The sequence below is a fragment of the Rana temporaria genome, chromosome 1 (genome assembly GCF_905171775.1).
Source record: "Rana temporaria chromosome 1, aRanTem1.1, whole genome shotgun sequence".
NCBI classification, from domain to species: Eukaryota; Metazoa; Chordata; class Amphibia; order Anura; family Ranidae; genus Rana; species Rana temporaria.
The window spans coordinates 639,770,543-639,842,631 of NC_053489.1; the positions used below are offsets into that span (position 1 = coordinate 639,770,543).

Genomic DNA, 72,089 nt, shown 5'->3' on the forward strand with positions numbered 1-72,089 from the left:
GAACGCGTGGGAACGGAGTTCCTGCACTTTTTTCAGAGCAGGAACTCAGTTCCCTTTGCAGGACTAGAGCAGCCGAGAGCAGCTGAGCCGCCCGAGCCAATCCTTCACTAAGCGGCGATGCCCAGCTCGAGTCACTGTCAGGGGCCGGCGAACCTTAGTAATCCTTTATGTTACTGGCCGCTTCCTGTATATGGATTCATCAGGTAGTGTGCAGGTATTCTGTCACTTCCTCGATGCCGCAATGTCTCCTGGGAGCTTTTGTCATTGTTCCCAAGAGACATTGCGGAGGTCTGTCGCGAGTTATCACGGGATTTAGAAAGAACTTGCTGCTTTCTGAATCCCGTGATAACTCGCGGCAGACCTCCGCAATGTCTCCTGGGAACAATGACAAAAGCTCCCAGGAGACATTGCGGCATCGAGGAAGTGACGGAATACCTGCACACTACCTGATGAATCCATATACAAGAAGCGGCCAGTAACATAAAGGATTACTAAGGTAAAGTCGATCGAAAAAAAACAAACATGCGGTTTAGTAATTATGCATATGAGCGTATCATTTTTTTTTTGGTGGGGGAGTGGATCTTGGGTGGGAGTTCCCACACTTTTTTCCCCAGGACTTGACCCCTGGCTGACTCCCCACCGAACAGCTTCCTCTCAAAGGAATAACGCTTGGGATGTTCTCAGGATTGGGGACCCAGTCGATCATTGGGGCCCAGCCACAGCTTAAATGTTCAGGACCAACGTGGTCCCGGAACCAGGAACACCGCATGGCACACGCACCCCGGCCTGGATGGCCATTTCGCCAGGGCGCTGTGGTGCGGTCACCCTAAAGATGGGTGCCACACTGGAAGAAGACCCAGACCAATGGTGCCTGTCCCATAAATACCCCTCCCCAGCATGCACAGCGAGGAAAACACCTCTTCTTATAGGCTGCTGGGGAAAAACACCCAAACCTCGACTCCACTGCTGCCACCTGTCGTCCTGGGGTGGGATCAGCACCCCAGGAGTGACAGAATGAGCCCACAGCACAGCCAAGCTGAGACAGAGACACACATTTAAACAAATCAGCCTGGTCAGAGCTAACTAACTCTCTAACCCCCTCTAAATGTAAACTAGCACCAGTTCTTAGAAGTAACCAGGCACTACACTAGTAATCTGAGGTTCCACTGTACTGTTTTTTCAGCCGGCGTTCGACTTTCTTGTAAAAGGGGGCTTGTTCACCCCCATTGTGATAATAATCATTCCATTTTATTTAACGTTATTGTTATTTACTGTAGGTACTTATATAGTGCCGTCAATTTTATATACAGTATCTCACAAAAGTGAGTACACCCCTCACATTTTGTAAATATTCTATCTTTTCATGTGACAACCCTGAAGAAATGACACTTTGCTACAATGTAAAGTAGTGAGTGTATAGATTGTATAACAGTGTCAATTTGTTGTCCCCTCAAAATAACTCAACACACAGCCATTCATTTCTAAACCACTGGCAACAAAAGTGAGTACACCCCTAATTAAAAAAATGTCCAAATTGTGCCCAAATTGTCAATATTTTGTGTGGCCACCATTATTTTCCAGCACTGCCTTAACCCTCTTGGGCATGGAGATCACCAGAGCTTCACAGGTTGCCACTGGAGTCCTCTTCCACTCCTCCATGATGACATCACAGAGCTGATAGATGTTAGAGACCTTGCGCTCCTCCACCTTCCGTGTGAGGATGTCCCACAGATGTTCAATAGAGTTTAGGTCTGGAGACATGCTTGGCCAGTCCATCACCTTTACCCTCAGCTTCTTTAGCAAGGCAGTGGTCGTCTTGGAGGTGTGTTTGGGGTCGTTATCATGTTGGAATACTGCCCTGTGCCCAGTCTCCGAAGGGAGGGGATCATGCTCTGCTTCAGTATGTCACAGTACATGTTGTCTTTTATGGTTCCCTCAATGAACTGTAGCCCTCCAGTGTCGGCAGCACTCATGCAGCCCCAGACCATGACACTCCCACCACCATGCTTGACTGTAGGCAAGACACACTTGTCTTTGTTCTCCTCACCTGGTTGCCGCCACACACGCTTGTCACCATCTAAACCAAATACGTTTATTTTGGTCTCATCAGACCACAGGACATGGTTCCAGTAATCCATGTCCTTAGCCTGCTTGTCTTCAGCAAACTGCAGGCTTTCTTGTGCATCATCTTTAGAAGAGGCTTCCTTCTGGGATGACAGCCATGCAGACCAATTTGATGCAGTGTGCGGCGTATGGTCTGAGCACTGACAGGCTGACCCCCCCACCCCTTCAACCTTTGCAGCAATGCTGGCAGCACTCATACATATATTTCCCAAAGACAACCTCTGGTTATGAAGCTGAGCACGTGCACTTAAAGCGGGGGTTCACCCTATAAAAAAAAAAAAAAAAAAATTTGTTTTCCTCTAGCATAAAATTTGGCATAGTAGCGCGAGCTACAGTATGCCTGTATTTATTTTTTTAGCCCGGTACTCACTGTGCAATCGTATATTGAAGATTCCGACTCCCCGCGGGGAATGGGCGTTCCTATCCAGAGGGAAGGTGATTGACGGCCTGCTCTGGCACGTCACGCTTCTCCGGAAATAGCCGAAATAGGACTTGGCTCTTCACGGTGCCTGCGCATAGTCTGTGCGCAGGCGCTGTATAGCGCCGTGAAGAGCCGAGACCTACTCCGGCTGTCTTCGGGGAGCGTGACGCGCCAGAGTCGGCCGTCAATCACCTTCCCTCTGGATAGGAATGCCCATTCCCTGCGGGGAGTCGGAATCTTCAATATACGATTGCACAGTGAGTACCGGGCTAAAAAAATGAATACAGGCATACTGTAGCTCGCGCTACTATGCCTAATTTTATGCTAAAATGTTGTTATGGAGGGTGAACCACCGCTTTAACTTCTTTGGTTGACCATGGCGAGGCCTGTTCTGGGTAATCTGTCCTGTTAAACGGCTGTATGGTCTTGGCCACCGTGCTGCAGCTCAGTTCCAGGGTCTTGGCAAACTTCTTATAGCCTAGGCCATCTTTATGTAGAGCAACAATTCTTTTTTTCAGATCCTCAAAGAATTATTTGTCATGAGGTGTCATGTTAAACTTCCAGTGACCAGTATTAGAGAGTGAGAGCGATAACACCAAATTTAACATACCTGCTCCCCATTCACACCTGAGACCTTGTAACACTAATGAGTCACATGACACCAGGGAAGGAAAGTGGCTAATTGGGCCCAATTTGGACATTTTCACTTAGGGGTGTACTCACTTTTGTTGCCAGCGGTTTAGACATTAATGGCTGTGTGTTGAGTTATTTTGAGGGGACAGCAAATTTACACTGTTATACACGCTGTACACTCACTGCTTTACATTGTAGCAAAGTGTCATTTTTTCACTGTTGTCACATGAAAAGTTATAATAAAATATTTACTAAAATGTGAGGGGTGTCCTCACTTTTGTGAGATACTGTGTATGTATGTATGTGTGTGTGTGTATGTGTATCTATATAATATATATTGTATATTCACATCAGTCCCAGCCCTCAAAGAGGCTTACAATCTAAGTCCCCTAACTCACATACATACACATACAAGGGCAGTTTAGACAGGAGCCAATGAACCTACCAGCATGTCTTTGGAGTGTGGGAGGAAGACGGGGTACCCGGAAAAAACTCAGGCACAGGGAGAACATGCAAACTCCAGGCAGGTAGTGTTGTGGTTGGGATTTGAACCAGTAACCCCAGTGCTGTTAGGTGGAAGTGCTAAGCACTTTGCCACTGTGCTGCCCAATAATAGTGTCGTTTGTCATAATTTCACATGCGTGCACAGTTTTAACCCTGACATGATTAGAACCTCAAAAGCAACTCAAAGCAACATCATCATTTATATTTGACCAACAATTGGATATTATTTTGTGTTGTGTGCACTAAATTCCATTTAGCTGTATTTTTTTTCTAATAATTTGCATTTGATAAATGGCTGCGCAAATATGTGACATAAAAAAATGCAATAGCCACCATTTTATTCTCCAGGGTCTCTGCTTTCAGAAATTATACAATGTTTGGGGGTTCTAAGTAATTTTCTAGCACAAAATGTTTACAATTTATGTGAAAAAATTCTAAACTGCCCCAAAAAGCAGAGCGTTGGAGAAGAAACTCAGGAACATAAAGGAAGGAAGACTTTGGGGCCGATCCACGTAGATCGGCGCTTCTCTCCGCCGGGCGTAGCGTAACTAAGATACACTACGCCGCCGTAATTTTTTTTTTTCGAATCCTCAAAGAATTTGCGCCGTAAGTTACGGCGGCGTAGTGTATCTTTGGCGGTGTTAGGGCGCGGAATTCAAATGGATGTGATGGGGGCGTGTTTTATGTAAATACTTTGTGACCCGACATAAACAACGTTTTTTTTTAACTGCGCATGCGCTGTCCATGGGGGTATCCCAGTGCGCATGCTTGAAATTAAATTAATTGAACAAGCCAATGCTTACGACGGTGACGTCATTCTACGCAAATCCCTATTCGTGAACGAATTACGCAAACGACGTAAACAATTCAAAATGCGAGGCGGGAACGACGGCCATACTTAACATTGAGTACGCCACCATATAGCAGGGGTAACTATACGCCGGAAAAAGCCGAACGTAAACGGCGTAATAAAAAGCGCAGGTCCGGAAGTACGTTCGTGGATCGGCGTAAATAGCTAATTTGCATACTCAACGCGGAAATCGACGAAAACGCCACCTAGCGGCCGCCGAAATAATGCACCTGAGATCCGACGGCGTACTAAGACGTACGCATGTCAGATCGATCCGAGATGCCGTCATATCTTGTTTTGTGGATACAAAACAAAGATACAACGCGCAAAATTTTGAAATTACGCCGGCGTAATTCTTTTGTGAATCTACCCCTTTTTGTCCACCAGGAAACTATATACATAAATTGCCTCCCACCTGCCCTTGGTTGTTTACTTCTTCTTTTTCTTCTTCTTCTTGTTGGTTTTTTGCTTATTTATTTTGGACAAAGAAACAGCTGTGTACCTAAATACAGTAAGAAAAAAAGGCATGCAATACAATCCTTCAGACATGGCTTTGGTTCCAAATTGCAGAAAATTACATAATCAGCAATTAAGAACAGACAAACAATATCCCTCTCAGGTAACCAATACTTTGCCAGGAATCTGGGGGTTATTATATAACATATCACACAATGCCTGCACTCTAATTCCTAATAGCCCCAAAAACTTTCTAAAGTTGCTGGATACATTTCTATCCCCAGAATAAATAATAATAAAAAAAAAACAACAACAATAAACCAGCAGTATAAGGCTGCTTTCACACTCTTTGCAGGCGCTATTGCGCTAAAAATAGCGCCTGCAATGCGCCCGGAAAGAGACGCTTTCACACTGGAGCGTTGCGCTGGGGGGACACTAAAAAAGTCCTGCCAGCCGCATCTTTGAGGCGTGGTAGGAGCGGTAAAAATACTGCTCCTATAGCGTCCCTGCCCATTGAAAACAATGGGGTAGCGCCTCCAACCCGCCTGCAAAACGCTCCAAAGAGGCGTTTTTGCGGGCGGTTTTAACCCTTTTTTGTCCGCTAGCGGGGGTTAAAACCGCAACGCTAGTGGCCGAAAATCGCGGCAAACAAAACGGTAAAACGCCGCTGGCGCACCCAGAGCTCCAGCGTGAAAGTAGCCTAAGTGAGATATAATAATATGTGCATCACACAACTGAAAAATATCTGCTGCTTTAAAACAAAAATCATAAACAGTGCAAGGAAATTCAGTAATGAACGCGTGTAAAATCCTGCTGGACTGTTTTATATGCGGTTTCTGGTCCATCAGGACCTAAGGGGGTAATCCACAAAAGGGATACGCCGTCGTATCCCTGTTTCTATCTATGGAACTGATCCACAGAATCAGTTTACCATAGATAGGCAGAAGATCCGACATGTGTAATTGAATTACACTGTCGGATCTTAAGGATGCAATTCTAGGCCGGCCGCTAGGTGGCGAGGCCATTGCGGCCGGCCTAGAATATGCAAATGAACACTTACGGCGATCCACGAACGTTCCGACGGGCCCGTCGCGCTAAATCTACGTAGTTTACGTCGAGTTACGCTGTGTAAAAATAGGGCTAAGTCCTATTTGACTAAGCCCTATTAAGTATGGCCGTCGTTCCCGCGTCAAAATTTTAAACTCTACGTCGTTTGCGTAAGACGTCCGTGAATGGCGCTGGACGCCATTTACGTTAACGTCTAAGCAAATGACGTCGGAGCGACGTCTGTTAGCGCAATGCACACCGGGTAAGTTACCCGACGGAGCATGCGCAGTACGTCCGGCGCGGGAGCGCGCCTAATTTAAATGGGACTCGCCCCATTAGATTCGGTACGCCTTGCGCCGGACACATTTAAATTACACCGCCGCAAATTTCAAGGTAAGTGCTTTGTGGATCGGGCACTTAGGTAGAAATTTTGCGGCGGTGTAACTTAAATCGGAAGATTTAAGTTACGCAGGATATTTGTGGATCTGGCCCTAAGTATCTGGTAAGCAGATTACTTTAATAATGGTGGTGGATTCACTTTGGGCTACGCACGGAATCACGATATTGTAGCAGTTTGGAGCCTGCACGGGTGTTTTTCAATAAGACACACTACCTTACGGACTTTTTTTCACTTTATTTATTTTGGACCTTTTTCACTGTCTATAGACTTTCAATAGACCTACTGTTAATTCTAACTTTTTTATATGATAATGCACCTATATTGCTTATGGTACACATTTGATTGGCTGTATGCACATGCTAATGTGGTTCAGGATTAATTAAAGGGGTTTTCCACCCATTTTTTAAGTTTATTAAAAGTCAGCAGCTACAAAAAGTGTAGCTGCTGGCTTTTAATAAACAGACACTTACCTGCTCCAGCGTTCCAGCGACGCAACGGCCGGGGCTCCGCTCCTCTCCCCCCCTCCCCAGCCGGCGTCTTCATTGTCACTGTGGGCACCCGGCCGTGACAGCTTTCGGCTTCACGGCCGGGCACCCACTGCGCATGCGCGAGCGGCACTGCACATGCGCACGCGGCCCGGCGCTGTGCTGTTTGATTGGACAGGCGATCGCCTAGGACCTGTCACGTGTCCTAGGCGATCGCCTACAGGGAGGGGCTGCCAAAAGGCGATTAAGCTTAATCGCCTTTGCAGCCCCTCGGCGGAAGGAGGAAGTGGGACAGGAAGTCCCCTTCTCCTGAAGCCCCCACTCCCCCCCCCAAAAAAGTTACATGCCGAATGTGGCATGTAAGGGGGTGAGGAGTGGGATAAGCGGAAGTTCCATTTTTGGGTGGAACTCCGCTTTAATTTGGGTCATTTAACCTTGTCAAGGTTTCACCCATCATCAGGTATATATAGCATTACTTCCTTAGGTTTCACATGTACCTTTTTTATGCTCCCTCAGGGGTAGCATTCATGCTCACCACATGACTTCTTTGGTTTAGCGCAACTACATTTTTATTTTTTCTCAATTTTTGCACACTGGTGGTTTACAGATTAGTTGCTGTTTATTAATCCAGTTCTAGAATATTCAACTTAGCGCAGTGGTGCGTGTCAACGGACACATATTCGTTGACACCCACTGCTCCATAGAAAGCTATGGATGGTCCGATCGGGTTCGCCTGAAAAACTGACAGGCGAACCTGATCGATCCATGCACTTGAGCTCCAGAAGTTAAGGAGAAAATTAAGCTCCCTCCTATACCATAACGGTAAGATCAAACTTTTGAAAAGTCGTAGATCTTTTTATGAGTTTTCCAGTAAGACAGGTAGGAGTCAGTATCCCTGATCCCGCCACACCAGTCATACGGTGACGCTGTACAGCCAGTGGTGTATTTAGGTTGTGTGCTGTCCTAGGCCTGACTAAACTCGTGCAACCCCTAATTTAAATATGACCCACCCTTTCCTGTCATGGCAACACCCCTTGCTGTTTAAGACCTGCCCTGAAATTTTCGAGTGGGGACACTAGTTCTGAGGGCCTGGGGGGAAGGCAATGGATTCCCTTAATTTGCACATAGATTTCCTCTCTCTTCCTGTTTGACTATATGGCAGGAAGTGAAGGGAAATCTCTGCAATGGGACAGGGATGGTAAAAAAATAAACTGACAGGGACTATAACCCTTCAGTACTCTATGTTATCTATAGTTCTACTTTAAGCACAAATTTCTGATAATTTTATGGAGAGGACCATGCCAATGGTGCAGCAGAAAACTTATAGCACAGTAAGGAAGGTTTGTGGTCAAGGATGATAGGACAGTCAAAGGGAGTTGCAGAACGCCGGCCACCCACATACCGGAAGCAGCGCGGACGCTTTATGGGGGCGCTAGACTAATTTGTCTCTCAGCCCAGTCCGCACCATAAGACTGACGATACATTAACAGTGTAGCCCAAGCCGACTGGGACTCTTTCCATGCTGCCCCCCTGCAAAGTGCTGCCCTAGGCCAGAATACAGCGTTGTGTACAGCACTGGTGGCAGTATGGACATTTTTTTTTTTTAAAAACCCACATTTAATTAATTTTAAAAAAAAAATTGCAAAAATGTACAACTTCAAGAAACTTGCCATGCTTCTTACTAAATACCTTGGACTGTCTACTTTCCAAAAAAGGGTCATCTGGGGGATATTTGAACTGTCCTGGCATTTTAGGGCCTCAAGAAATGAGGCCGTCAGTACATCAGGGTTGACCAATTTTTAAATATATGTACCATCATACCATAACATGTTTGAGAATGATAACCTACCTGCTCTACACCCCTGAAGAAAGAAAATGATTCTGAAACACGTCGGATGATTCTGTTTTGCCTGGCCATTGTTGGACCATGTTTGATGTCAACAGATATTGTAGAACACTGTTCACTCATACAACTTTTTTCTGTCTCAATACAATATCAGCCATAAATTGTTTTTAAACATTTTGTTTATTAAAATTTATACTCTAATTTTAACTTTACTGTTACTCATGATTATTCAGGTTGTCATAGGCCCATAATGTCCCATAGTGGGGTTTTGTTGCTTTTTGTTTTCTGTTTATAGTCCAATGTTGGCCTATTCCTTCACTTGACCTGACCAACTTCCTTTCCTTTTCTATACTTTGTGTAGCATTCACAAATGTGTGTGACACTTGTCCAATAAATGGTTTATAAATAGGTACCTCATCTATCAGCATCCACATATAACATAATAGAGCGATTCCACTAACAAACACGTTTCCCCATCTGCTACAATTAGACATGTGCAATTCGTTTAGTTTTTTAACGAAAATTCGGAAATTCGTTAATTTCGAATTTTAGTTTTCACAAATTTTTTATTTCCGAATTTTCGGATTTCCGAAAAATTCGAATTTCCGAATTTTCGTATTTCCGAATTTTGTTTATTTTAAAAATCCTGAATTTTCGAAATTTCGATTTTTTTTATTTTCGAATTTTTCAATTTTAGAAATTTCGATTTTTTTTTTTTCGAATTTTTCATTTTCGATTTTCAAAATTTAGAATTTTCGAATTTTTCATTTTCAAATTTTGAATTTTTCAATTTTCAAAATCTCAAATTTTCGATTGTTTTTTTTCGAATTTTCGAATTTTTTAATTTTGCATTTTTCAATTTTGCATTTTTCAATTTCGCATTTTTCAATTTCGAATTTTTCGAATTTTTCAATTTCGGATTTTCGGAAATTTTTCGTTTTTTTTACATTTTAGAATTTTTTTTTTCAATTTTTGAATTTTCGAAATTTCGAAATTTCGAATTTTCAAAATTTTTACTTTCGAATTTAAAAATTTTCAATTTAAACATTTTCAAATTTTCTATTTTCCGAATTTACGAATTTTTTATTTTCGAAATTTCTAATTTATGAATTTTCGAAATTTCTAATTTTCGAAATTCCGAATTTTCTACTTTTCGAAATTCCGAATTTTCTAATTTCAAATTTTGGAATTTTTCATTTTCGAATTATCGAAAATGAAAAATTCGAAAATTCGAAAAATAAAAAAATTTAAAATTCGAAAACTAAAAAAATCTGAATTTTCGAAATTGTGGAATTTTTGAAATTTGCGGAATTTTCGATTTTTATCATTTTCGAATTTTAGAAATTCCGAAATCCCGAATTTTCGAATTAAACAATTTTCGTACTTCCGAATTTTTTAATTTCCGAATTTTCCGAAATTTCCTAATTTTTTTAATTTCCGAAAAAAAAAAGTCATTTTCGTTTCATTTTTTTTCCGGAAATTTCTTTTTTTCCGTTTTATTTGTTTTTTGCTTTTTCCGAAATCCGAAAATTCGGAATTCCGAATTTTCGAATTTCCCGAATTTACGAATTTACGAAAAAAGCAAAAAAACGAATAAACGGAAAAAAAGTTTTTTTCGATTTTCCAGAATTTACGAAAAAAAGAAAAAAAACGAATGAAATGTCTCATGGAACTTGTTGTTTCACAACAGCTGGAAGGCCGAGGTTGCCTATCCCTGTTATACAGTATAATGCAGATGGACATGCTGTGAGTATGGCACAACAGATCCTTTATAAATTTACGATACAATCTTTATAAACATTTGTCTGTTTTTCTATTGCCAATGATCACCTTAAACCTCTTGACCACCGCCCCATGTCAAAAAGACGTCCTCTTTTTAAAGATGAATATCGCGGTAACGGCAGTAGCTGCTGCCACAACCGAGATATCCATCTCTTCAGTGGCCAGGCCTGTACACGATAACGGCAGTCTCCGTGGCGGATTCACCGCGAGATCGCCGTTATCGGTGGCGGGAGAGGTTCCCCCCCTCCTGCCGCTCTCCCGCGCCCTCCGCCGCTCACCGGAGCCGTCGGTAGCGGCGGAGGCGATCGGCTCCGTTCGGCAGCTGACTGGGGATGCGAGTGAGGGAAAAATCGCCCCCACCCGTCCCCATAGCTCTGCTGGGCGGAAGTGACGTCAAAACGTCAGTCCCGCCCAGCGTCTTAAATAAACATTTTTTTTTGTCATTTGAAAAAATTACAGTTTTTAATTTTTTATTTCTTTTTTTGCATTTAAGTCTTAATATGAGATCTGAGGTCTTTTTGACGCCAGATCTCATATTTAGGAGGACCTGTAATGCTCTTTTCTATTACAAGGGATGTTTACATTCCTTGTAATAGGAATACAAGTAGATATGTGCATTCTCGTTCGTACGAATGTTATTTTCGTACGAAAATGTTAATTTTTGTACCCGCAGAATAATGTGTACATACGAAAAAAATAAAGCACCAAAATACGAAAACGACAGGATTACGAATGAGCCGCATAACGAACAACCGCAAATACGAACGAACGATCTGACGAAAATACGACAAAACGAAAACGGCAAAAGAACAAAAATGACATCTATAACAAAAGATTTGCATTCTGTATCCTGTTTGAATCCCCTCTCTGCTCGTATCCTCAGCCGTATGTTCACACGACATCCACAACAAAAGACCCGCACCCTGTATTTTGAATTCCTTTTTTCTGTTTGTATTTTGGATTCAACAGAATGCAAATCTTTTGCCACAGATGTCACACGAACACACGACCGAAAACACCAAAAGAAAAAGGACCCAAAATACAGAATGCAAATCTTTTATTATAGATGTCATTTTCGTTTTTTTGAATGGGCAGTGAGTGTAGTTAGTAAAGCAGCTTCTCTTTTATGCTGAGTAGTACAGTAAAGCCAAATAAACTTTTCTGTGGATTTTCATCTGAAGGGAGATCAGTTGGCCAGACTTTTGAACCCAAAAATGGTTTTCTGATGGAGTTAAAAAACGAACAAATTTTCTGAGAGCGAGCGAACGGAAAACGATCGTTTTTATGTTTGTTGTTAAAAAAGTCTGACCAAGTGTATGGGGCTTAACAATAGTTAATATGGATGAGCCGAGTGTTGAAAGTGCTGCGAATCCCGCGATATATTTACGAAAGTACAAAATGACGAAAATCCTTTTTCTGTTCGTATCTTCAGTCGCATGCCCACATGACATCCACAACAAATTGTCATAGATGTCACACGAACACACGACCGAAAACACGAACAGAAAAAGGAATCCAAAACACAGAATGCAAATCATTGACGAAAATTCACGAAAATTATTGTCTAACAAGTAACGAACATGAATTAAACAGAATAACGAACCATCCCGCATGTACGAAAATAAAACGGTAACGAAAATACGAAACGATCGGAATACGAAAAAATCTCGTCGTACGAAAAACGAACGGGAACGAACAGGAAAACGGGCGTCTTACGAAAAACGAACGGAAACGAACCTACGGAACGATACGAAACAGAACAAAAAAAAAACTGTGCACATGTCTAAATACAAGTGATCAATTTTTTTTTCTTTCAGTGTAAAAAATTATAAACTAAATAAAAATAAATAAGAAAACAAAAAAAAATGTTTTTAAAGCGCCCGATCCCGACGAGCTCGCGCACAGAAGCGAACGCATACGCGAGTAGCGCCCGCATATGAAAACGTTGTTCAAACAACGCAAGTGAGGTATCGCCGCGATCGTTAGAGCTTGAGCAATAATTATAGCCCTAGTCCTCCTCTGCAACTCAAAAAATGCAACCTCTAGAATTTTTTAAACGTCGCCTATCAAGATTTTTAAGGGTAAAAGTTTGACGCCATGCCACGAGCGGGCGCAATTTTTAAGCGTGACATGTTGGGTATCATTTTACTCGACGTAACATTATCTTTCACAATATATAAAAAAATTGGGCAAAATTTATTGTTGTCTTATTTTTTAATTAAAAAAAGTGATTTTTTTCCAAAAAAAGTGCGCTTGTAAGCCCGCTGCGCAAATACGGTGTGACAAAAAGTATTGCAATGACTGCCATTTTATTCTCTAGGGTGTTAGAAAAAAAATATATATAATGTTTGGGGGTTTTAAGGAATTTTCTAGCAAAAAAAAACTGTTTTAGTCTCGTAAACACCGAATCTGAAAAACAAGCCCGGTGGGAAAGAGGTTAGAACTTACAGAGAACATTATTATTGATGAATGTACTATTCATTTTTGTTTTAGTAGCACCCAAAGGTGTCCCAGGCCGCTAAAGTGTTCGGGTTTGGCTTGAAGAAAAGGTGGCAACCCTAATCTAGATGGCTAAAGTGTTGTCAGTTTTCTGTATACAGCCCTATCAACATACCCATATTGTCATACAACTGAATCGTATGTTAGGCCATGTATAGGACAGATTTGTACAATGTGCTTAATCACTTGCCGTCCACCGCCTGTACATCTACGTCAGCAGAATATCACAGCTGCGCAAAGTAGCGTATGTATACGTCACTTTGAATTTCGCGATGTGAGAGCTCCGTGACCGCGCCCGTGGACTCGATGTCCGCCGGTGTCCCGCGATCGTGTCGCAAAACTGCAGAACGGGGGGATGCCTGTGTAAACAAGGCATTACCCTGTTCTGCCTTGTGACAGGACACTGATCTTCTTCTCCCTGTCATTGGGAGCAGTGTTCGCTGTCATGTCTCTTGGTAGCCCAGCCCCCACCGTTAGAATCACTCCCTAGGACACACTTAACCCCTTCCTCGTCCCCTAGTGGTTAACCCCTTCAATGCCAGTGTCATTTACACAGTAATCAGGGCATTTTTATAGCACTGATCGCTGTATAGATGACAATGGTCCCAAAATAGCGTTAAAAGTGTCCGATGTGTCCGCCATAATATCGCAGTCACGATAAGAATCGATGATCGCCGCCATTACTAGTACAAAAATAAATTTTAATAAAAAGGCCATAAAGCCAGGGCTTTTTTTCAGGGGGAACTTGGGGAAACTCAGTTCCACCACCTTTGGCTCAGACCCTTTGGTGCCTGCTCACCACAATCACTTGTAAACACAGAAGTCTGGTTTCTGTGTTTACAAGTGACAGCTCTGCACTCTGTGTGTAACCCCCCTGAACTCTGCACTCTGGGGCAGATCCACAGAGCGAGTACGCCGGCGTATCTACTGATACGCCGGCGTACTTTTTACGTCCAAGTCTAAACAATGACGTCCTTGCGACGTCATTTCGCACAATGCACGGCAAGAAATTTAGGGACGGCACATGCGCAGTTCGTTCGGCGCGGGGACGTGCTTCATTTAAATGAAACACGCCCCCTACCCGCCCAATTTGAATTCTGCGCCGTTACGCCGCTTGAGATACACTACGCCGCCGTAACTTACGGCACAAAATCTTTATGGTTTCGAACCAAAGCCAGGTAAGGTACGGCGGCGTATCGTATCTCAGATACGATGCGCCAGGGCAGATCTTTGTGGATCTGCCCCTCTGTATGTAATGCAATCCTGGTATGAAATGCCCCTTTAAGACCCTTCTACTGTTTGTGAAATCTGAACGTAATCGTGGTTGAGTTCCTGCACCTATTTTCTGAAAAAAAAAAAGCTCTGCATAAAGCTATCCCCTATTTTGTAGATGCTATAACTTTTGCGCAAAGCAATCAATAAACGCTTATTGCAATTTTTTTTGCCAAAAATATGTAGAAGAATACGTATCGGCCTAAACTGAGGGGAAAAAAAATGTTTTTTTTTATATATATTTTTGAGGGATATTTATTATAGCAAAAAGTAAAAAATATTGATTTTTTTTTTCGAAATTGTCGCTCTATTTTTGTTCATAGCGCACAAAATAAAAACCGCAGAGGTGATCAAATACCACTAAAAGAAAGCTCTATTTGTGGGAAAAAAACTACGTAAATTTTGTTTGGGAGCCATGTGGCACGTCCGCGCAATTGTCAGTTAAAAGCGGCGCAGTGCCGAATCGCAAAAAGTGCTCTGGTCATTTGGCAGCCAAATCCTCCGGTGCTGAATTGGTTAAAACCTACAGAGAACATTACTATTGATGAATGTTACTATTCATTTTTATTTTAATATTTTATATTATCAATAATCTAGATGGCTAAAGTGTTGTGGTTTTTCTGTATATCAACATACCCATATTGTCATACAACTAAATCATATGTTAGGTCATGGATAGGACAGATTTGTGCAATGTGCTTAAACAAGGTAATTAGCAGTGAAATCTTCTATCAGTAGATAGAGTATGTACTTTGTCTCTTTATCAATCCGTTGTATTATTGTTTTGTAGCAATAAGGTAATAATTGTCTGACTTTGATCTCTTACCTATGTGGACTAATGAGATATGTTTTATGTCTTATCGAGTAGAAGAGATCTGACATTTCCATGATGAGAAAACGGCTCTATACATATCAATGGTGCAGACATTCCCTTATCTAGCTTCTGCAGTTCTTCATATCCAGGCCAAAGGTAACTTGATTAGCAGTTCAAGGACTTATTATAGCATAGCACAGTTGGGAATAAATTACTTTAATATTTGGCTATACTGTATGTAGCGATTAGACATGTGTACAGAAAATGTTTTCGTTTTTTTTTTGTTCCGTTTCGTATCGTTCCGTAGGTTCCTTTTTCGTTCGTTTTTCGTAAGACGCCCGTTTTCCTGTTCGTTCCCGTTCGTTTTTCGTACGACGCAAATTTTTCGTATTCCGATCGTTTCGTATTTTGGTTACCATTTTATTTTCGTACATGCGGGATGGTTCGTTATTCTGTTTAATTCATGTTCGTTACTTGTTAGACAATAATTTTCGTGAATTTTCATCGTTTTGTACTTTCGTAAATATATCGCGGGATTCGCGGCACTTTCAACACGCGGCTCATCCATATTAACTATTGTTAAGCCCCATACACTTGGTCAGACTTTTTTAACAACAAACATAAAAACGATCGTTTTTAAACTCCATCAGAAAACCATTTTTGGGTTCCAGGTTCAAAAGTCTGGCCAACTGATCTCCCTTCAGACGAAAATCCACAGAAAAGTTTATTTGGCTTTACTGTACTACTGTACTCAGCACAAAAGAGAAGCTGCTTCACTAACTACACTCACTGCCCATTCAAAAAAACGAAAATTACATCTATAACAAAAGATTTGCATTCTGTATTTTGAAACCAAATTACGAACAGAAAAAAGGAATTCAGAATACAGAATACAAATCTTTTGTTAGATGTCATATGAACATACAAACAGAAAAAGCATTCAAACAAAATACAGAATGAAAATCTTTTGTTAGATGTCATATGAACATACAAACAGAAAAAGCATTCAAACAAAATACAGAATGAAAATCTTTTGTTAGATGTCATATGAACATACGACTGAAAATCACAATACGAACAGAACAAGGATTCAAACAAAATACAGAATGCAAGTCTTTTGTTATAGATGTCATTTTCGTTCTTTTGCTGTTTTCGTTTTGTCGTATTTTCGTCGGATCGTTCGTTCGTATTTGCGGTTGTTCGTTATGCGGCTCATTCGTAATCCCGTTGTTTTCGTATTTTGGTGCTTTAATTTTTTCGTATGTACACATTATTCTGCGGGTACGAAAATGCACGGGAATGCACATATCTAGTAGCGATCTCCTGGCCCCCTTTGGTCTAATGAGAACCTCCAGAGTTAGGGATAGCTGACATCCTTCTGTGTAGAGTGGGTTATGAGGCATGGTAAGTGTAGTGCAAGATAGATATATGGGCGCCAGACACTTCTTAAATGCAAAGAGATTTATTTTCTCTTGAACAGAACTGTGGGAGAGAGAGTTTAGGGCCAGGCCGCCCTTTAGTAGTTGTAACGGTAATTGGCAGACTCTGAGTCTGTAGACTTCTATAGGTAGACAGCCATGCAAGGAAAGGTACCCAGCTGGACACCACATCTGCATATGTAGACACGCTGTCTCCTATCTTGAGCAGTTCCTAACAAAGGTTACAATGAGCTCATTCACTTCCTCTTTTAGATCTTTTCATCTCCTCTTTTAGATCTTCACTCAACCGAGCTCCCAGTCTCTCTCTCTAGACTTGCTGATCCACTACCACCAGATCTCCTGAGCGTTTCCAATCTCCTCAATGAGTATCTTCCTCAGACAGCCTAGCAGCCAGATGTCCCGGGAAAGGCCTCAGGCTCTGGCCTAGCAGCCTGGGGCAGTACAACACACATCCACCCAGACAGCCGTCCAGGTGGCACAGACCCCGATCACCTGACCTCACCCAAATAAATAGGTTCTCTGAGCAGTCCAAGGGACCCAAGAAGATCCCTGCCCATTGGCTGAGACGCCCCATCCATTCCTAATCTGCCCTTGTGTTGCAGGGTTTCGCCCTTTCTGATGTGAAACAAAAGACTACCATTGCTGATCGTGAGGGATCTCAGCTCCCTCCGGTGGCCGAGTTGGGTTAGAGCCACCTGTTGTTTACATTTCATTCTGGTACCGCAGTGAATGTTGGGGGATTGAGTTCAGAAGGCGAAGAGACTCCATTTGCCCTGGGCTGTAATGAACTACATTACCCAGAGAGCAGCTGTGCAACCCCAAGATGCTTTGCCTTTCGCACTGCCTGAAGAGGGAGGTAATTTAAGGGAGAGGACGTGTTTGGCGCACTCTCTAGGGACTGCCTCTTCAACCCAGGAGGACACTGTCAGGAGTGTCTCCAGGGGAAGTAGGCTGCAGTTGAGGCCCACATACGCCCGGGTGGGGCGGCTTTGAGAAGGAGGGACAGGGTTTCTGCCGGAGTCATCGGACGAGATCCCAGTAACCCTGCGACCTGTCTGAAGACCGGAGACTGCTGACCGACCGGACGGTGTGCCTTAGAAGGACAAGGCCTGAACCAGTTGGGTGAGACGGGTACTTGCCTAAAAGTACTGATTGTCTTGCGAAAGGGCGAATCGTTGATATCCATCTTTGCGGTTTGACTATTCAGGAAACTTTTAACAGTTTATTATTACCCCCTACCGCTGATTGTTTTGGGATCGGTGTATTAAGTTACCCTGCAATGTGTCTAGGGGTGATAGCAGTGAGCCAAAACAGTGAGCGAATGTCCAGACAGTGAATAAAGGTTTTTCCAATGCTTTATTTTCAGGCCAACACGGCCAACATCAACATTACGTGGGAAGAGCAGGTTGGTGAAGAAAAGAGGAGAACCTTGCAGCATCAGGCCTGGATATTAATCGAGCATTCCTTGCTCAATAGAGTGTCATATAACTCGTCGCCACTCTTAGCTGGAGTGGGTGAAGTGCCCCCGGACAGACCCCTATAGTAAGCCTGGCAGCCGAAGTGTCACTTAGGATTTGCTGGGAGGAACAGATCTCTCTAACAGACCTGGCTCTAGGGCCTCTGCCACAGGCCATTTACTTTAAGTGAGCTAAATGGATGAACAGAGCGAATCCTCCCAGTGGATTTTTAGGTCAACGGGGGACAGCAAACATACCTGTCAGCATCCCGGTCACCAGATCCCCGGGATCCGGGTTCTCCTCAAGCCGACCCCCCAATTGAACGGCACCCAGCCTGGGATCCTCTCAATAGAACCGGGAACCCAGTAAGTCACTGGGGTCCCCTTTTACCTCCGGATGAGGGTTTGTGTAGTCTGCAATTCTGGCCTGGCGGGCCTCGCTGGCAGGGCCCATGGATGCGTGCACACTGAAGGTGGATGCCGCACCTGGAATCGGGACCCCCCGAAGATTTTAGAACACATGACACCTGTCACAGATATATCCCTCCCCAGAATGCCTTTGCGAGGAAGAAACTTCTCTAATTGGCTGCTGGGGAAAACTTGCTCTGCCAGAACCCCTCTGGTGCCAACTGCTGGCCAGGGATGGTACCACATCCCTGGAGCACAGACTGACCCAGTGGACATTTCTGGAATGACAGAAGTCCCAATTTAAATAAATTGTGAATAAGAGCAAAGTAACTCTCCTATTCCCCACTAACTTTAGCGTAGTGCCCATACTGAGAGTAAGGGGGTGCTACACATACGTGGGTGGGACTTACGTGTGCGTTCGCTTCTGAGCGCGAGCTACCGGGGACAGGGGCGTTTTAATTATATTTTTTATTTTTTTTATTTTACTTATTTATTTATTTTTTAAATTTTTTTTTTCGATCGCTTTTATTCCTATTACAAGGAATGTAAACATCCCTTGTAATAGGAATAGTGTGTGACAGGTCCTCTTTAAGGAGAGATGCGGGGTCAATAAGACCCCACATCTCTCCTCCAGGCTGGAAAGAATGAGATCGTGAAAAAAAATTCACAGATCTCATTCTTACTAGCCGCAATTGCGGTTTGTTAACTTACGGGTACCCAGGCGTGACGTCATCACATCGCGCCCGGGCCTCCGACGGTCATAGAGATGACTGGTGACCATCTGGTCACCAGTCATCTCTATGCTTCACATCCGGCGGACGGCGATCATCTCTCCGGGCCCCCGATGGCACGGGAGAGCCCGGAGAAGCACCGGATGGCGGCGGGAGGGGGGAGATGTCCCCTCCCGCCGCCTATAAGAACGATCAAGCGGCGGAACCGCCACTATGATCATTCTTACGGTGCGCAGGATCGCCGCCGGAAGAAAATGTTATCTGAATGATGCCTCTAGGTATAGGCATCATTCAGATATCACCACACAAAGTACAGGAAGTCATATGACGTCCACCCAGGATAAGAGATCCCCTTTTTGGACGTCATATGACGGCGTGCGGTTTTGAAGTGGTTAAACTTAATTTTCCTCGGCTCGTCTTAGTTTTTATTCACCGCGTTCTTGACGGTCGGAATTGTGTGCGACCGTGTGTATGCAACACAAGTTTGAGCCAAAATTAAATCCGAAAAAAATCCCTGGTTTCCTTGTCGGAATTTCCAATCATGTGTATGCGGCATTACTGGCTTGTCTGTCTTTGTCTTTATACCAGGGAGTTTTTAAAGTGATCTGCAAAATACAGCCATGGATGAGTGGCACATAGATGGAAGGACCTGTACCTGCTGCTCCATTAAAGGACCAACTTAGGGGCTTATATTCACCTTTTTTTGGGGGTGAGTGCAAGACCATAGGGGTGTTAAGGTACGAGGTGTGGTGACGGCTGAATTACGGGACACAGATCGCGTGGAAACACATTGATGAATTTTAACTTCACATAAGATTGATCTATATGACCATTTGGATGTTCATTGATAAAGACTTTTCCTGTTGGAATTTGAGCGCCGCTAATACTGCAATTTTCTTCAGTATATTTTTAGGTAAGTACAACATATAACAAAAAAAACAAGCTTTAGTAACACAAACACAATATAACATCATAACGCAAAAACACAATTGGTATGGCAACCAATGCCCTAAGGCAAGCAAGTGTGCTCTACCAGAGGCTTAAAAATAACACAATTAAAGGATTAGTCCCACAGCGCTTTGGAAGGAGCCATAACCTGTACCAAGGAAATAACACAAAATTTACTATGGTGACATCGTGACGTTAGCCACTGTCACCTTAGATTCAGCCCAGATGTCCCAGGCCTTGGAGAATTTAGTAGGACATCCTCTAGGCTCATTTGTGTATTTATAGAGTGGTACCATTTTGTTAGCTATGGATTTCTAGAAATCAGATGCAGGAGCCTGTGGGGACTTCTAGTGTAGGAGAATACACTTACAAGCATGGAATAACAGCAACCCCAACAGAGTTCCCATAGCTCTGGATGTGGCCAACAAATGAATGTTTATTTTTTATTTTTTTTATTTATTTCAAAAGTCCACCATGTTGTTTGAACATTTGTAACACCAAAATTATTTTTTTTAAGACCATTAAGTCGTTTTTCCCACCCATTCTGATGCCTGGGCAGTTGGGGCAGTTGACTAGTCATCTGTGCTAACTGGCTGGGAGCTCCAATCTTCTGCTGCAGGTTTGGGAGCTTCATGGATGTTCACAAGCAGTGACAGTGCGTCCATAAAGGGTGCACAGGTGCCGCCCCCTCTCTCATGTCACCTCTCTCTCACCATAGATAGATCTCTGGACCCTATTCAGGTGTCCGGCCCCTTGTCGGGCACCAGGCACCTGAATTACAGCAGCGTTTTTTTTTGGAAGCACCTGATTAGAGTCCAAAATGGTGAACAGCGGGCGCCATGCTGTGCGTTCAATGTTCACTCAGCGTTGTGTTAGGAAAGAGAATAAATCGCTTTCCTAACACTGACCCACCTCTTAGCCAATAAGGTCTGTTACCTGTCACCTGATTGGCTAAAACAACAGGCGCTGTGTCTGGATGCCTGATAGAGAGTAGTGTTGCTCACGAATTTTCGTATTGCGAATATTCGGCTCGAATATGGCATATTCGAGTATTCGCGAATATTTCGAATTTCGCGGTCAATATTCGCTATTCCGAATATTCGGATTTTTTCAATTTTATTTTTAGAACAGATCACATCCTAGTGATCTCCATCGACGTCTAAAAGCATTGCTGGTATGATTAGAGACCTTGGGCCGAGTAGCTGAAGCGATCATTTTATATTGCCGAAAAATCGCAATGCGATTATTTGGCAATAGGAATATCGCGCGATTATTTTCTTCGCCCTTCTTCTGCATCAGAGCCAATCAGAGTGCTCCTACAGCATTTGTCGAAATTCCGCAATAAATATCGCATTTGCATTTTGCGAAATTTCGATAAAATATCACGAATATTCTGAGCCAATCAGAGTGCTCCTACAGCATTTGTCGAAATTCCGCAATAAATATCGCATTCGCATTTTGCGAAATTTCGATAAAATATCACGAATATTCTGAGCCAATTAGAGTGCTCCTACAGCATTTGTCGAAATTCCGCAATAAATATCGCATTCGCATTTTGCGAAATTTTGATAAAATATCACGAATATTCTGAGCCAATCAGAGTGCTCCTACAGCATTTGTCGAAATTCCGCAATAAATATCGCATTCGCATTTTGCGAAATTTCGATAAAATATCACGAATATTCTGAGCCAATCAGAGTGCTCCTACAGCATTTGTCGAAATTCCGCAATAAATTTCGCATTTTGCGAAATTTCGATAAAATTTTAAGAATATTCTGAGCCAATCAGAGTGCTCCTACCGAAATTTCGCAATTATGTTCGCATTCGCAATAGCGAAATTTCGCAATCATTTCATTTCGATAAAATATCACGAATATTCAAATTTAGCGAATATTTCTCGAATATTCGGCTATATATTCGTGATATATCGCGAAATCGAATATGGCGTATTCTGCTCAACACTAATAGAGAGGACGGGAGAAGACATTGGGGAGCATGGAAGTCCCGGGCAATGCACACTAGCAGTATTTGATTGGGCACAGTAGCGGCAATTGATGGGCACATTGGCGGCAATTGATGGGCACAGTGGCTGCGTTTGATGGGCACAGTGGCTGCGTTTGATGGGCACAGTGGCTGCATTTTAAGGGCACAGTGGCTGCATTTTAAGGGCACAGTGGTTGCATTTGATGGGCACAGTGGCTGCATTTAATGGGCACAGTGGCTGCATTTGATGGGCACAGTGGTGGCGTTTGATGGGCACAGTATCTGCGTTTGATGGGTCCAGTGACTGCAATTGATGTTGTTTTTTTTATTCAGTTTGTTTGCGCCCCCCCAAAAATGTTGAGCACTGTTCACAGGAAATTGTTGCCCTTATGCGCAGAACTTTGCAAGCTAATATCCACCACACAACAGAATGGGCACCATTGTTATTACAGGGGATGGCAATATCCACATAACACAGAGGTGAATCTGGAATATTGACGTATGATGCCTCAGTAAGTGGTTCATGATCAGCATGTGGGCCAGTCACAACTAACAGGCGTGTGGTTCACGGAAAGCAGCTTGAATCTGATTGGTGAAAGTACCAGGTCGAAGCGACCAGCAATTGGGGTGGCTCCACAGGCAGAAGCAAATTTCAGAACAGCCCTCTGGCCAGTATTTCTGGAGGAAATCACACAAACATCAGCTGGATTTTCAATGGATACGATGGCACGTGCAGAAAGAAGAAGCTTCTCCCATGTCTGTTTTAGATTTATAATGTAAATACTATTAGCTAGATTCAGAGAGATGGTCGCAACTTTGCGGCGGCGTAGCTTAGCGTGTTTAGGCTACGCCGCCGTAAGTTAGCGAGGCAAGTACTTGATTCTCAAAGTACTTGCCTGCTAAGTTACGGCGGCGTAGCCTAAAGTGGGTGGGCGTAAGGGCGCCTAATTCAAATTTGTCTGAGGGGGCGTGTTTTATGATAATGAGGCTTGACCCGATGTGATTGACGTTTTTTTTTTCCAACTGCGCATGCGCCGGGCGCCTACATTTCCCAGTGTGCATTGCGGCTAAGTCTGCCGCACGGGCCTATTGATTTTGACGTGGACGTAAACGACGTAAATCCCTATTCACGGACGACTTACGCAAACGACGTAAAATTTTCGAATTTCAAAGCGGGAACGGCGGCCATACTTTAAAATTACTATTCCATCTATTAGATGGAATAACTTTAGGCTTGATAATGCGTTACGGAAACGGCGTATCTGTACTGCATCGGCCGGGCGTACATTCGTGAATAGGCGTAACTAGTGATTTACTTATTCTACGCCGACCGCAATGGAAGCGCCACCTATCGGCCAGCCAAAATATTGCACCCTAAGATAGGACGGCGCAAGCCGTCGTATCTTAGATAGGTTTAAGTGTATCTCTGTTTGAGAATACACTTTAAGCTAGGTCGGCGCAGATTCAGAGTTAGGTCGGCGTATCTACGCCGACCTAACTCTACCCGAATCTAGCTATATCACTTTTCCTTTTGTAGATATACTGCTCCATTTGAAAGTTGAGGTTGGTGCCACCCGAGTGCGTTCCTGCAGCCAGAAACTTGAGGACATCTTCCTCTTTCATTTGCAGGACATCCAGACCTCCGGACGTTACGATGGGGAAAAAGAGTCAACGCCATGTGGAGAGTCTCCTGCTGGAACCAAAGAAAAAAAGGGTTTAGTTATTTTTATTGGGATATTTATTTTTTATTTAATTAATTTTGTCTGGAGTTCTAATCCTGCACTAATGATCTCATATGTCTGGCCACCTTGGAAGATGTCATTCAATCGTTTACGGACTGTTTTTTCAGACCTGTCTCTTGATAAGATAAAATACACTCATAACCAACGGCAGACAATTAATTTGATAGATCTAAAGACCATACAAGAGATTAGAAATGAACTGGATTATAATTAGAACTGATTATTTCAACGTGGCGCAAGAAAGACTGAAGGTTGAAGCCAGTCTTCCTGATATGTTTTTTTTTTTTTTTTTTTCAGAAGACTCTCAATACTTGTCCTACAATCAACGACTCCCCACGTTACCTCTAGCAGAGTGGTTCTCAACCTTTCTAGTGTTGTGACCCCTTGATAAAATTTCCCAGGTTGTGGGGACCCCTAACAGTAAAATTATTTTCGTAGCGTGGGTTGTAAGCACCCAAGGCAAGACAAGTAATTTGCGAACTTAACCCACATACATTTAGCGCTCCCTGAGACCCTTCCACTCGTACAATATTAAAACCCCTTATGGTACATTTTAGGATGTACCACTCTTTCTCTTTGTTCTCCTTTCTGTCGCTTTTATCTCTCTTTATGCAAATTTTTAGTTTTTTTCCCCCATCCCTCTCTAGCCATCTGTCTTATTACTCTCCCTTTTTTTTTTGTTCCTTCCCCTCTCACGGTGTCTCCGGCTTCACTGTGTCTCCGACTTTGTGGTGTCTCGTAGCAGTGACACCTATGCCGAAATTAGGAGATAGGGTCTCTTCCAGCCCCTCCCACTTCACATTCCTCAGCAGTCAGCTGACCTCTAATCTCTGACCCCCAGCCATGCTGTGAACTGAATGGGCTGAATGGGCGGCCGCAAAAAGACTGGGAGAGCAACGCGGGATTCAGGAACAGCCCATGATTCGGTGACCCCTGGTAAATCGTCATTCGACCCCTGAGGGGGTCGCGACCCCAGGTTGAGAACCACTGGTCTAGCAGAATATCCAGCATCTGACACTCCTGTTTACATAGTATGCAGATTTCCAATTGCTATTCCACACCTAGGACTCGCAGACAAATATTGGCACACAATTCACTCAAATAAAGGACTAGGACCAATTGATTGCACACTGCACTCGGCATACATTGCTAGAGATAAGGGATCCATTGCACACACATCTACAAGTGCGTACACACAATGCACCCAGTCTTCATGGTTACAGACATGCTACCAGTGGCGGCTGGTGCTCAAAATGTTGGGTAGGGCGCAAACAAATTGAAAAAAACAAACAAAAAAAAAACATCAATTACAGCCTCACTGTGCCATCAAACACAGCCACTGTGCCACTAAATACTGCCACTGTGCTTATCAATTGCAGCCACTGTGCCCATCAAATGCTGCCACTGTGCCATCAAATGCTCCCACTTTGCCATCCAATGCTGCCACTGTGCCATCAAATACTCCCAATGCTGCCACTGTGCCATCCAATGCTGCCTCTGTGCCATCAAATACTCCCAATGCTGCCTCCGTGCCATCCAATGCTGCCTCTGTGCCATTCAATGCTGCCACTGTGCCATCAAATACTGCCAATGCTCCCACTGTGCCATCCAATGCTGCCACTGTGCCATCAAATACTCCCAATGCTGCCACCATGCCATCCAATGCTGCCTCTGTGCCATCAAATGCTCCCACTGTGCCATCCAATGCTGCCACTGTGCCATCAAATACTCCCAATGCTCCCACTGTGCCATTCAATGCTGCCACTGTGCCATCAAATACTCCCAATGCTGCCACTGTGCCATCCAATGCTGCCTATGTGCCATCCAATGCTGCCACTGTGCCATCCAATGCTGCCACTGTGATTCCCCCTGCCCCTGCCCGCTATCTGCCCGGCACTTACCCTGTCTCTGTGGGGCAGCGGGTGACGGCGGGCGGTGTCTTCTACCCTCCATGCGTCTTCTCCCGTCCTTCTCTCCTATGAATGGATGCCTGATAGGTGTCCAATCACAGCGCCTGACGTTTCAGCTTTTCAGTTTTCAATCAGGCGACCAGGAATAGACCCGGCAACCTGATTGGCTAAGAGGCCGGTCAATGTTAGCAAAGCAAATTCATCCAGCTTTGCCAAAATTGAGCTGAGTGAGAAGGAACGCACAACGTTGCGCCCGCTTCTCACTTTTTTGGACGCCTATTAGAGCAAAAGGCTCTAGTCAGGTGCTTCCAAAAAACACCCCCACTGCTGTAATTCAGGTGCCTGTGACTGGAAAGGGGCCGGAACCCAAATAGGGGGTGTCAGCACCGACCATAGATAGATTCATGTAATGCATAAATCTATCTATGGTAACTAGAGAGTGACAGGAGAGGGGGGCGGCGCTCCTGCGCCCTTAAAGCGGTTGTAAACCCAAAAATATATATATATAAAAAAAATAACCTGCAAGACAAAGCCATAATGAGCTAGTATGACTAGCATACTAGCTCATTATGCATTACTTACCTTAGATCGAAGCCCCCGAAGTCGTCCTCGTCTCCCCCTCCGGCCGCAGACATCGCTCCGGAAGGTTACTTCCGGGTATCGCTGCTCCGGCGCTCTGATTGGCCGGAGCGGCGATGACGTCACTCCACGCATGCGCGCGGGAGCCGTCAAAGCCAGCATTATCCATTGATAAAACTGGCATTCTCAGTGCGCCTGCGCCATTGTCTACGGCGTGCATGCGCTGTAGACAACGGGGCATTCTTTGTGGCAAATATCTCAGAGACCGTGTAGGTTTAGGAGATATTGCAAACACCTACAGGTAAGCCTTAATCTAGGCTTACCTGTAGGTAAAACATGTCAGAGAGGGTTTATAACCACTTTAAGGACGCACGGCCACTGCGTGATACTGTACATAATGCACATGTTCATAGATAAGCTACTGCACACAGTACACGGTTAGCAGTGCTGGATTTAGACCTTGTGGTGCACGGGCACTTCAAGTTTGGTGGCCCCTGAGCATAGAAATGAACCAGATGCTGACTGCCCCATGTGCATTTACTGTGGCAGGGCGGCCGCTCTGGGCAAAATCAAGTACCTGTATGTGATTCTGCACTTCCGGGGTTGGAGGCATGCCAGAAACCAATCAGCGGGTCTGGCGGATGTAATGTCCACTGTCTAATTATTTGTACTATTTATTGTCGGTATGCTGTATATATGTAGAGAAAGGATCCTCCTACTGGTCAAAAACTGAAATGACATTGCTTGAAATGACATTACATTGCAGGAGGTTTCTCAGATTTAGGGCTATTCAATACTTTTGTGATCTTTGCCGAATTGGAAAGATTTCTCTTCACTTCCAGTCTAGTAGACCCTACAGGAAATGAGAGGAAATTTCTCCAAAATTAATGAATTGCTCTCGAAAATTATTCTTGTTTAGGTGACAATTTAAAATGTTGAATTTTTCCTCAGTCCTGGTCCCAGTAACTATGGGCCAGATTCAGGTACAATTGCGGCGGCGCAACGTAACCCGTTTACGTTACACCGCCGCAAGTTTTCAGTGTAAGTGCCTGATCCACAAAGCACTTACCTGTAAACTTGCGGCGGTGTATCGTAAACACGTCCGGCGCAAGCCCGCCCAATTCAAATGGGGCGTGTACCATTTAAATTAGGCGCGCTCCGGCGCCGGACGTACTGCGCATGCTCAGTTTTAAAATTCCCGCCGTGCTTTGCACGATGTGACGTCATTTTTTTGAACGGCGACGTGAGTTACGGTGTTTCGTATTTCCGGACGTCTTACGCAAAAAAAAAAAATTGAAATTCGAAGCGGGAACAACAGCCATACTTTAACATGGCTCGTGTAAAGTTAAGGCATGTAAAATTATGACTAACTTTGCGTAAATGCTCATTAGCATACCCGACGCAGGAAAACGACGCGAACCCCCCAGCGGCGGCCGAAGTATTGCATCCTAAGATCAGACTGTGTAAGTCAATTACACCTGTCGGATCTAAGGGCCATCTATGCGGAACTGATTCTATGAATCAGCCACATAGATACGACAAGAGATACGACGGTGTATCAGGAGATACGCCGTCGTATCTATTCTGTGAATCTGGCCCTATGAGTGTCAGAACAATTAGAGAGAGGATTTCCCTATTGTACACACATACAGACATACAAAAACCTAATGGGGGTTCTAGTCCCTCACCACCAGAGGTCCGCCTAAAAAAAATATATTAAAAGCCAGCAGCTACAAATACTGCAGCTGCCGACTTTTAATAAATGGATACTTACCTGTCCAGGGTGCCCACGATGTCGGCAGCCAAAGCCGAGCAATCATTCGGCTCTCGGCTACCCCCGCCGCCATCCTTGGTGAGGGAATCAGCAAGTGAAGCGTTGCTGCTTCACTTCCCTGTTCCCTACTGCGCATGCGCGAGTCGTGCTGCGCGTCCTAACTGGTCACCGCTGTCTTTTGGGATCTGTGTGTTTCCCAGAAAAAAGCGGGGGACGGGGATGGGAAGGGGCGTGACCCCCGTGGTGATCTATACCAGGAAGTGGGAGCAAATACCTGTATTACACAGGTATCTGCACCCCCTGCCCCCTGAAAGGTGCCAAATGTGACACCGGAGGGGGGAGGGTTCCGAAAAGCGGAGGTTCCATTTTTGTGTGGACCTCCGCTTTAATTCAAAGCACAGAAAATGTTTTGGTTTTGGATACTGTATGCTTATAGCGACATCTAGTGGGGAAAAAGTATGCAACCCACATTTTTCTTTACTACAGTTGTGGTAAGTTCTAGGCCAGTGATGGCGCACCTATGGCACACGTGCCACAGCTGAGCTGACACGCAGAGCTTTCTCTATGGGCACGCAGCTTATTGAGCCAGCGCCACCAGGATAGGGGGGTGGAATCACTTGCACTGGCGGTGCAGCCACAGAGGAGCCGGCTCCCTTCCATGCATCAGTGCGATTGGGCAGGGGGCGGACGATGTGTGTAAATCCCTCCCTACATGGACCGAGGGCATCCCAGTGGGAAGGATTTACATGGATTATCTGCTGCTGTGGATTTCCTGGAATTCTTGCCCGTTTACCATTGTCAAATTGTAAAAAAAAATATATATATTTTCATTTCTTCATTTTCCAAACAATTATGACAAAAAATGACAACTTCAAAAAACTTGTCATCCCTCTTACTAAATACTTTGGACTGTTTACTTTTCAAAAAGGGGTAATTTGGAGGATATTTCTACTGTCCTGGCATTTTAGAGCCTAAAGGAATGAGAGTCCGTCAGTACATCAGGATTGATACATTTTCAGATATATACCATAATTTATGGACTGTAAAGTGCCTCTTCTGCAGCCCCAGTGTGAAAGCCAGAGTGCTTTCACACTGGAGCGGTGCGCATGCAGGACAGGAACAAAAAGTCCTGCAATCAGCATCTTTGGGGCGGTGGAGGAGCGGTGTATACACTGCTCCTCCACCGCCCCTGCACATTGAAATAAATGGGCGCCGCTTTCAAATCGCCTTAAAAGCGATTTGAAAGCAGCACTAAGTGGGTGCTTTTAACCCTTTCTGGGGGTTAAAGGTGGCCTGTTAGCGGCGCCAAAACGCAGCTATAACACCAGTAAATCGCTGCTAAGACTAGCGGCGCTTTATCGCTAACGCCTGCACCGCCCCAGTGTGAAAGGGGTCTAAATTTCCTACAGACTAAATAATATACACTGATTTGGGAAATGTAGCAGAATACATTTAGAGCTAAATATATGAAAGAACAATTATTTATTAGCAAAATGTTATAACAGAACGAAAAGCGGAGCTCCACCCTAAAGTGGCACTTCCGCTCATCGGCTTCATCCCCCCGTCCGGTGCCACAATTGGCACCTTTTGGGGGAGGGGGAACAGGATACCTGTTTTTGACAGGTATCCTTTCCCACTTTCGGGAGTTCGGCGGCGGTAATTTTTAATAACATTCAACTACAATATGACTTGTGTCGCAATTGTATGCGCTATATATATTTTTTTCTTTACCCCGGGAAAGAGTTAACCTTTTAAATGTATTGTAACCGTATTGTCTTCCTTGATTTTGTAATACTCTGCAAAATGGTTGGTGCTAAATAAATCCTGAATAATATTAACATCTATCTTACAGTAAACCACATTTAACTTTTTTCTCCAGGTTCCATGTGCTTTAGTCTACGTTTCCACTATTGCGACCCCAAAGTAGCGTGATTTAGAGTGCGACTTTGATGCAACTTTGAGTGAAGCTTTGATCCAAGTTTACACTCTCTGGATCAAAGTCGCATTAAGAGTCTCAAAGTAGTGCAGGAACCTTTTCAATGTTGTTGATTTTCAAAGTCGCATAGATTGCAACGGGTGCCTTTGAAATCAATGGGCTGTGACTTGTAAGGCGCCTTTATGGGGTAGATTCAAATAGCCCGGCGTAAATTTCTGCGGGCGTAACATATCTCAGATACGTTACACCGCCGTAACTTAGGGCGCAAGTTCCGTATTCATAAAGAACTTGCGCCCTAAGTTACGGCGGCGAAGCGTATGTGGTCCGGCGTAAGCCCGCCTAATACAAATGTGGATGACGTGGGTGTGTTTTATTCAAATGAATTGTGACCCCACGTATTTAGACGTATTTTTCGAACGGCGCATGCACCGTCCGTGAAAGAATACCAGTGCGCATGCTCAAAATTCCGCCGCAAATCGTCAATGCTTTAGACGTGAACATAACTTACGTACAGCCCTATTCGCGAACGACTTACGCAAACGACGTAATCGACGAAAAATTCAACGCTGGCCCGATGTCCATACTTAACATAAAATACGCCTCATATAGCAAGGGTAACTTTACACCGGAAAAAGCCTAACGTAAACGACGTAAAAAAATGCGCCGGGCGGACGTACGTTTCTGAATCGGCGTATCTACCTAATATGCATATTCCTTGCGTAAATCGACGGAAGCGCCACCTAGCGGCCAGCGTAAATATGCAACTAAGATACGACGGCGTAAGAGACTTACGCCAGTCGGATCTTAGCCCAATTCCGGCATATCTTGTTTTCTGGATACAGAAAAAGGATACGCTGGAGCATCCTAGAAGTTATGCGGCGTATCAATAGATACGCCAGCGTAACTTCTTTCTGAATCTACCCCTATGTGTCCAAAGTCATACTAGTGGAAACGAAGCCTAAAGCTAAACTTTGGACACAAAAATTTTCAGTTGAATATACAGAAATGAACCCAGATAATAGCTTGTATATGTAGCGCCTGGTTACTTAAAAAGTACCGGTGCTAGTTAAATTTGGAGAGGGATCAGAGTGTTAACTGACTCTGATCTTATTACGTTCAAAACTGGTCTCTGTATCAGCTTGGCTGTGCTTTGGGCTGTCCATTGTTACTGGGGTGTAGTTCCTACCCCAGGACAGTGGGTGGCAGCAGTGCAGTCAAGGTTTGGGTGCTCTTCCCTAGCAGCCAATCAGGAGGGAGTTTCCTCGCTGTGCATGCTGGGGGAGGGTATTTATGGGGCAGACACCATTAGTCTGGGTTCTTCTTCGGAGTGCGGCACCCACCTTTAGGGTGACTGCGCATAACGGCGCCCCGGGGTAATGGCCTTCCAGGCCAGGGTGCGCGTGCCACACGGTGTTCCTGGTTCCGGGACCATGTTGGTCCGGAACATTTGAGCTGTGGCAGGGAGCCCAGTAGTCGACTAGGTTCCCAATCCTGAAGATCCCAAGCGAGGTAGCTGTTCGGTGGGGAGTCCTTCTGAGGAGAGCCAATGAGAGGCTGGCGATCCACTAGGGTCTCGACAAACCACCGGGGATTAAGGTAGCGGGTCACTGAGAGGCTGGTCACCTGTCAGTCGGTACCTGAAAACTATCTGAAGGAGATCCAGAGGCAATTCTACCAAGGAGGATCATCTCCGTAATCACAATCACAGAGAGGGCCTGTGGCAGAGGCTTTTCCCGGAGTCCATTTCAGGAGGGTCTGTGGCAGAGACTTTTCCTTCAAGTTCGAGCAACACCCTGGCTGCCAGGTCATTGAGATAAGAAATATAGCAATGACCGCAGATTTATTCTCTAGGGTGTCTGAAAATATATATATATTTAATGTTTGAGGGTTCTAAGTAATTTTCTAGCAAAAAATAATGATTTTAACTTGTAAACAACAAATCTCAAAAAGAGGCTCGGTTCTTAAGTGGTTAAGCTGCCAAGAAAGCATTTTCCTGGAAAGTATTGAATCCATTTGGCCCTCAATGATACAGCATTGGAAGGTTAACCTGGCTGGTAGCTGACAGTAGCTTTGCTGCAAAGTTAAACTAAAGCCTCGTACACACGATCGGATTTCCGATCAGACAAAGCGTAGTACTGTTGTCCGAAGGTCGTTGGTCGAGAACTTGTATTGCATACAAACGGTAAAGAATTGTCAGCCAACAAACATGAAAATACATGTTTTTTTTAGCTCTTTATCGCCACCCTTTGGAAAACGTCTGCTAATGTTGTGTTATTGTGAGCATTGCTTCTGAGCATGCGTGTTTGTACATTTGATTTTTTTCCGAGACAGACTTGTGTACACATGATCGGATAATCTGTCAACACACATTTGTTGTCGGAAAATTTTAAAGCATGCTATCCCACATTTGTTGGCGGAAATTCCGACAACAATTGTCCGATGGAGTGTACAAACGGTCGGATTTTTCAACAACAGCCTGTCATTACACAATTCCCATCGAAAAATTTGATCGTGTGTATGTGATTTGATCGTGTGTATCAACCCAGAGGCAGTGCTCTGGGTTGGGCAAAGTTGTCTACACAGCAGTGAAAACTCAGCAGGTGTGGAGTGCTATAACTTCTACCCAAAGACAAAAATTCGTATTAGTTTGAGTGGCCCTGCAGCAGTCATACATTTAGTAATAGGTAAGACGACAGTTTATTTTTTCATCATAATTTTTATTGTATTTAGTTAACTGTTAAATAAATATCAGCTTGCTCTTCTAGGGAAGTTTCTTGCTAACTGACTTGTAGACAATTCCTTTGCAGGTCAAAATCTGAAAGAAAAAAAAAACATATACACTCAAATTATTTGTTAACAACCATGGTTTTACAAAGCATATTCTGAATAGACCAGGATGTCATAAGGCCAAGCAAAAATGTTCTCCCCTGGGATCTACTTAAAGCAAAATCTTATAGCCAGATTCAGAGAGGTTTACGCCGGCGTATCAGTAGATACGCCGTCGTAACTCTGAATCTGCGCCGTCCTAAATTTAAGTGTATTCTCAAATTGAGATACACTTAAATCTAGCTAAGATACGACGGCGGGCGCCGTCGTATCTTAGCTGTCTATTTAGGCCGGCCGCTAGGGGCGTGTACGCTGATTTACGCCTAGAATGCGTAAATCAGCGAGATACGCCTATTCATGAACGTACGCTTGCCCGTCGCAGTAAAGATACGCCGTTTACGTAAGGTGTTTTCAGGCGTAGAGTTAGTCCAACAAAAAGCTGGCCTAGCCAATGTTAAGTATGGACGTCGGTCCCGCGTCGAATTTTGAAATTTTTACGTCGTTTGCGTAAGTCGTCCGTGAATGGGGCTGGGCGTCATTTACGTTAACGTCGAAACCAATAAGTCTTTGCGGCGTAATTTGGAGCATGCGCACTGGGATATGTCCAGGGACGGCGCATGCGCCGTTCGTAAAAAATGTCAATCACGTCGGGTCACGATTCATTAGCATAAAACACGCCCACCTCTTCACAATTTGAATTAGGCGCGCTTAGGCCGGCACATTTACGCTACGCCGCCGTAACTTAGGACGCGAGTGCTTTGTGAATACAGCACTTGCCTCTCTAACTTACCGCGGCGTAGCGTATATGCGATACGCTACGCCTGCCTAACGTTAGGCTCCCGTACCTGAATCTAGCTATTAGTAAACGTGTAAGCAGGTGCAGTTAGCCAATCTGCCACTAGGTGTCTCTGTTCCAGAATAATTTCTGCTTACAGAGAATAGTGTCATCAGGTGCTAGGTCCCTTTTAGCTAGAAGCCTCATATAGTGATGTGATGGGTGAGTCAGTGCCTACATATAAGCCAGTTTGGTAGGAGCCCTAGTGCAGTTGGGGCATGGGAGACCTCGCCATCAGGCAGATGTAGTCAGCAAGTGGAGGCCCTGGACAGGGATGGGAGGTAGACCTGCACCCAGAAGAGCTGGCTGTAGTCATCCCAATTTTATAGTGGAGATGGCAAGGAATGGGTTGCAAAATGCCTTTTAGGCTAGACCAAGTGTTCCCTGGCTATCTCCCTGGAGGATCTGGGAGAAGTGTATCCAAGCCAGAGGTGACTGCAGTGGTGCTGGCTCAGGAAGGCTACCTGTACGGAGCAGTGAGCTCGATACCGACAGTCTGAGGCAAACCAGAACCCTCTAAATGAGCACTGATGACCCTGGGAGGAAAGAGACTAAGTAGGGAAGATGGCTAACTAAAGTGTACAGTGAGCTGCTTCCACATGTGACTGCTGATCCATTATATTTGATTGACAACATTCTGTCAAGTGACCCCACATAGTATGTCTACGTGAAGTCCCTGTAATGCCATCTTAAAATAACATCAGTAAAGTGCAGCAATCCTAACATTTGGATGGACATTCCTTCCTTGGGATATAATGGGCAGTGGCCAGAAATGTTGTGAGAAGGCCTCTGGCAAGGAGAGGGGCACAAGGTGGCAGAGGGTTAAAACCTCACGCAGGAGGATTGTTGTTCTGGTAGCAAGAAGAAGCAAGGAGTGTGCCACTTAGCGCCATCACACAGCCATTTGCAAGCCCCTCTTAAAAAATTTGACACATAAATATGCGGCCTCATTAAGTGGTCTTTTTTCCATGGGGCCACATACGTGTATCTCCCTTTATGCTGGGAGCGTGCCCAGTGCCGATCCTGACCTCCCTGGGGCCCTAAGCAAAATTACATGTCACAATAAAGTTGAGAAGCGCGCGCTTCCGACGGAGACATGTCACATTAAAGATTAAAGTTGAGAAGCGGGGGGAGGGGGTGTCGGAAATTACATCTTACATTAAAGTGAGAAGCGGGGGGTGCTGATTTCTTACCTCTTCTCCCATGCAGCCAGCGAGTTTTGAGAAGCGGGGTGAGGGGCCGAAAATGACTTCTCACCAGACGGGGGGGCCCTCCGCAGCTTTGCGGGGCCCTAAGCGGCTTGCATAGTGAGCCTATAGGGTGGATTGATCGGCCCTGAGCGTGCCACACAGCGCACTCTCAGCACAGAGCCCCGTATCTCGTACTAACGATCAAGACCCGGGACTCTCAGTTCCGGGTCACCTGATCGCTGTGATAGCCCCGATTGGCTATCACAGTGATCAGTCACTGTGAGCCCGCCTCTACATTTACTTCCTCTTCGAAATGAGGAGGAAGATACATTATATCTTCCTCTCCTTGCAAGGGAGGAACATGTAAATAAACCAAGTGTGTAAAAAAAACAAAAACAAAGAAAACAAATTGCAAATTCAAAATAAAGAATAAAAAAAAACAAAAACAATATCAAGGTTTGCCAGGGTGATGCTGGATACACACACACTATACAATTTTCTTCAGATTTTTTCCTTTAGGCTCGGTTCACATATGAGCCGCATCTGTCACACAGCAGGTGTCCGGTGCGTGCTGGTTCACCGTTTCAGGTCCGAATTTTGGGCTGAAATCGAACCTGAAACGCACCAAAAAAGGCACACGTTTTTCCGTCAAACCGCACCGGAACCGCTGCGGAGATACGTGAACCGGCTCCATAGAGAGCCAGTCACATTCTCCTGCTATGCGAATTGGATGCGGTGACATGGGCAATCAATTTGCATAGGTGTGAACCGAGCCTTATGCCCCATACACACCATCACCATCACCATCGTTTTTAAAAACGTCACTTTAATTGACCGTGTGTGGGCAAAAACGTCGTTTTATGTCTTGTAAAAAACGACCAAAAAAAATTGAAGCATGCTTAAATTTTATGTGTCGTTTTTCAAAACATCGTTTTTTACTTCACAGAAATTGACCGTGTGTAGCAAAAAACGTCGTTTTAAAATACGTTTTTACACCCGCACATGCCCAGAAGTGAGCTTCAATGGAAAAAGTGGTGAGAACGTAACCTCGCTTTGCTAGAACATTGTGAGAAAAACGATGGTGTGTAGGCAACTTCGTCTTTGAAAATTGAAGTTTCAAAAATGTCGTTTTTTACTTCACAGAAAATGTCGTTTTTTTTTTCATCACATAAAGTGATGGTGTGTACGGGGCATGAGATTTACCAAAACCGAAACACTTTCAATTTATATGCAATCAGGCAGGCCCTTGCACTACATAGTTGAAGGTAAATCTAATGCCGCGTACACACGACCGTTTTTCATGACGAGAAAAATGCAATTTTTTAAATTGGTCGTTAAAAACGATCGTGTGTAGGCTCCAGAGCATTTTTCTCGACAAGAAAAATGGGCATTAAAAATGTAGAACCTGCTCTATTTTTTCTCGTCGTTTTTCACATCGTCGTTTTTCTCGTCGTGAGTAGGCTTTAACAACGGGAAAAAAACGTGCATGCTCAGAAGCAAGTTATGAGAAGGAAAATTTGCATAATCAGCCAAAAGGGTGGCGCCATTTGAAAGGAACTTCCCCTTTATAGTGCCGTTGTACGTGTTGTACGTCACCACGCTTTGCTCGAGCATTTTTTATCACGATCGTGTGTATGCAAGGCTTGAGAGGAATCACGTCGAGAAAAACATTGGCCCAGATTTACAGAGAGCAAGGCGCACATTACGCCGCCGTAGAGCAAACACTGTACACTACGCCAATGTAGCGCGGAGAGGCAAGCATTGCATTCAGCAAGCCAGTGCTCCCAACGCTGCGCCAGCGTGGCGTGGGTTTCGAAGGCGCATGCCGGCGTAGGTGGAAGTGGGCGTGACCCCATGCAAATGAGGCGTGACCCCATGCAAATGATGGGCCGAGTGCCAGACAGGTACGTATCGCGAACTGCGCATGCGCCGTGACGTGGACGCATGCACAGCACCCCCCTTCGCCTGCTCACAACCACCCCGGCACAACTGCCTAAGCTACGCCAGATCACTGCATACGCCGTGAACATAACGTACGCCCAGCCAGACACACGTCCAACCCACAATACGCCGGCTTGTGTTCCCTGGTGCAGACCTATGCATGTCTGTTGCCGGGTTGCACCTCATTTATGGGGAATAACTTTACGCCAGACGTCCAACTTACGCGCATCTCGCGTAGCATGCGCCGGGCACACACACATTTGTGAATCGGCGTATTTCCCTCATTTGCATGTTTGAATGGCTAAGCAATGGGAGCAGCACCATGAGCCCAGCCTAAATGTGCGCCCACCCTACCCCGGCGTGTGCAAGCTTTGTCAGCGGGGTGTAGCCTGTTTTTAGGCGCATGTTGGTTTGTGGGTCTGCCGCACACATACGCCGGCGCACATTTGCACTTACGTCGGCGTAACGTGTTATACGTCGGCGTAAGTGCTTTGTGAATCTGGGCCATTGTTTTTTCCATGACATGAAAAACGGTCGTGAGTACACGGCATAAGGCTGGGTTCACACCATTGCGAATTAGATGCAGGTTCCAGTGCGAATTTGCACAGGAGCCCTGTGTGTCTTTTGGTCCGTTTCAGGTCCAAATTCAGCCAACGATTTGGGCTGAAATCGAACCTGAAACAGTGCTGCGATGGTGTGAACCCAGCCTAAAGGAAATCTAGCAACAAAAGTTGTATAGTGTGTATCCATATAATTATTATTATTTTTGTTTTATTTATTTTTCATCAATTTTTGGCCAGTTTCGTTTGATAAAAAAAATGTTTTTTAGGAAATATCCATTACCATTTACCGCCAAAAGAAAGCCCAATTTGTCTTGAAAAAAACAAGGTATAATCCACCTCGATACACAAAGTAGTGATGATATGTACGGTTGTACTAACACATGTCAAAGATGCAACATTTGTTTTACCCTTAGGTGTGAAGGGGTTAATGATGCAGATAGCTGTTTTCCTTTGAGTAATATATACGTATGCTTGATCATAACTCAGTTTATTGGTTTGGCATTCCTCTCAATGGTTGACACTGGTTGCTACTGGTTGTTCCCCTGCAGATACTACATAAGGCCCAATTGTTTTATACATGTGATCATTGAGGGCCATATTCTCATAAGAGTTACGACGGAGTATCTCAGGAAACTCCGTCGTATCTCAGGAAACTCCGTCGTATCTCAGGAAACTCCGTCGTATCTCAGGAAACTCCGTCGTATCTCAGGAAACTCCGTCGTATCTCTGTTTTTTGACCCGCGTATCTATGCGAGTGATTCCTAGAATCATTTTCGCATAGATACGCTGTAGATCCGACAGGTGTAAGTCACTTACACTGTCGGATCTTAAATGTAATTCGCCGCCGGCCGATAGGTGGCGTTTACTCTCAGGTCTCATTTGCTTATGCAAATGAGCCTGATACGCCGATTCCCGAACAAAATCGCATTGCGTAACCGTCGCTTACGTCGTTTGCGTAAGCGTAAGGTTACCCCTGCTATATGAGGGGTAACCTTACGCCAGTCCCACGTATGCCATGTTAAGTATGGCGTCTGGTCCGCGTCGTCTTTTCCCGTTGGGTACGTCGTTTTCGTAAGTCGTTCTTGTATACGACTTTACGTCAATGACACACACGTCGGCGTCATTGACGTTTTCCGTCGAGAACTGGAGCATGTGCACTGGGTTATTTTTAGCCCGGCGCATGCGCAGTTCGATCGGCACGGGGGCGCGCTTAATTTAAATATAAGCCGCCCCCTTTGAATTACGCGGGGATACGCCGGGCCTTTTACACTACGCCTCCGCAAACTATGGAGCAAGTGTTTGGGGAATACAGCACTTGCTCCTGTAAGTTGGGGCGGCGTAGTGTAAATAGCTTACGTGCCGCTGCAGCAGGATCTTAGAGGAATCTGGCCCTAAATGTGTATTTGGCGTTCAGGTAGAAGCGCAGTATACTTACACCGATGAGAAGATCTCCGGAGACTTCAGTGACAGAGTGAATCTCCTTAAGCTGCGCAACCATCTTGCCATCCACTAGATTAACGACAGTCTGGGAAAAACAAAAAAAACAACAATAGTACATGTTCATGATTTTTCTTTTTTAATTTTCAATAAATGTATTTTTTAAAGCAACATAATGAGTAAAACTGTATTTCATAGATAATAAAAAAGAACACAGGGGTATAATCCTTTCTGTGCACAAGTAAATGTGTGCAGGTGCTTGTAGGCAGGTGCAGTCTGTTGTCTCCACTGCAGGGGGCGCTCAACTGAAGAACTCAAGAAGTCAAGAGGAACATGGTTCCTCTATGGTTTCCTGAGTCACTGGGTCAGTGATCTGATTGGATGCTGGCTGCCCATGTGACTCTGGCGTCCATCTTAGGTATGGAAGAGTCCATTTAAGACCTTGGTCCCTGGGTTTGGTGTGCATTTACATGTGGGTAGTAAAGGGACAGGTCACCCATCTGTCAGGGACAGTGGGCCATATTCTGAGTAAGGATACGATGGAGTATCTCAGGATACTCCATCGTATCTCTCTTTTTTGGCCCGTGTATCTATGCGACTGATTCTTAGAATCATTTTCGCATAGATACACTTAAGATCCGCCATGTGTAAGTCACTTACACTGTCGGAACTTAAATGTAATCACTCCGCCTGCCGCTAGATGGCGTTTACGTTCAGGTCTCATTTGTTTATGCAAATGAGCCTGATATGCCGATTCCCGAACAAATTCGCGTCGCTTAACCGTTGCTAACGTCGTTTGCGTAAGCGTAAACTTACCCCTGCTATATGAGGGGTAAGTTTACGCAAGTCCCACGTAGGCCATGTTAAGTATGGCGTCGGGTCCGCGTCGTTTTTTTCCGTTGGCTACGTCGTTTCCCTAAGTCGTTCTTGAATACGACTTTACGTCAATGACGCACACGTCGGCGTCATTGTCGTTTTACGCCGAGAACTGGAGCATGCGCACTGGGCTATTTTAAGCCCGGCGCATGCGCAGTTCGTTAGAATCGGGGGCGCGCTTAATTTAAATAGAAGCCGCCCCCTTGGAGATACGCGTGGCTACGCCGGGCCATTTACACTCCGCCTCCCCAAACTATGGAGCAAGTGTTTGGGGAATACAGCACTTGCTCCTGTAGGTTGGGGCGGCGGAGTGTAAATGGCTTACGCGCCGCCCGCGGGAAATCTAGGAGAATATGGCCCAGTATTAGGAAAGGTTTCAGATGCGTATCTATATAGTTGTATACAGCGTAATGACTGTGCTTTCTCCATTATAAATGGTAGTTTTACCAGAACGAGCGCTCCCGTCTCATAACTCGCTTCTGGGCATGCGCGGGTTTAAAACGTTGTTTTAGCCCACACACGATCATTTTTTACAACCCGAAAAACGGCATTTTAAAAAACAACGTAAAAAAATGCAGCATGTTCGAATTTTTTTTTTTGTCGTTTTTCAGAAGCCGAAAAACAATGTGAAGCCCACACACAATCATTTTAAATGACGTTTTTAAAAACGTTGTTTTTTTTCATGCCGAAAAACGACCGTGTGTACGCGGCATCAGAGTCAGTCAGTCAGAAAACTGCTTAGTGAACTCACCAGACTGGATCCTAGGGAAAATCCCCCTTCTCTAGCTTGAAGTCTCTCTGAAGGAAAAGGTGCAGGTTTGCTTGGGAGGGTGGCAGCTCTCCAGGCTGGGTGCTTCTCCTACTGGACAAGGACCTTGACTGATGCAGCCCAAGACTATTTATGTTCTCTCCACCCATCTTTTGAGCACGTCCCCTCAGGAATTGGCTGGGACCTCATAAATATTCAAACTGCTCACTCAGCCTGTTCCACCCCTTTGACCTGGATATTTCCAGAAAGCAAAGAGAAGGGGCCGGATTCAGATACAATGGCGTATCTGTTCCGGCCCGCGTAACATATCTCCGATACGTTACGCTGCTCTAACTTTGGGCGTGAGTTCTTTATTCAGAAAGAACTTGCGCCCTTAGTTACGGCGGCGTAACGTATGTGTTGCGGCGTAAGGCCGCGTAATTCAAATGGGGATATAGGGGGCGTGTTTTATCTAAATGTGTCTTGACCCCGCGTTTTTTACGTTTTGTTTGAACGGCGCATGCGCCATCCATAAAATATCCCAGTGTGCATTGCTCTAAATGACGTCGCAAGGACGTCATTGGTTTCGAAGGGGAACATAAATTACATCCAGCCGTATTCGGGAACGACTTACGCAAACGACGTAAAATTTCAAAACTCAGCGCGGGAACGACGGCCATACTTAACATTAGCTACCCCTCATATAGCAAGGGTAACTATACGCCGGAAAAAGCCGAACGCAAACGATGCAAAAAAAAAACCGTCGGGCGGTCGTTTGTTTCTGAATCGGCGTAAATCCTCATTTGCAAATTCCTCGCGTAAAAATACGGAAGCGCCACCTAGCGGCCAGCCTGGAATTGCAGCCTAAGATCCGACGGTGTAAAACACTTACACCTGGCGGATCTTAGGGATATCTATGCGTAACTGATTCTCTGAATCAGTCGCATAGATACGACCGGCCGGACTCAGAGATACGACGGCGTATCAGGAGATACGCCGGCGTATCTATTTTCTGAATCCGGCCCAAGCAGTCTAGTGTGCAGCCGGTGGGACCCTGATCAGCCCAGAGCAATCAGCAGCAGCTCCACTGATTACACAGGAGCACAAAAAGAACTAAATTTACCTGACAGCCTAGCGCCTAACTAGGAGGGTGCTACATATTTATGCTCAGTTTTAGATAAAACTACAACATTACCATTATCATTTCATCCTTTTACAACTCCTCCTGTTGCTGTTCTTACCTTAGCCTTGCCAATCAGTGATTCCATCTCAACCTCCTCACCGATTGTGAACTCATTTCGTAAGATACTAAGCCCCGTGGTCATTGTAATCACAAAATGATTCCCAGTCTGGACAATTTCTGTGATAGTCTTCAGATCTTTTGCTTTCTGGGTGACATCATCAGGAACCCCTGCAATCAGTAAATACTCTTGTTTTGTGCGTTTTCAAACTGTCTTTGGTCAAACATCTAAGCATCCACACACATATTTCAAGTTTGCTTTGGGTGCCAAGGCATAGCAACTCGCAGTGCTGGTACTAAAGGAGATTGTGGACACCAGTCATCCAGATGAAGAGTACAGCAAGCAAATAGACAACTCTCTTAGTTTGCTTTGACATACAGGGAGAATAGTTATTTAGGGCCAGATTCACGTAGAAGTGCGGCGGCGTAACGTATTGTAGATACGTTACGTATGTCAGAGAGGAGATGAATCCACACTTCTTCTGGGAAAGCAGAGAGTCACGACACACCAGGGAGAAAGCCTTGCATTACGGTGTGTAGTTACAGACAGAAGAACAGGAAGTGAGGATTTCTCACATTTAAAAGCAAAATGGAAGGATGAGGTAAGTGAAGGAGGACTGCACTAAGGTAAAGGAAGCTATTTAGGGGGGAAAAAAAAATTCCTTTACAACCCCTTTAAAGATCACATTTAGCTTTTTAGTTTTGGATGGCATGTGAAGGCCTAGAATCTCTGTCCATGCCCTGATACAGGTGATTTCTCTTGTCTTCCTGTATAGTCTAAAGCTGCCCATGCACTAATACATTTTCAAAAGCACATTTATTAGAAAAATTCTCAGGATATTCAATAACTAAACGAATGTCATTCGAAGGTTCTTTCTGAACTTCTTACATTTTGTTTGCTTTTGACTTTCGATTTGGAATGAATGGACTTTTCCGCCAAATGAAAACCACATACGCTGTTAGAAATTTGTACACTTGAGACATTTTTTTCCATCCTGCTCCTTCCAATTTTATCATCACTGTGATCAAAAAATAAATGTCTATTTGATCCACTAATTATTAGAAAATAGAACGAAATTCTAAATAGTGTATGGCCATCTTAACAGCAGATGAATAGACAGAAAGTAAGGAACTCCAAACTTTCTAAACAAAGGGCCAGTTTACTGTCCTTTAGACCAGGGGTACCCAACCTTTTGAAGAGCAAGGGCCACTTAAGCGACTTGGTAACCGGTCGTGGGCCATGTTGAGCGGAACGGGTGGATGGCAGCCCACTCGGCTCTATAGAGTCCACTCTACTCTCAGCACTCCAAAAGTGCAGGTAATAGAAGTCTATGGCTCAGTGCAGGTAACCCGCAGGTGCACGTCTCTGCACCTGTGGATCAGTTTGAAAGCAGCCCAGTAACCACTGCAGAACACATATGCCCATATATATATATATATATATATATATATATATATATATATATATATATATACACACACACACACACTGTGATTTTAGTAATAAACTTACCTTTAATAACAGTATTCTATTCTATTTTATTTCATCCCAGAGCAGAAGGTCGCGGGCCACATCAGAGGGCTCCGCGGGCCACATCAGAGGGCTCCGCGGGCCACATCAGAGGGCTCTGTGGGCCACATGTGGCCCCCGGGCCACTGGTTGGGCGCCCCGCTTTAGACTTTAGGGGGGACTGTGGCTAATGTGAGTAGAAAATGTCCCAGCATCGGTGGAATCTGACAATGCCCCATCTTTGGTGCCAGTGGGAGGAATAATGCCCCACTGTTTGTGTCATTGGGAAGAATTGTGCCCCATGGTTTGTGTCATTGGGAGGAATTGTGCTCTATTATTAGTGTCATTGGGCCCCACTGTTGGTGACATTGGGAGATATTGTGCCCCTTTTTTTATATAAGTGAATAAAAAAGTGCCCCAATCCATCCCCCAGGCCGCAGTTTGGAGACCACTGCACTATACGGTCAAACGTTTGTGGACACCTTACCATTACAGCTATATGAACTTGTTTTACATCCATAGCTAGATTCAGAACTTTGCGGCGGCGTAGCTTAGCGTGTTTAGGCTACGCCGCCGTAAGTTAGCGAGGTAAGTACTTAATTCTCAAAGTACTTGCCTGCTAAGTTACGGCGGCGTAGCCTAAAGCGGGCGGGCGTAAGGGCGCCTAATTCAAATTTGTCTGAAGGGGCGTGTTTTATGATAATGAGGCTTGACCCGACGTGATTGGCCTTTTTTTATGTAACTGCGCATGCGCCGGGCGCCTACATTTCCCAGTGTGCATTGCGGATAAGTCCGCCGCACGGGCCTATTGATTTCGACATGGACGTAAACAACGTAAATCCCTATTCACTGACGACTTACACAAACAACGTAAAATTTTCGAATTTCGAAGCGGGAACGGCGGCCATACTTTAACATTACTATTCCATCTATTAGATGGAATAACTTTAGGCCTGATAATGTGTTACGGAAACGGCGTATCTGTACTGCGTCGGCCGGGCGTATGTTCGTGAATAGGCGTAACTAGTGATTTACTTATTCTGCGCCGACCGCAATGGAAGCGCCACCTAGCGGCCAGCCAAAATATTGCACCCTAAGATAGGACGGCGCAAGCCGTCGTATCTTAGATAGGTTTAAGTCTATCTCTGTTTGAGAATACACTTAAACCTAGGTCGGCGCAGATTCAGAGTTAGGTCGGCGTATCTACTGATACGCCGACCTAACTCTACCTGAATCTAGCTACCAGTTTTTAAAACTTTCTTTTGGCAACATTGTTTTGCAAAAATGATTTTATTCTCTATGGAATTTATAGACAAAAAGATCTCTCTTTGGAGAGATGTTTTCCATAGGGCAGGAAGTAGAAGAACATTTCCCAAAAGTAAATAGAAAAAAACAACAGGGGCTTTAACGCCTCCTTACCCTATCAAATATGAAAAAAATTAAATAGTTTTGGCCTAAGATATACTTTAAAGCTGACCTTCATTTCCCCACTTTTTGGATCACTATAGCTTTTCTTTCCTCCACAGTTTTTTTTTTTCTTACATTTTTTGGTCCAGGCTGTCTCCCTCCCTCTATTCTCACCTAGGTAAGAATGACGTGTACCCCACTCCAGCAGCCATCTGGCAAATCCTCGCCATATAACGTCAGAAGGCATCAGCTTACAGATAGCTAGATTCAGTAAGAGTTAGGTCGGCTTATCAGTAGATACGCCGACCTAACTCAGAATCTGCGCCGACCTATGTTTAAGTGTATTCTCAAACAGAGATACGCTTAAACATATCTAAGATACGACGGCTTGCGCCGTCCTATCTTAGGTTGCAATATTTCAGCTGGCCGCTAGGTGGCACTTCCATTGCGGTCGGCGTAGAATATGTATATCAGTAGATACGCCTATTCACGAACGTACACCCAGCCGCCGCAGTACATTTACGCCGTTTACGTAAGAGATAGGCCGCCTAAAGTTAAAGATGCCCCCTAGGTGGCGTAGCCAATGTTAAAGTATGGCCGCCGTTCCCGCCGTTTGCGTAAGTCGTCCGTGAATAGGGATTTACGTAGTTTACGTCCATGTCGAAATCAATAGGCCCGTGCAGCGGACTTAGTCGCAATGCACACTGGGAAATGTAGGTGCCCAGTGCATGTGCAGGTAAAAAAAAACGTCAATCACGTTGGGTCAAGCCTCATTATCATAAAACACGCCCCCTCAGACAAGTTTGAATTAGGCGCCCTTACGCCCGCCCGCTTTAGGCTACGCCGCCGTAACTTAGCAGGCAAGTACATTGTGAATCATGTACTTGCCTCGCTAACTTACGGCGGAGTAGCTTAAATGCCTTAAGCTACGCCGCCGCAAAGTTGCGGCCATCTATGTGAATCTAGCTAAGAGTGTCTGGAGGAGGACGGACTTAGCGGTAAGTCATCAGAGGCCAGCTGCAAGAACCCAGAAGAGATAGTTGGCTCCCGATGACATCAGAAAGGAAGGCGGCGTTGTGGGACCCAGCGTACGGCAAGGGATCGGCAGATGGCAACAGGTCAATGCTGTATTCTCTGGGCAGGTGAGCTCAACCAAGCAGACAAAATAAGGCGATAAAACAAAATGAATCCCAAAGGGGGTGAGGTTCCTCTTATGTCTGTAAATGCACAAACATGCAGCATGTTCTAAACCAGGGGTCTCCAAACTGCAGCCCTGGTGCCGAATGCGGCCCTTTGCTTGCCTGAATCCGGCCCTTGGGGAAATTTTCCTTCTACTGATACATGACACTATTCCTCCCTCTGATACCAATAATGGGGCATTATTTCTTCCATTGAAGCCAACGATGGGGAACTATTCCTCCTATTGACACCAATGATATGGCTCTATTTCTCAAACTGACACCAACAATGGGGCACTATTATTCCCACTGACACCAGCAATAGGACACTACTTCATCCCCATATTTCACCCCTAATATCAAAGATGCATTGTTTACTCCCACCGATGCCAGGATGATTTTTTACTCCTGTTCGGCCCTCCTAAAGTCTGGAGGATATTAAACTGGCCCTTTGTTTAGAAAGTTTGGAGACCCCTGTTCTAAACTGAAGAGCATACAGTAGATCTAAATAACCTCGTAACAAAAAATTGATTCTAAGAATCAGGCGCATAGATACGACGGCGCAACTCAGAGATACGACGGCGTATCAGGAGATACGTTGTCGTTGGTGTCTATTTGAAAAACCATCTGTATCCTCTTTTACCCTCCAAACCTAAAACAATGGGCCAGATTCTCAAAAGAGATACGACGGCGTATCTCTGAGTTGCGCCGTCGTATCTATGCGCCTGATTCTTAGGCCGGGTACACACGGACAAACATGTACGGTGAAAGCGGTCCGTCGGACCGTTTTCACCGTACATGTCTGCCAGAGGGCTTCTGTACGATGGTTGTACACACCATCGTACAGAAGTCCGCGCGTAAACAATACGCGGGGGTGTCCGCGGTGTCGCCGTGCCGATGACGCGGTGTCGCCACGACAATGACGCGGCGACGTGGGCGGCCTGCCTTTAAAATGCTTCCACGCATGCGTCGAAGTCATTCGACGCATGCGAGGGACGGCGGGCGCCTGGACATGTACGGTAGGTCTGTACTGACGACCGTACATGTCCGAGTGGGCAGGATTCCAGCGGACTGTTTTAAAACAAGTCCAGGAATATTTTTCCGCTGGGAAAAGGCCCGGCGGGCAAATGTTTGCTGGAATTCGGCCCGCTCGCGCCCACACACGACCAAACATGTCTGCTGAAACTGGCCCGCGGACCAGTTTCAGCAGACATGTTTGGTCGTGAGTATGGGGCCTTAGAATCAGTTACACATAGATTTCCCTTAGATCCGACAGGCGTAAGTCTCTTACGCCGTCGGATCGTAACTGCATATTTACGCTGGCCGCTAGGGGCGTGTACGCTGATTTACGCGTCGAAATATGTAAATCAGCTAAATACGTGAATTCACGAACGTACGCCCGGCCGACGCAGTACAGTTACACCGTTTACGTTAGGCTTTTCCCGGCGTAAAGGTACCCCTGCTATATGGTGGCGTACCAATGTTAAAGCGGGAGTTCACCCTAAAAAAATGTTTTTAAGATTAGATTGAGGCTCATTTTTTAAGGGGAATCGGGTAGTTTTTTTAAAAACGAAGCAGTACTTACCGTTTTAGAGAGCGATCTTCTCCGCCGCTTCCGGGTATGGTCTTCGGGACTGGGCGTTCCTTCTTAATTGACAGGCTTCCGACGGTCGCATCTATCGCGTCACGAGTAGCCGTAAGAAGCCGAACGTCGATGCGGCTCTATACGGCGCCTGCGCACCGACGTTCGGCTACTTTCGGAAAATCGTGACGCGATATATGCGACCGTCGGAAGCCTGTGGGAAGACTGTCAATCAAGAAGGAACGCCCAGTCCCGCAGCCCATACCCGGAAGCGGCGGAGAAGATGTATCTCAAAAACGGTAAGTACAGCTTCGATTTAAAAAAAAAATACCCGATTCCCCTTGACAAAATGAGCATGAATCTAATCTTAAAAATTGTGAAATGTGAAAATTTTATGTCGTTTGCGTAACTCGTCCGTGAATGGGGCTGGACGTAATTTACGTTCACGTCAAAACCAATACGTCCTCGCGGCGTATTAGGAGCAATGCACACTGGGAGATTTCCAGGGACGGCGCATGTGCCGTTCGTGAAAAACGTCAATCACGTCGGGTCACATAACATTAACATAAAACACGCCCCCCACATTTCCCACATTTAAATTAGGCGGGCTTACGCCGGCCGATTCACGCTACGCCGCCGCAACTTACGGAGCAAGTGCTTTGAGAATACAGCACTTGCCCGTCTAAGTTGCGGAGGCGTAGCATAAATCGGATACGTTACGCCGCCGCAAAGATACGCCGCTGTACGAGAATCTGTCCCAATATTTTTTACAGGTTCTCTTTAACCACTTCCCGACCTCCTCATGTACATTTACGTCGGCAGAATGGCACGGACAGGCACATCAACGTACCTGTACGTGCCTGCCTAGACGTGGGTGGGGGGTCCGATCGGGACCCCCCCCCCCCGGTACATGCGGAGGTCAGGTCCGCTCGGGGAGCGATCCGGGACGACGGCGCGGCTATTTGTTCATAGCCGCTCCGTCGCGATCGCTCCCCGGAGCTGAAGAACGGGGAGAGCCGTGTGTAAACACGGCTTCCCCGTGCTTCACTGTGGCGGCGCATCGATCGAGTGATCCCTTTTATAGGGAAGACTCGATCGATGGTGTCAGTCCTACAGCCACACCCCCCTACACTAGTAAACACATACACAGTGATCCCTAAATGTTACAGCGCCCCCTGTGTTTAACTCCCAAACTGCAACTGTCATTTTCACAATAAAGAATGCAATTTAAATGCATTTTTTGCTGTGAAAATGACAATGGTCCCAAAAATGTGTCAAAATTGTCCGAAGTGTCCGCCATAATGTCGCAGTCACGAAAAAATCGCTGATCGCCGCCATTACTAGTAAAAAAAATAAAAAAAATAAAAATGCAAAAAAACTATCCCCTATTTTGTAAACGCTATAAATTTTGCGCAAACCAACCGATAAACGATTATTGCGATTTTTTTTACCAAAAATAGGTAGAAGAATACGTATCGGCCTAAACTGAGGACATTTTTTTTTTTATTATATGTTTTTGGGGGATATTTATTACAGCAAAAAGTAAAAAATATTGAATTTTTTTTTAAATTGTCGCTCTATTTTTGTTTATAGCGCAAAAAATAAAAACCGCAGAGGTGATCAAATACCACCAAAAGAAAGCTCTATTTGTGGGGAAAAAAGGACGCCAATTTTGTTTGGGAGCCACGTCGCATGACCGCGCAATTGTCTGTTAAAGCGACGCAGTCCCGAACTGTAAAAACCCCTTGGGTCTTTAGCCAGCATATTGGTCCGGGGGGCTTAAGTGGTTAATTATAATGCAATACTAGTGATAATAATAATATTAATAGAAGTTAAAGAACCCAATTGTTCTTACCAATTGCTTTCATGAAAGCCTCAAAATTCTCCTTTGACTGCAGCTCATAGGTTCCTGAGAAAGCCATTGCAGGAGGGGGACTGATCTCCACCAGAGGGTTACAAAGCGAATGTGCTACACCTTCATTCTCTTCTTCTTATAGGCAGCTGCTCTAATCTGTGACCAGTGGTGAGATTACATCACCGGCTCTACAACGCCATTCAAACATTAACATTATCTGCCTTGCATGGTCATGCTAAGCTTTATGTATTTACTTCTTGTGATAAACCATATTTGGTAGCAAACATAAAAACATAGACAAGCTTGTCTCAGAAATATCTATAAATGGAAGTAATAACAGCTTGGGCGAGTTTAAAAGCAAAATTCCAATTTAAAATATTTTCCAAAAAATAAATAAACCGGTACTTTAAAAAAATGAAAGGCACCTCCTGCTTCATACCTCATTAGCTCTCGGGTGCCGTTCCCTACAGACTTTACCACTTTGAGGTCCTCTTCTGCATATAAAGAAAGCAAGTGTCACTTAATCCACTTCCTGTGAGCCCAGGTTGTCATGGACCTGTTTTCTGAGGTCACCAAGATGATCTAGGCTTACAGTACAATACTACTAATGTCATAATGTTAGTACTGCTCCTTGCAATATTAAAAGATGCCATTGTCTACTGCCACCAAAGGAAGAGGAGGAGCTTGAGACATCATGTTAGCTATCAGAAGACTCCTGGATTTAGAATATGTATAAAGAAAAATTGAGGGCGGGGTGGGGGAGAGAACAGGGTTTGTTGTAACCAGAGATGTGTTTAATATTTTTTTAAGTTAATACTTTTTTTTTTTTTTAAGCCTAGCTCCACTAAACCTTCCCTCTCGGTCCATACATTAAAAGTTTTTAGCTGTCTTCCATCCGGTCATGTTGGGCAGTCCTCTACTGCAGAGAACATCAATCATGTTGTAATAGTGCAAATCCAGGCCCCCAAGGGGTGTGTTCATGATGTCCTGTGCTTATAGAATGTGACTCAGGGAAGCTGGTATCATTTACCCTGGAGAAGACTGGCACACTGCAGCAGAGAAAACACAGATGGAAACTCTGGAGCATAAAGAGGGTAACTAGTGCTTAAAGCGGTTGTAAACCCTTATTTTTGACTTTAACCTACAGGTAAGCCTATAATAACGCTTACCTGTAGGTATAAATAATATCTCCTAAACCGGTACGGTTTAGAAGATATTCCCCTCGCAATGCGCCGCTGATTGCAGCGGCGCATGCGCAGGGGGAATCCACGGCGAAAGATCCGGCAGCCGCCAGACCTTGCTGCACGCGCGGGAGTGACGTCATCGCCGCTCCAGCCAATCACAGTGCTGGAGCGGCGATACCCGGAAGACACGCCGGAGCAAGATGACATCTCGCTCGGCGTGAACCAGGTAAGTGTTCTTCACCTCTTTCCGAGGTAAGTATTTCATAATCAGCTATTATGCGGTGCATACTAGCTGATTATGCCTTTTGTCTTGCAGGTTTAAAAAAAATAATAATTATATATGCGGTTTACAACCTGAGCTTGTTAAAAACTGTTGCTTTATGTTTTTTTACTATGTGAATAAAATCTTTGCAGGGTGCATTTAAAGAGTATTATGGGTTTTGCAAGGAAAGAGCAGAGCAGGAGATGTTTACTTTCAAGCTCTTTCTCTCTAATTGAAGCTGAACACAGGGAAAGGAGGTATAGGAATAATTTCTCTAAGGCTAGAAGCATACAGGTCATTTTTAGTAGCACGTCTGCACAAATTCCTAGTCCTTTTTGCCCGTCTGAGGACGTCATGTGTGTACCTTGTACATTCTCCTGCTAACATTTTACCCTCAGAGCCGGTACCTGGTAAAGGACTTGCTCTGTCCAAAATTGCTACTAGCCAATGTATGCAATTTGTTGCCTGAATCAACATGTTTCTTCTAAAGTCTGTCACTATTTCAGCAGATGAAGCATTGTTTCCTACAAATCCTTACGTTGCCCCACCTAAAACAAAGATTCATACCCACAGTGATGCTGGCCATGTGAAACACCTCCAAAGACATTCAATTATCATTACCCAATACTGGGTATTTCAACAGGCCAGGGCACACACAGTCAAGGATGTCAGACAGTAAATCAGGACTGCAGCAGACACACTGACAGATCTTGTAAAAGTCGAGTACCTTGTGTGGATACCCCTGAGGTGTGCTTCTTCAATCAAGTTTCTTCTTTGGTATTGAGCATACAAGAGCATAGCACGTCCCTCTGCAGAAGAACAACTGTATTTACACAGACATATAAGTGGAAGTAAAGTATGGTGACCAGATTTTTTAAATGAAATCTGGGGACATATTTATTTTTTTACTAGTAATGGCGGCAATCAGCGACTCTCTGCCCGCCACCACCCCCCTCACAGCCTGTCAAGTCTTACTCTCCGGCCTCTGGCTACTACTGGGTTAGGAGCGGAGGAAGATCACTCCGCCAGGGAAGGCAAGATAAGCAGGCAGGCGTCTGGCCGGGACTTGAGCCAAGGCAGGAGAACATGCGAGCAGGAGCGGAATGGGCATGTGCCCAAAACTGAAGAAATATTCCCTCCGCTCCAACCAGCACAGATCATCACAGATAATAAAAAAAATACACCCCCCTAACCTAGAAGGAGCGGCAGAGCGGGGGGGGGGGTGTAATTCAGATTTTTTTTTTAATTCTGCACTGACTGTCTTTGAAATTGCCCCAGCCCCTGGTTCCAAATCCAATCTGGGGACAAAACCAGGGACAAACTTGACTGTCCCCTGATACCGGGGATGTCTGGTCACCCTAAAGTAAAGGCAAAACCTAACCAACTCTAAACCTACTCCCAGCCCCATTCTAAGCATAATCTATCTAGCCCTGTAAAGAAAAGATACGTTTTACTTACCTATTCTAAAGCTGCTCCTGTCTAGTCTCCAGCAATGCCTTCTGTGTGCAGGAGAAAGCAGACACCTGCTGGGAAATGCCTGAGAAGGGACATCACCCATAGATTTACTATGGGGCCAGTGCCGGCCCAAGACATTGTGCTGCCTGGGACCAAGAATGAAATGCTGCCCCCCTGAAAAAAAATCACGCCAACCAAAAGGCCCCCACATTCATTATTTTATATCATGATAACTAAAGGGGACCCGTCATGGCTCTATACATGTATATAGAGGACTTGTCATTACTCTTTACATGTAAAGGAATATCAAGAGGACCTGTCATGGCTCTATAAATGTATATAGGACTATAAAGAGTACTTGACATGGCTCTATACATGTATAAAGGTGTATAACGAGGGCCTGTCATGGCTCTATAGATGTATACAGAGAACCTGTCATGGCTCTATACATGTATAAAGAAGTATAAAGAGGACCTGTCATGGCTCTATAGATGTATATAGAGGACCTGACATGGCTCTATACATGTATAAAGGAGTATAACGAGGGCCTGTCATGGCTCTATAGATGTATAAAGAGAACCTGTCATGGCTCTATACATGTATAAAGAAGTATAAAGAGGACCTGTCATGGCTCTATACATGTATATAGAGGACCTGTCGAGACTCTTTACATGTAAAGGAATAAAAAGAGGACCTGCCATGGCTCTATAAATGTATATAGGAGTATAAAGAGGACCTGTCATGGCTCTATACATGTATAAAGGAGTATAACGAGGGCCTGTCATGGCTCTATAGATGTATAAAGAGGGCCTGTCATGGCTCTATACATGCATATAGGCGTATAAAAGGACCTGCCATGGGCTCTATACATGTATCCAGGAGTATAAAGGGACCTGTGAATTGCCGGCGGCCACAATGTCTTTTGCGCAAACTAATCAATGTACGCTAATTGTGGAGGGTTTTTTGGTACCAAAAATATGTAGAATAATACATATTGGCCTAAACTGAAGAAAATAGTTTATTTTTCTAAATTTTGGGGATATTTATTATAGCAAAAAGGTAAAAAATATATATATTTATAGCACACAAAATAAAAACCGCAGAGGTGATCAAATATCACCAAAAGAAAGCTCTATTTGTGGGAAAAAAAGGACATCAATTTTATTTGGGTAGCGGAGCTGGCGGAACGGGCTGGCGGGCATCAGTATGCTGCCCCCCTAAAAGTGCTGCCTGGTACCCATGGTACCACCCGGTCCCATCATAGGGCCGGCCCTGTATGGGGCTTCTGTTGTTGGCTGCCTCTCCTACACACAGCTCAGCCTGGAACCCGACCAGAGTGGATTTGGAATCGGTAAGTATAGCGATCTTTTCTTTACAGGGTTAGATAGATTAGACTTAGCATGTGGTTGGGAGTAGGTTTAGAGTCAGTTAGGTTTTGCCTTTACCTTCACTTTAAGGCCCCTTTCACATGACGGTCCATTTCCCATAGCAACAGGAGCAGGTCAGCACCACAGAGGTCCTTAGCCTGTGCACAGGTATGGAAGAGGAAGAGTTAAGTGGGTGCACACATGGAGTCCACGCTAGGTGCATGGTGGGGCCCATTTTATTACTGGGAGTGAGGTAGTGGAGATAGGCTGGACAGGTGAAGAGGGCATTGGCTCTGCGTGTCCCTCCTGAATTCAACAGTGACTGTGGTGGTGTATATTGACATTCAGTGGATTTACTAGAGTTAAGTTGTCTGTTTAACCACTTCCCGACGGCCGTACGACTATTGACGGCCGCAGGGTGGTTCTACTTCTCTGAGGCGCCGTCAATTGACGTCCGCCCCTTTGCTGTCAGGGAGAGAGGAGACGGATCTGTGTCTCTTGTACATAGAGACACAGATCGGTCACCCCCCTTCCTCCACAGTTAGAACACTATATAGGCTACACATTTAACCCCTTCCTCACCCCCTAGTGTTAACCCCTTCCCTGCCAGTCACATTTATACAGTAATTAGTGCATATTTATAGCACTGATTGCAGTATAAATGTGAATGGTGCCAAAAATGTGTCAAAAGTGTCCGATGTGTCCGCCATAATGTCGCAGTCGCAATAAAAATCGCAGATCGCCGCCATTACTAGTAAAAAAAAAATAATAAAAAAAAAAAATTCTGTCCCTTATTTTGTAGGCGCTATAACTTTTGCGCAAACCAGTCGCTTATTGCGTTTTTTTTTTTTTTTTACTAAAAATATGTAGAATACGTATCGGCCTAGACTGAGGATAAAAAAAAAAATGTAAAAAAAAAAATTGAGCTATTTATTATATAGCAACAAGTAAAATTTTTTTTTCAAAATTGTCGCTCTAGTTTTGTTTATAGCGCAAAAAATAAAAACCGCAGAGGTGATCAAATACCACCAAAAGAAAGCTCTATTTGTGGGGAAAAAAGGACGTCAATTTTGTTTGGGAGCCACGTCGCACGACCGCGCAATTGTCAGTTAAAGCGACGCATTGGCAAATCGCAAAAATTCTTCTGGGCAGGAAGGGGGTTTAAGTCCCCACTAAGGAAGTGGGTAAGTAAAGGTTCCCCCATGTGTAAGGCAATTATTCTATCCAAGGTGCCTAGTGTATCCCAGAAGAACCCACCCCAGGATAGGTCTCCTATTTGACCACACCTGGGGCCCAATGAGCAGGGGAACATGGAGCAAGTGTCACTCGTCTACCCTAACAAGCTAACTGTGAAATCATTTTTTTCTTTGCAGATCTCATGTAAACATCTAGGTGTGTTTTAAAAATTTGCTTTGTGAATGTCTCAACAATTGTGCAAGTGTAGCGAATAATACCTGTAATATTAGTAATATGTGTGTAGTGCTTACCACCGGAGGAGCCGCTTGGTATGATGGGTTCTCTGTTCTTTGCAACAACTCTGAGAACTGCCTCGCCCCTCTGACACACCTAGTTGAGTAATGAGATGCTGCAAACACCTATGAGCTCAGTTAGTATATTACTGTAGCACTACCCTCGGAGGAGCTGCTGAGTAATTGTGGGTGGCACATTACTTCTATCTTCTCGCTGTCCAGGGTGAAAAGAGAGTCCGAAGTATTTCAATGTCCACACAATGCACTTCTTTTTCTAGAAATTATTTGCAGAACTTTAGTAGAAAACAAGTAAAGGGGTGGAAGGGTAAGTAGGTAGGTTGGTTCAGGTGCATAATCAGAAATAGGAAACACTCCTGCTTCCAGCAAACAGTTCTCTTTGCCACTCTAGCCAGAGTGGGTATTGCTCACCCAGATAGGTCCCTCTCACTGGCCTAGCAGCCGGGATAGCTCACGGAATAAAGTACAGTCTCTGCCACAGACCTTTCTTTATGAGGAGACACTTTTGTCCGAAGTGTCCGCCATAATGTCGCAGTCACGAAAAAAATCGCTGATCGCCGCCAATAGTAGTAAAAAAAAAAAAATTAATAAAAATGCAATAAAACTATCCCCTATTTTGTAAACGCTATAAATTTTGCCCAAACTAGGGTTGTCCCGATACCACTTTTTTGAGACCGAGTACAAGTATCGATACTTTTTTTCAAGTACTCACCGATACCGAATACCGATATTTTTTTTTTTTTTTTTATGTCATGTGAAAGTGGCAGTATTTTTTTTTTTTTTTTACAGTGATTTTTAATTTTTTTAGGGGGATTGTCAGTGTGTGTTTTTTTTTTTTTTTTACATTTTTGTTTTTTAATATTTATTGCAATTTTTTTATTTATTTTTTAATCAGCCCTGTTGGGGGTCTTTGGAGAGATATCAGGGGTCTTAACAGACCTCTGACATCTCCCCTTTAAGACAGAGAAAGGGACTAGGGAAACAGATTCCCCAGTCCCTTTCTCAGCTGCACTGGAAATGAATGGACAGGAGACAGAGGCTCCTATCCATTCATAAACTGAAGCATCGTAAACACAGTTTACGATGCTCAGTTATATGAATGGACAGAGTCAGTGATCACTGACTCTGTTCATTCTAAAAAGGTAGGAGCCGGGTTTAGCGGCTCCTACCTCCGCTCTCCCCCATGACAGATTGAGGGGGGAGAGCGGCACGGAGCGGGGGAAGAGAAGCCGCTCACGGAGCGGGGGGGAAAGAGAAGCCGCTCACGGAGCGGGGGGGAAAGAGAAGCCGCTCACGGAGCGGGGGGGAAAGAGAAGCCGCTCACGGAGCGGGGGGGAAAGAGAAGCCGCTCACGGAGCGGGGGGGAAAGAGAAGCCGCTCACAGAGCGGGGGTGAAAGAGAAGCCGCTCACGGAGCGGGGGGAGAAGAGAAGCCGCTCACGGAGCGGGGGGCAAAGAGAAGCCGCTCACGGAGCGGGGGGGGAAAGAGAAGCCGCTCACGGAGCGGGGGGAGAAGAGAAGCCGCTCACGGAGCGGGGGGAGAAGAGAAGCCGCTCACGGAGCGGGGGAAGAGAAGCCGCTCACGGAGCGGGAGGAAGAGAAGCCGCTCACGGAGCGGGGGGAAGAGAAGCCGCTCACGGAGCGGGGGAAGAGAAGCCGCACACGGAGCGGGGGGAAGAGAAGCCGCTCACGGAGCGGGGGAAGAGAAGCCGCTCACGGAGCGGGGGTAAGAGAAGACGAGCATGGGGGAAAGATGGCTGCCCAGGTATCGGGTGAGGCATCGGAGCATTTCCCTCGAGTACAAGTACTCGGGGAAATGCTCGGTATCGGTACCGATACCGATACTAGTATCGGTATCGGGACATCCCTAGCCCAAACCAATCGATAAACACTTATTGCGATTTTTTTTACCAAAAATAGGTAGAAGAATACGTATCGGCCTAAACTGAGGACATTTTTTTTTTTTATATATGTTTTTGGGGGATATTTATTATAGCAAAAAGTAAAAAATATTGCATTTTTTTCAAAATTGTCGCTCTATTTTTGTTTATAGCGCAAAAAATAAAAACCGCAGAGGTGATCAAATACCACCAAAAGAAAGCTCTATTTGTGGGGAAAAAAGGACGCCAATTTTGTTTGGGAGCCACGTCGCACGACCGCGCAATTGTCTGTTAAAGCGACGCAGTGCCGAATCGCAAAACCTGGCCTGGCCCATTTAGCTGCCTAAAGGTCGGGGGCTTAAGTGGTTAACAAGCAAAAAACCATCAATGCACAAAAAACAATGAACAGGTAACAGGTCAGTTTGAATGCAATAAACAAACTGACGAGAATACTAGGCTAATATGGCAGGTAATCTACATCTCCATGGTACTAAGCAAATCTAACCAGGTATCAGCAGCAAAGAGCAGCATGAACAGTGAACCATATAAACTAATGAACTGGATAAACAGTAAGGAAAAGATCCACAATATCCCTCTGCAGCACGAGCTTGAGAAGGTCAAGAAGGATAATTTCCCTTTTTTATACTACTTTTTGTCACACTACCATCTCTGTGTTGATAATTATTTGGTTCATTATACCCCCTACAGATGTACTACACACATCTACCCCTGATGAAGCGAGCATGGTCTTGCGAAACGCATTGAGTTACTTTTTACGCCTGTGTACATTGCAATGTATATTTCATACCATGATACGTGTAATTACATTTTTTACTGTATGGATCATTTCAGTGTCTTGGCTATGATTCATGTTGTTTATGATTGCATGACAATTTTAAATACATTTTGAGACTGCATTTACTCTGTCAATTGTTGGCTAATGGCATTGACCTCATTTCAAGTCCCTGGGCAATTTCTTGTATTTTGTTGTATACATTGAGATGAAGGTGGTTTGCGGGTGACATCAGACCTTTTCCTTTTTGTCTATTGAACCCGGGTTCAAGCCCAAACCTGGTCTGCTGCTACCATTAGCCAATCATTCATTACATACCATTATTCTATTCCGTAACCCTTTTAGCCATTTCATGTAACACACAGGTACCACATCTCTCATGGGCTGATTTAGTTTTTTAGTGCTGTTCCCAGGGCCGCCATCAGGGGGGTACAGGCAGTGTAAGGGGTCCGGAGGTTCACAGGGGCCAGGAGGCCCACAGGGCCCCAGATGGCAACCCCCCATTTTTTTATTTATTTTTTATAAAAAAATATATATATTTTTTAATATATTTCTATTTTATTTTTTATTAAAAGGGACAATTTTATTTTTTAGAGGTCCCCAGGGGCCCGGATGGCAACCCCCCTTTTTTATATTTATTTTTTCTAAAAAAATATATATATATTTTTAATATATTTTTATTTTATTTTTTATTAAAGGGACAATTTTTTTTTTTTGTAGGGGTCCGGAGGTCCCCAGGGGCCCGGAGATTTCCAGGGCCCCCCGGATGACAACCCCCTTTTTTTTATAAAAACAATCTTTTTTTATATATTTTTTTATATATATATATATATATATATATATATATATATATATATATATACACACATACATTCTTAATTTCAGGCGGCAGCACCCCCCCCCCCCCCCGGTTCTCTGCTCCAGGAGGGCCCATGCCTGAAGCTGTGTAAGGGGCCCCATAGTTCCTGATGGCTGCCCTGGCTGTTCCCTGTTGGTGGCGTTGGTCATCGTCTGGCTCGGGAGCTGCGATGTGTACAAGGGAGGTTTTTCATTTCCTCCTGTCCGCCCCTGCCCTGTCTGGATGGGTTGGGCCCCCTACACATTGGCGCCATGCAACCACACCCACCGGGCGGCATCTGCGGATGCAGCTTGCTATTGCGTGGCATGTCAGCACTCCGTTCGACTCGAACATCGGGCTCATCCCTAGTCAGCACGTGTGACTGGCGGTGAGCATTATCCACGTTTGCGTGCCTTATCACGCACACATGGTGTTGGAGGCGGAGCTCACTGGGCCCTCTGGGGATTTAAATTGGGGGCTAGCCATTGCTGGGATCTTTTTATCACTTTCTATTTCCTGTTTCACTTCATTCAAGGTGAGTCCACACTCCTTGAGGCTGGGTTCACACTACTACACTACTTTCATCCTACTTTGCTCTGTGTTCAATGTTTCCCTATGAGAGCGTCTTGTAGAGTCCTACACAAGTCGGTCCGACTTTAAAAATGCTCCCTGTACTACTTTTGGTCCTACATTGATCCTACTTCAGGCCCATTGAATATCATTGAAGTCGGACCAAAGTAGTATCCTGTTCATGAAAGTAGGATGGATGTAGGACCAATGTAGGATAAATGTAGGACCAATGTAGCAGAGCAAAGTAGGATGAAAGTAGTGTAGTAGTGTGAACCCAGCCTGATGGATGCTATAATTATCCACTCACTCCCTTCACATTTGAGCATTTAATGTTAGTATGGTTTGCCATATACATTGTCACACACATCATTAGGTTCACTCACATGGTTCATTCATGCACACACCATTACACATTCATCTCATTTCCTTCACTGTCTCCAAGTTTCCAAGTCCATTTAGCTTTGAGCAACATTTGTTCATATATATATTTTTCATTGCATCATATACTTCATGTTTACCGGTACTCTGTTGGTATAGTACCAACTGATATACATATATTCTTATTTTAGTTGACATATACAATGGACGTTGATATATTCTGTGCGGGACACACACTTTATCACCCCGTTTTTGTCATATTTTTATTTACACATTTTCTTTACCGTCCCCTAGATTCTAAGCCCATACCAGTATTGAACCAGATTGATTCATACATATACATACTTATATACTACTTTACTTCCATGTTTCAGTTGACATTAGAAATGGATATTGGGAGATCTTTGACGACACACACAGGGCCGGCCTTAGGTGTTCAGGCGCCCTGTGCGAGCTAATCCTGTGGCGCCCCCCATCTTCACCCCTCGCCCCCTGGTCACCTAAACATACACAAAGAGGAAAAAAATGCTACCGCGGGTGTAATACAATCGCGCAGGGGGGTGCCGGTCTGACCCCCCCCTCATTGTGTGGTACCCGAGGGTTGCTCACCCCCCCCTTATTACGCCTCGGGGTGGCCGCACAGCGCCCCTGTTGTCCATGGCGCCCTGTGCGGACGCACAGCTCGCACACCCCAAAGGCCAGCCCTGGACACACACCCCCATCCCGGCCATGTCTGCCCCCCCGTTTGTGCTTTGTTGGGTTGGCTTTTCCTTTGCCTCCTCAGATCCCAAGCCGGACGCTCATTACTTCCGCCTCTGGGTACTCAGCATTTGGTAATCTTATTTAGCCTTAGGCGAGTATAGGGCCATGCGTTTTGGGCCCTTTTAACTATTTGTCACACTACCATCTCTGTTTTGATAATCATTTGGTTTATTATACCCCCTACAGATGTACTACACATGCATCTACCCCTGATGAAGCGAGCATGGTCTTGAAAAACGCGTTGGGTTACTTTTTATGCCTGTGTACGTTGCAATTTACATTTTATACCATGATACGTGTAATAATTTTTTTTTACTGTATGTATCATTTCAGTGGCTTGGCTATTAATATGTTGTTTATGTTTGCATGACAATTTTAAATACATTTTGAGACTGCATTTACTCTGTCAATTGTTGGCTAACGGCATTCACCTCATTTAAAGTCCCGGGGGGGGTTTGTTGTATTTTGTTGTATATATTGGGATGAAGGTGTTTTTTTTTTTTTCCGTAAGTTGTCCGTGAATAGGAAAGGACGTAACTCACGTCTAAGTTCAAAAAATGACGTTGGTGCGACGTCATTTCGCGCAAAGCACGGCGGGAAATTTCAAAACGGAGCATGCGCAGTTCATTCGGCGCGGGGACGCGCTTCATTTAAATGAATCACGCCCCCAACCTGCCCAATTTCAAATACGCCGCCAGAAAAACACTACGCCGCCGTAACTTACGGCGCAAAATCGCTGAGGATTCGAAATTCCGCCAGGTAAGATACGGCGGCGTAGCGCATCACTGATACGTGGCGCAAGTGCAAATGTCTGTGAATCCGGCCCTATGTATTTGTGTGTGGAGAGGAAGGGGAGCTGGGTGTATTAAGGATTGGCGAATTGCCGTTGATGCCGAGCATTTAAAAGAAATATAAATAAGCGGGTGGGGGGGGTCGATTTGTAAGCCGCCAAGCGGCCGCTAATTTTGGCAAACTATTAAAGTAAGTAAGGGGGGGGGGGGGGAAGGTTGGTGCTGGTGGATTACCTGTGGATTGTCTTTGCTGCCAGCCGACCATTTAAAAACAATAAGCGGGGGGGGGGAAGCCGCTGAACGCTATTTGCGCTGAAGTTTTACACAAGTTTGCTAAGTGGAGGGGGATCTGGAGACGGCTTCCTTACCTGGCTGCAGGCTCTCAGTGATGCCTCCCTCTGAGTTGCATAGTGCCGACGTCACTTCCTGATGTCGGCACTATGCACAGCATATACTGGGTGCCGTGCACCCGCCCGGCCACAAGTCCATCGCGTCGGAAGCTGTGGCGCGATGGGCATAGCCACAAAGGCATTTTTTGCCTGCCAATGTAGCACCTCGTTGGCAATCTTGTGATTGCCCAGACGTGGCGCTACTCGTACCGCACTGCGCCCGCGCACGGGCACAGTGCACATAGGGACCTTTTTTTGCTTTTTTTTTTTAAAGGGACATGTTTAAATAAAAAAATTTTTTTTATATAATTTTTTTTTACTGACTTGGGGGGGGGGGGGGGGGCGCCACTGTTACAGCTTCTATGAAAAGAGAAAGGGGCAAAAAGGGCGGGCATTGTCGGTATCTGTGCCTGTGATAGATGCAGCTGCTTGTATTAACCCCCACATCACCAGAAGATCACAGTTATGGTAGTATTTGGGGTCAGAGGACTGAAGATTTCAAGGAACAGAGCAGGGACAATCGTCACTCATGTAAGTACTGTCCCTGGTATTAGTTTAAGTCTAGCTTTGCACTAATCCGGTGCGGGAAACCATACGATTAGGCATGTGCATTTTGTTTCGTTCCGAATCGTAATTCGGACAAATTTTTCATTATTCGGACATTCGTATGCATACGAATTCCCGAATTGTAATATTAACGAATTAACCGAATCCGAACGAACGTTTTCGAATCGTAAACCCGCGGACGAAATTCGATCGAATTCGAAAACAAATTCTATTCAAATCGAATTCGAAAACAATTCGATTAGAAAACAAATTCGAATGAAAATTGAAAGCAAATTTGAATCAAAATCTAAAAAATATAAATCGATTTCTAAAAAAGAATACAATAAAATAGAATATAAAATATTAAAACAATAGAATGAAAATCAAAGAAGAGTAAAGAACAGAATGGAATTTAATAGAATGTAATCAAATACAATAGAATATGACCTGGCTTCTTCTATCTATCTTCTATCTATCTATCTTCCATTTTCTGAAATTCGAAATTCATATAGAATGAACTCAAATTCGAATAGAAAAATATTAGAATAGAGCAGAAATATATATATATATATATATATATATATATATATATATATATATATATATATATATATATATATATATATATAATTTTATTATTCTACTCTTCTAATATTTTTCTATTCGAATTTGAGTTCATTCTATATGAATTTCGAATATATATATATATATATATATATATATATATATATATATATAACCATCTTCTGAAATTCGAAATTCATATAGAATGAACTCAAATTTGAATAGAAAAATATTAGAATAGAGCAGAAAAAAAAAATATATATATAAAATTTTATTATTCTACTCTTCTAATATTTTTCTATTCGAATTTGAGTTCATTCTATATGAGTTTCGAATTTCAGAAGATGGTTATATATATATATAAATGTAATTTTATATATATATATATATATATATATATATATATATATATATTACATTTACATGCGATTCACATGTGGTTTATAGTGTGCACCAAGGCTTAACGAAACAAAAAATCACCAAACTCCAGCTTTCATTTTACATTTTTGTTTTCCGTCTGCTACCTATGTAGGTATATCAGATGTTTAAATCTCCAGCGACTCCTCACTGAGCAATTCCAAATGATCAAAATACAATTTCTGCAAGATTTATCATTATGGGTATACATTATATGTGAGTAATAGTGCAATGTAAATACTTGTTATCTTCATATGTTAAAGATTACAGCATTGTGTTTCTATATATAGTAATACTGGTTTACTAGCAGACATGCGTCTGTTCCTTGAATGGTAGAAAAGTTATGTCAGAAGAGATCTCTATTATAAATACCTGTAATGGTATACTAACAGGAATGTGTCCAGTCCTTAAATCGTAGATGTCAGAACACACTGGGCTAGATTCAGATAGGTTACGCGGATCTAAAGATCCACTAAACCTATCTGATTAACGATACGCCGCCGCAAGTTTTTGAGGCAAGTGCTTTATTCACAAAGCACTTGCCTGTAAAGTTGCGGCGGCGTATCGTAAATCCCCCGGCGGAATTCAAATTCCGCGGCTAGGGGGCGTGTAAAATGTAAATCAGGCGCGTCCCCGCGCCGAACGAACTGCACATGCGCCGTCCGCAAAATTTCCCAGCGTGCATTGCTCCAAATGATGTCGCAAGGACGTCATTGGTTTCGACGTTAACGTAAATTACGTCCGGCCGTATTCGCAAACGACGTAAAAAATTCAAAACTCGGCGCCGGAACGACGGCCATACTTAACATAGGATATGCCGCACTTACCCCTCATATAGCAGGGGTAACTATACGCCGGAAAAAAGCCGAACGCAAACGACGTAAAAAAAATGCGCCGGGCGGTCGTTCGTTTCTGAATCGGTGTAAATGCTCATTTGCATATTTGACGCGTAAAAGATACGGAAGCGACACCTAGCGGTCGGCCTGGAATTGCAGCCTAAGATCCGATGGTGTAAGTCACTTACACCTGTCGGATCTTAGGGAGATCTATGCGTAACCTGATTCTATGAATCAGGCGCAGAGATACGACGGCCAGACTCAGAGATACGACGGCGTATCAGGAGATACGCCGTCGTATCTTCTTTCTGAATCCGGCCCACTAACTATACTTCAGTGATATACTGTACTGACTGAAGTGTGACCTTTCCTTGAATGGTAAAGTAAGAATATATCAATATCACTACGGCAGAACACCTGTGACTTCAGCATGCTGCATCACCAGCGGGACAGATTACTGTTAGTTATGGTTGCCACCTGTTCGTGATTGACCCGGACAGTCCAGGATTGACCCGCACAGTCCGGGTTTTGAATCATTTGTCTGGGTTTCAAGTGGACTGAAGCCCAGACACATTATTAAGCCTGGGATGTCACTCCACAAGCAACCAATATAGTCACACACAAATCTGTTGCCATCCAGGAGCTGCGGCAGCTGACAGAGAGCAGGTTCAGCATCACTGGGGGGCAGGGTAATGATGTTAGCAAAAGCAATTTGGCCACACCCACATTTTTGGCGCAAACTACCCGTTTTGTTTGTATTTCGACGAACGATCGAACATACGATGTTCGAGTCGAACATGAGTTCGACTCCAATACGAAGCTCATCCCGAGCTGTGAAGACCAGCATTTTAGGGAAGAGCAGGAGAGCAGGAGCCAGCGGTATTGAATGTTGAAGACTTCAGAGTGCTGCATACCTCCCAACTTTATGAGATGGGAATGAGGGACACTTATCATTAAAAGTATGCAGGCATAAGACACTCCCCTTGCCACGCCCCCTTAACCACTTCCCACCTGGCCTATAGCCGATTTACGTCCGGGAAGTGGTTTTGAAATCCTGACTGGACGTCCGTGGACGTCCTGCAGGATTTCATGCCGCGCGCGCCCGTGGGGGCGCGCAGCGCGGCGATCGGTGTTGCGGGGTGTCAGTCTGACACCCCGCATCACCGATCTCGGTAAAGAGCCTCCGGCGGAGACTCTTTACCACGTGATCAGCCGTGTCCAATCACGGCTGATCACGATGTAAACAGGAAGAGCCGTTGATGGCTCTTCCTCACTCGCGCAGCCCCCCCTCGGATCACCACACTGGACCACCAGGGAAGGACAAACAAATAAAAAAGTCTGGAAAAAAAAAAACACATAAAAAAAAAAAAAAAGATGCCAATCATTGCCCACAAATGGGCACTGACTGGCAACATGGGTAAATCAGTGCTGCCCCACAGTGTCCATCAGTGCCACCCCACAGTATCCATCAGTGCCACCCCACAGTGTCCATCAGTGCCACCCCACAGTGCCCATCCATGCCCAGTGCCCACCTATCAGTGCCCATCTGTGCCACCCATAAGTATCCATCAGTGCCACCCATAAGTTCCGCCCATGAGTGCCCATCAGTGCCGCCCATGAGTGCCCATCAGTGCCGCCCATGAGTGCCCATCAGTGCCGCCCATGAGTGCCCATCAGTGCCGCCTATGTGTGCCCATCAGTGCCGCCTATGTGTGCCCATCAGTGCCGCCTATGAGTGCCCATCAGTGCCGCATACCAGCGCCGCCAATCAGTGCCACCTCATCTGTGCCCGTCAGTACTACCTCATCGATGTCCATCAGTGCCATCTCATCTGTGCCCATCAGTGCCGCCATATCAGTGCCCGTAATTGAAAGAGAAAACTTACTTATTTACAAAAAAATTAATAGAAAAAAATAAAAACGTATTTTTTTTCCTAAATTTTCAGTCTTTTTTTAGTTGTTGCGCAAAAAAAAACGCAGAGGTGATCAAATACCACCAAAAGAAAGCTCTATTTGTGGGGAAAAAAGGACGCCAATTTTGTTTGGGTACAGTGTAGCATGACCGCGCAATTGCCATTCAAAGTGCGACAGTGCTGAAAGCTGAAAATTGGCTTGGGCGGGAAGGTGCCTAAGTGCCCTGTATGGAAGTGGTTAAAGGAGAATTGTACAAAAAAAAAACAAGCTTGGTTAAACCCACAAGTGCTTTTTTTTTTTACCACTGCTATGCCTTCATATTGGTTTTTGCAGCAATTTAGAAATCAGATGAAAGGTTTAGCGCTGGGAAACACTTTTTGATAGATAAAAGGTGATTTTATATAAAACTATATAGATCAGACCAAAATGAGGAACATATGAGGAGAAATGAGGGACAGAGGGACATTGCTCCAAATCAGGGACATTCCCTCAAAATCAGGGACAGTTGGGAGCTATGGTGCTGGGGTAAGAACTTACAATAGTTTACTGGGGAATGTTTATTATATTGTGCTCTATGGGGCAGATTCTCGTAGATCTGCGTAAAAATGGGCGGGCGTAACGTATCTGATTTACATTACGCCGCCGCAAGTTTTTCAGGCAAGTGCTTTATTCACAAAGCACTTGCCTGTAAAGTTGTGGCGGCGTAGCGTAAATCACCCGGCGGAATTCAAATTCGGCGGGGTAGGGGGCGTGTTTCATTTAAATGAAGCGCATCCCCACGCTGAACGAACTGCGCATGCGTGCGCATGCGTGCGTCCCGGCGTGCATTGCTCTAAATGACGTCGCAAGGACGTCATTGGTTTTGACGTGGACGTAAATTATGTCCAGCACCATTCACGGATGACTTACGCAAACAACGTAATTTTATAAATTTTCGACGTGGGAACGAAGGCCATACTTAAAGAGGAGTTCCACCTAAAAATGGAACTTCCTCTTAACCCACTCCTCGCCCCCTTACATGCCACATTTGGCATGTAATTTTTTTTGGGGGGGGAGTGGGGGCTTCAGGAGAAGGGGACTTCCTGTCCCACTTCCTCCTTCCGTGGAGGGGCTGGAAAGGCGATTAGCTTAATCGCCTTTTCACAGCCCCTCCCTGTAGGCGAGCGCCTGTCCAATCGGACGGCGCCGCGCCGCTCGCGCATGCGCAGTGGGTGCCCGGCCGTGAAGCCGAAAGCTGTCACTGCCGGGTGCCCACACTAGAAATGAAGGAGGGGGGGCGAGGAGCGGAGCCCCAGCCGGCGAGGAGCTGGAGCCGTGGAGCAGGTAAGTGTCAGTTTATTAAAAGCCAGCAGCTACACTTTTTGTAGCTGCTGACTTTTAATTAACTTAAAAAATGGGTGGAAAACCCCTTTAACATTGACTGCGCCTCATAGACCCAGGGGCAACTTTACGTCGGGAAAAGCCTAAAGTAAACGTCGTAACTTTACTGCGTCGGCCGCGCGTACGTTCGGGAATTCGCGTATCTAGCTAATTTGCATACTCGACGGGGAAATCGACGAAATCGCCACCTAGTGGTGGAAAAAAAAAATTGAAGTTACGATCCGACGGTGTAAGAGACTTACGCCTGTCGGATCGAATGGATATCTATGCGTAACTGATTCTACGAATCAGTCGCATAGATACGACGGCCCAGATTAGGACTTACGACGACGTACATGGCGTTGCGCCGTCGTAAGCCCTTTGAGAATCTGGGCCTATGTGTTGAACTGAAAACACTACATTATAGATATATTACCATAAGTAGTATTTTACCCAAAGAGATGCATAAAGGCAAATGTGAAACAGTGAAAGGAAAGTCAAAGATTGAATACCGATCATCTGCAGTATAAGGCAGGTAGGATTTGCTGCTATCTTTGGGCATGCATGTATTTGCTGCCTTGTAAGGTATAAAAGAGCAGCAAGTCGTCTTGATGTAGTTACCTGTGTAAGCTGAGTCTTGTTTTCCCTTATCAGTGTTTTACGCCTGACAAAGTCCATGGTCATTGAACTTGAACGTCCTCAGCCCTGCCGCCTGCTCTATACAGGATCCAGCTGTCATCATCCCACCATCCTTTCCATCCTGGTGATGATTCTGCTCAGCTGCTGCCTTCTATTGTATCCGTATCCAGCTGTTGGCTGGCATTCTATAAGCTTAATTTAGGAGGAAGAAATTCATCCAACCCAGTGATCTGTCGTATTTATACATATCTGCCCGCATTCCCGAGTCCTGGTGAAGAGTGAACCTTCCTAACACCAACTCAGCTGCATCAGAGTTACAGATTCAAAATGGTTTGAACTGAAATGCCAATAATAGCTCACGATCAATAAAAAAATAAGAAATCAGATCCGCTCTCACAGTATTATGTAGAAGCATTTTAATATTTTATTGCATTGCAAAATTATGGCAAATACCGTATTTATCGGCGTATATCGCGCACTATTTTCCCCTTAAAATAAGGGGAAAATCGTGGGTGCGCGATATACGCCGATAGCCGCTTCCCGCGCTTAGTTTGAAATCCTGCGCCGACATATACCGAGTGCAGTACACTCGGGTACATTCGGCCAGGCTCGGCTTCGCTCGTGCTCACGCATAAACGTCACAGAGCGTGAGCGCGAGCAACGCCGAGCCTTGCCGAATGTACCCGAGTGTACTGCACTCGGTATATGTCGGCGGAGGCGTTCGGACTGAGCGCGGGAAGCGGGGACTCGACGTGAGGCGCGCGCTGGAGAAGTCGGGAGGACACCATCGAGGCCGCAGACGGACGCCGGACCGGACGATGGACGCTGGGAAGACACCAAAACTGTAAGTAATAAAATCATATAACTTTTTTTTTACAGGAATTTCGGGGGCAACATTAGGGGTGCGCGGTATATGCGGGAGCGCGTTATACCGCGATAAATACGGTAATAATTATTACCAGGGGCAGACTGACCATTCGGGCACTGCCTGAGGGCCCCATGCCACTAGGGGGCCCCATCAGGGTTGCCAGCCTCAGTAAAACCAGGGACAGTATGTAAAAATCTGTGTTTTTTTTTTTAAATCCCAAGATTATAGCTTCCCCGCCTCTCCAGTACCTTTTCAGTGTGTGTGTGTGTGTGTATTGTGTGTCTGTGTGTGTATACTGTATGTGTGTGTGTATACTGTGTGTGTGTGTATTGTGTGTCTGTGTGTGTATACTGTGCATGTATGTGTGTGTGTATACTGTGTGTGTGTATTGTGTGTCTGTGTATACTGTGTATGTATACTGTACAGTACGTGTGTGTGTATACTGTGTCTGTGTGTGTGTATACTGTGTATGTATACTGTATGTGTGTGTGTATACTGTGTGTGTATACTGTGTATGTATACTGTATGTGTGTGTGTATACTGTGTCTGTGTATACTGTGTATGTATACTGTATGTGTGTATACTGTGTGTGTGTATTGTGTGTCTGTGTGTGTGTGTGTACTGTGTATGTATACTGTATGTGTGTGTGTGTATACTGTGTCTGTGTGTGTGTATACTGTGTATGTATACTGTATGTGTGTGTGTATACTGTGTGTGTATACTGTGTATGTATACTGTATGTGTGTGTGTATACTGTGTCTGTGTATACTGTGTATGTATACTGTATGTGTGTATACTGTGTGTGTGTATTGTGTGTCTGTGTGTGTGTGTGTACTGTGTATGTATACTGTATGTGTGTGTGTGTATACTGTGTCTGTGTGTGTATACTGTGCATGTATACTGTATGTGTGTGTATACTGTGTGGCCCCATAATCTATTGCCTGGGGGCCCCATAATCTCCTATTACCCGGGGCACAATAATCTCCTATTGCCCGGGGGCCCCATAATCTCCTCTTGCCCGGGGGCCCCATGAGTTGTCAGTCCACCCCTGATTATTACATATATTGCTTCTGGAGTAATTTTTTACCTTTTTCACACACAGTAAACATTGCATTTTTTTGCTAAAAAGGTTACTTGAAAACCCCAAACAATTATATTTTCTGTAAGCTGTTTTTTTATGTTGCATAATAATTATCCAATTCCCACCCGCAATGTACTGTGGGTGAGCGGCCAAAATAAGCAAACTTCTGGGTTTTAGGGTGTGCGGATGAGCACCCCCCCCTACCTGGCACCCGCTGTGATTGTACGCAGTGGAGCCTGTCAGCAAGTCCCGGCCAATGATTCACAGCTGGGACCTGCTAACCGGCTGTGTACAATCACAGCTCAGAGCTCTGTGTTGATAAGCAACACAGAGCTCTGTACAGAGGGAGCGATCTGTCAGTTTCTGAGAGATCTAGTAGTAAAAGCAGCACACTTTACACCCATTACACATAGTTAGGTACACATTTAAACCCTTGATCGCCCTAGATGTAAACCCCTTCCCAGCCAGTGTCATTAGTGCAGTGACAGTGTATAGTATTAGGTTTCAGCCAAATGACCAGACCAGTGGTGATGTGCAAATTCTTCTTTACTTAACAAAGACATTCAACACAAATTGTGCAGGAGATCATGTGAACCCAGGTATACAGTAGAAAACATTAAAGCGGAGTTCCACCCAAAAATGGAACTTCCTCTTAACCCACTCCTCTCCCCCTTACATGCCACATTTGGCATGTAATTTTTTTGGGGGGGGAGTGGGGGCTTCAGGAGAAGGGGACTTCCTGTCCCACTTCCTCCTTCCGCCGATGGGCTGCAAAGGCGATTAAGCTTAATCGCCTTTTGGCAGCCCCTCCCTGTAGGCGATCGCCTAGGACACGTCACTGTAGAGGACGTGCTAGACGTGCTAGAGCTAGACGTGCTAGACGTGCTAGAGCTAGGCGATCGCCTGTCCAATCAAACAGCGCAGCGCCGGGCTGCGCGCGAATGTGCAGTGCCGCTCGCGCATGCGCAGTGGGTGCCCGGCCGTGAAGCCGAAAGCTGTCACGGCCGGGTGCCCACAGTGACAATGAAGATGCCGGCCGGGGAGGGGGGGGGAGAGGAGCGGACCCCCGGCCGGCGCGTCGCTGGAACGCTGGAGCAGGTAAGTGTCAGTTTATTAAAAGCCAGCAGCTACACTTTTTGTAGCTGCTAACTTTTAATAAACTTAAAAAATGGGTGGAAAACCCCTTTAATATGAACCTAAGGGAAAGGATATAACAACTATACTGCAGTTCTACTAATGTCCACCAGGTGGCAGCAGCATGTTCTGAGTTCAATCTACAGATAGAATAGAGGGCTAAAGAATCTCACGTGTCCAAGATAGTAGTCGTTCATTCAGCAGACTGTGAGCTAAGTGCACCTCCTGTTGGCACAGACTTCACACTGGCACTGCTTGCTACTTGCTTCGGTCAGGAGGTTCTGGTGGCTGCAGATAGGGCCAACCTACTTCATGGACAGCTTCCCCAAATGGACTGTAACAAAGTCCTCTACAGTGACTGGGGCTTGGAAAGATGCTGCGTGCTCTTGTGCTCACTGCTGGTGGCACGCACACCAGGCTTAACAGGGGAGGACCCAGCACCTGGGAACAGCTCACTTGCCCAGTCACTGCTGTCCCATCAGGCCGGATCTCTCTGAGCACCGGAAGCTGGGTGGAGCTGTCATTTATATCCCCTGGGCGTGTCCAGGAGCTCAGAGGATTGTGGGGAGTTGAGCTAAAGGGGCCTGCACCGGAATCTGGACAAAGAGGCATCCCACTAGTATTATAACTGAGATTTGTGTAGCGCCTGGTTACTTTCCAGAACCGGTGCTAGTGTAAATTTAGAGGGGGTCAGAGAGTTAAGTAACTCTGACCATGTTAATTGGTTCCAATTTGAAGCTTCTGTCTCAGCTTTGGCTGTGCTGTGGGCTCATTCTGTTGTTTCTGGGGTGCTGATCACACCCCAGGTCGACAGGTGGCAGCAGTGGAGTCAAGGATTTGGATACTTCTCCCAGCAGCCTATCAGGAGAGGTTTGCTCGCTGTGCATGCTGGGAGAGGGTATTTATGAGGCAGACGCCATCTTCCTGGGTCTTCTTCCTGTGTGGCGCCCACCTTCAGGGTAGCCATACCACGGCACCCCAGCGAAATGGCCTTCCGGGCCGGGGTGTGCGTGCCATGCGGTGTTCCTGGTTCTGGGACCATGTTGGCCCGGAACGTCTGAGCTGTGGCTGGGGCCCAGTGATCGACTGGGTCCCTAACCTAAAGAGATCCCAAGCGTTAGTCCTGTAAGAGGCGGCTATTCAGTGGAAAGTCGGCCAAGAGAGGCTGGCGTTCCAAGAGGGTTTCGACCATCCACCGGGGATCAAGGTAACCGGGTACTGAGAGGCTGGATGTCGGTTGCCTATCAGTCGGTAACCTAACTACAATTACCCGAAAGAGATCCAGGTGTCAAGTCTTCTAAGGAGGATTATCTCCGCTCTTTAAACCATAGGGAGGGTCTGTTGCAGAGA

The 72,089-nt window shown here is 44.9% G+C and overlaps 2 protein-coding genes across 2 annotated transcripts; both read right to left on the minus strand.

Moving 5' to 3' along the window:
• Positions 1-20,222: 20,222 nt before the first annotated feature.
• On the minus strand, positions 20,223-23,742 carry LOC120943219 (40S ribosomal protein SA-like). The gene is given in 5 exon segments (XM_040356409.1): positions 20,223-20,263; positions 22,471-22,657; positions 22,660-22,706; positions 22,709-22,888; positions 23,622-23,742. Coding segments are annotated over 5 exon segments (555 nt in total). The 5' UTR covers positions 23,722-23,742.
• Positions 23,743-32,735: 8,993 nt separating this feature from the next.
• Positions 32,736-49,353, minus strand: LOC120925048 (fatty acid-binding protein, liver-like). Its single transcript, XM_040335942.1, has 4 exons — positions 49,228-49,353; positions 41,697-41,866; positions 38,830-38,919; positions 32,736-32,854 (listed from the first exon to the last, which is right to left on the minus strand). The coding sequence occupies exons 1-4, from the start codon at positions 49,292-49,294 to the stop codon at positions 32,801-32,803; spliced, it is 381 nt and encodes a 126-aa protein (XP_040191876.1). The 5' UTR covers positions 49,295-49,353; the 3' UTR covers positions 32,736-32,800.
• Between the last annotated feature and the right edge of the window lie 22,736 nt (positions 49,354-72,089).

Excerpts from the sequence above, each read along its gene's own strand:
- LOC120925048 (XM_040335942.1), bottom strand. The coding sequence starts at position 49,294 with ATGGCTTTCTCAGGAACCTATGAGCTGCAGTCAAAGGAGAATTTTGAG. Across the intron at positions 38,920-41,696 it reads CACTGATTGGCAAGGCTAAG|ACTGTCGTTAATCTAGTGGA; the intron begins GTAAGAACAGCA and ends TGTTTTTCCCAG. Across the intron at positions 32,855-38,829 it reads CCGGAGATCTTCTCATCGGT|ATTTTGACCTGCAAAGGAAT; the intron begins GTAAGTATACTG and ends TTTTTCTTTCAG.